The 60,948-nt window shown below is 38.9% G+C and overlaps 1 protein-coding gene and 1 long non-coding RNA gene across 3 annotated transcripts; one reads left to right on the forward strand and one right to left on the reverse strand.

Moving 5' to 3' along the window:
• Nucleotides 1-7,540: 7,540 nt before the first annotated feature.
• Nucleotides 7,541-16,485, reverse strand: LOC124284392 (ER membrane protein complex subunit 6-like). Of its 2 annotated transcripts, none has more exons than XM_046720481.1 (5): nt 16,425-16,485; nt 14,251-14,411; nt 13,655-13,747; nt 11,206-11,225; nt 7,541-7,689 (listed from the first exon to the last, which is right to left on the reverse strand). In XM_046720481.1, the coding sequence occupies exons 1-5, from the start codon at nt 16,465-16,467 to the stop codon at nt 7,659-7,661; spliced, it is 348 nt and encodes a 115-aa protein (XP_046576437.1). In that variant the 5' UTR covers nt 16,468-16,485; the 3' UTR covers nt 7,541-7,658. The 2 variants fall into 2 exon arrangements, with proteins under 2 accessions (XP_046576437.1, XP_046576436.1); XM_046720480.1 differs by having other exon boundaries at nt 14,251-14,414.
• Nucleotides 16,486-16,678: 193 nt separating this feature from the next.
• LOC124284396 lies at nt 16,679-43,013 on the forward strand. Its single transcript, XR_006900539.1, has 3 exons — nt 16,679-16,770; nt 36,020-36,102; nt 42,559-43,013. It is a non-coding gene; the product is annotated as an uncharacterized LOC124284396 (long non-coding RNA).
• Nucleotides 43,014-60,948: the final 17,935 nt, after the last annotated feature.

A 60,948-nucleotide genomic window follows, 5' to 3' on the forward strand; every position in this document is an offset into this window, starting at 1 on the left:
CTGAATATTTAAGCAACAAAAAAAGTATTTATGTTTTCTTCATACAAATAGGTATTCCAATGACCGTTACTTGAAAGTCATGAAATCTTCCACAAAGGTCTCGATGACCTCTTCTTTGACGTACCCGTGAAGGTCCGGGTTAGAATATTGATCTTCAGTAACCCATGCTTGTCGTAATAAGCGACTAACGGGATCGAGTGGTCAGGCTCGCTGACGTGGTTGACACATGTCATCGGTTACCAATTGCGCAGAACGATGCTCTTGCTGTTTATCACTGGATTGTTTGGTCCAGACTCGATTATTTAGACCGCCGCCATATAGCTGGAATAATGCTGAGTGCGGCGTAAAACTCAACTCACTCACTCTTCTTTGACGTTTGCAATACAGAACTGACAACATTCAAGACTGATGTGGCTGACTGGGCATCGTGTGATTTATACCTAATATTCGCTGTCTGTTGTAGCCCAATGTCTGACCTAGCCATTGCTAGCCTCTCTTCATGAATAAGGTTCGAACACATACTGACGAATGCACAGCCCTTAAAAACAACCATCAAATATAGAAATACAGTAAATAATCTATTTTATATTGAAGTTACGTTTACGACTTAACACAAGTGAGAGAGTGAGTCAGGTGGCGCGGCAGAAATATCCCTACAATATCACGTCTGTCTGTTAATGATCGAGTCTGGACTAAACAAACCAGTGGTCAGTAATAAACACAACGTCCACGACATTGGGCTCTTTTCATGGAACCTAATCAACTGATGTATGAAGTCGCCCCTTAAGATAAGCATTGTACCCGGAATGTGTCTAATGTAACATAACCCAATTATATATGTGAACCAGAAGACTCAAATGTACCTTCTAGTGACGTATCGAACTCAGAGGAATCGCATGTGTGGTCCAGAGACATGTCTGTTTTGCTGCTCGAGGAATGAGGGCTGAAGTTTCCCGAACTTGGCGACGAGCAGATGACATTGGTAAGGTTCCATTCTTCTGTTTCCATCTCATCTTTGTTGAAGCTGAATCCGGTATTTGCAAAGTTCACATTTTGACTGGAATTTACATTAAAATCAATTTGAGCCAGGGCGCTCTTTGACGAAAGTCGAACATTTCCACCAGACGCCATCCGGTGTGCCATTGAAGATGTGACGCCCAATAACCTCACACTCTGTTGATCTTTAAAATTCATCCTTGATTTCTGTATGGAGTTCTACAAATCACCGCCCCCATAACACCTTTGCTCAAATCCAATAAACATCAGAGCCCCAACTTCAGGAGAACATGCATCACAGTCCGCACCAGAGTCCGTCTATTGTCCGGGTCTCAGACAAGTTAATGGGATCGACCACCTGTAAACCTTCTGGTGTTTAGGTGCGATTACCGTGTAGCTGTTTTGAACGCTTTTCTAAGCATACGTCACAAGGACCGTTTCCGCTGTTTCGGAAATGTAATACATTAGACCTCCTAGGTTTGAGCGGCTTATAGATTGTTGCAACCCTCTTACCACGTACAATACACGGAATTACTCGCCTGTCAGAACCAACAATAGCAAATTACACGCGCAGATTACTACATTTGTCAATACAAACAAATCCACAAGTTTGATTTAGGGATGATAAGGACCGGTTCACGGTCAAATGACAATGGGAAACCTTTTGCTGCTGAGCTTTAAACCAATGTTTCGTGTATGTGGTAACAATGCTTTGTAAAATGATAATATCTCTTTAGTTTGAAATATGTTTGTTATTAGAAATCACAAATCATATTTTCTAGATCAGTAGATGCCAACACAAAGTACATTTCTCAAGTAGATGAATGAACGAGCTCCGTCTCATTTCTTTGAACCCACGTACGTTTGATACTTCGTCTTTCTGTCGCTGATGGAAGACATTTTTATAAAATAACTCATAAACACGCACACACACAAATATATACATAGCGCACACATTCACATGAACACTGCATTCAAATACAGCGTTGCTCCTTGCAGTGATACACATATACGGCATGCTTTCTTTTTTATGCGAAAAACTGAAAAACACGTGTTGCTTGGGCAGCCGAAACTACACGTGCGATCAGAGTATATTAAACGATACGGACATTTGTGTGATTAGATTAAAGCTGATTAACTATAACACCACTGAAATTCCACGACTGACACCCGAATAACGCACACGGCTCCTGAGTATGATACAGATGGGAGTCATCAATACCTGCATTGCTTTTTTGTTGCTCCTGTTTTCCTTAATCATAACTGATCAATCGCCGGAATCGATTCCTGAAAGTAACGTAATAGAATGCCTTGGAGGAAATGGGTAGTCTACAAACTGCGGCTTGGCGATTCAGGGTACAAGGAATTAGATCCTACAGACCATTACAGAGTTGAGTTATTGCAAGCGCAACATCAGCGTCAGAGGTTGAGATTAGCCAGGACTGCTGCACGTCGGCGGCAGCGACGTGACTGGCAGAGGGCCGTCTTCACAGATAAAGTCAGTTTTGTCAGTTCAAAGCTGATGGAAGACGGCGTGTTTACCACTGAGCGTGTTTACGAAGTGCGGCATGTTGCTTTCTGGAGGTCGTGCAGTGGAGGGGGTGTTATGTTGTGGGCCGGAGAGAACACTACCAGTCATCGCTAAACGGAAATTTGACAGCTCAGCGTTACATGGATGACATTCTTGGTCAAGTTGTTCTACCATTTCTGCAATAGCTGCAGTGTGTGTCGGCAAGGCCACATCGAGACCGAATTGTACACGACTTCCTTGCAGTCAACATCGCCAATGTGTTGTCATGGTCTGCACGCTCTCCAGACATATCCCCCATAGAACAACCCTAGGATGCCATGAATCGTCGTGTTCAACGTTCTACAGCCAACCGACAAGAACTGATCAAGGCCCTCCAAATATAGCCTCCGTATTTGTCACAATATTATTTGAATGGCCGTATAACACTGGGTTTACATCAGCAACTGTTTCTGGTGGAATATCTGTCAGATAGGACGGAGACATAATTTGACAAATTTCACAGAAAAGACAAAGTTAACATGTCTTTCTACACTCAGCTAAGGTTCCAAACGGTTTTCTATATAATGAATGCGCATAGAGGCATATTTAGATGGACACGTTACAGTGCGTGCAGTTGGTAATTGTTCGTCAAGGGTACCATTCTGCTCCTGTGAATATTTCATATTTACTGCTAATAATGTCTGTGACGTTTTTCTTATCGTGTCCTTCGGTAAATCATCTTGACAGGTGGTTTCTATAACGGTATATACATTAAACAACATCTAATTGACCCAGCTTCAAGTGTAACATTTGGAGCTGATCCTGAAACAGTCTTGCAACGAATGACTGAGGATGACACCTTGGTTTGTCACTTCCTGTCCAAACAAAAATCAAACAGTCGAAGCATTTGACATCCCGTCACCAAAGAAGGCTAATACTGCTGCATCGGATAGAAATGTTATGACGTTCTTGCTCTGGGATGCCAAAGGTGTTCTTCATGCCGGACTATCATCCAAACACACAACATGTTGTGCTCCACATTTTGAGGCTATTGCAGGTGAAGTTATGACTGAGATACGTGGGGACACAGAGAAATTGTTGTCTCATGTGTGGCTTTAAACTGAATCCCAAGCATGGAGAAAGTTCTTGCCTGAACCTCACTTGGATAAAATCCACCAATACTCAAAGAAAAGGTGTATCAGTGGGAAAGAGAATTATGCTTACAAATAATTGAAATAAATCAAATCAATGTCTTTGAAACCCTCGTATGACTTGTTTTACATGGGTGTAGCATTCCTTCATTTGTTCCAATCACACATTCGCCTTAATTATAATCCATGGTTTGTCAGCATCCTACCAGGACTCCAGTTTTAACCACACAACACTATAATTTCTTATGGAACACGTTTTTATGGATAACAACTTCTTTATTTCGTGAGTGCGACGTTTCGATACAGATTCTTGTACCATTCTTGTACCATTCTTGTACCATTGTCAAGCATTTTGCTTGACAACGGTACAAGAATCTGTATCGAAACGTCGCACTCACGAAATAAAGAAGTTGTTATCCATAAAAACGTGTTCCATATTGTACGTTTCAACTTCTAAAAATGCCACTCAAACAAAAAATAATTCTCTCACATTGTTTAATCTTAAAGTGATGCAATCTCGTATTGATGGATGTACTGAATATTGTTTTTGACAGCTTTCCAGATGTGTCACACGATCTGAGGGAGAGTCAAGAGCCTGTTTATCATAAGAACAAGCATTGTCACTAAGGTGACATAATCCCCCGCCGCAAATTATCAAATCAAACTTAAAAAGTAATGAATGTTTAAGATGAAGTCAACCTCTTTTGATATCTGGCTCTTTAGTTGTTCAAACACACAAATATTTTCAAGACTGACTTTGACCTTGACATGACTGTCATAGTGTATGAAATATGCAAAAGTGGATAGTAAAGAAATTGCTTATTGAAAAATATTCAAGGGAAGTCTTGAAAGTCTATGAAGAAAATCCCGTGAATTCAGGTTAAAATCTTCAGTGTCGCAGTGACCTTGAAAATTATGTGAAGGTCACCAAAATTGACTGGGCCCTGTGCCTTCCCTAGATAAAGCTTGATGTCAAATATGAAGAAAATCCAGTGAATGGTTCTTGGGGTATCTCGGTGACAAGCATAACATGCAGGTTAATATGCTGAAATCTTCAAAGTGTCGGCACGACCTTGAAAATTATGTGAAGGTCACCAAAATCGACTGGGCCCTGTGCCTTCCCTAGATAAAGCTTAGTGTTGAGTATGAAGAAATTCTAGTGAACAGTTCTTGAGATATCTCGCTGACAAGAGTAAAACGTCGCCTTGTGACCTTGAAATGAAGGTCAAGGTCACCAAACCTGACTGGGACCTTTCTTATACTGTGATGAACCTAGGTACCAAATATGAAAAGAATCTAGTCAACGGATCTTAAGATATTCAAATTCGTATGTATTGGCGGAGGGATAATGAAGCAATTCCAACAAACTGCACAGCCTTAGGCTACTTTGCAGGACATGTCCGACAGAGTTTCTCGTATCCTTTCCATCTTTCAAAGGAACAGTAATCTACCAATAATTGTATGATGTATGCAAGTGGTGCCTGGATAAAAGGAAAAGATTTTGACAGTTCACTTCAGTGTTATATTGGTCACCTCAATAAGCATGGGTAGAAACTAGTGGTGTTCCGATTAATTGAAATAATCAAAGATTGGTCGGAGTGTCCAAACGACCAAGCAATCGATCAAATTTTCTCATAATCGAATATAAACGATTTTTTAACTACTTTTATATTCTTTGAAATACTTGACAATGGAACATATCGTTGAAGTTGTCAGTGCCTGAAACCGTGTTTAATTCATAGAAAACTCACTTCACTAACTGAAAAGCCATGACTGAATATTTCTTGAAGACTCCAGGAAGTTTATGTTCATGATATATAAGTCATCACTTTAAAGTAGCAAGTTGCATCATGTTATACATATCTGCAATAACAACCTGGATAGGAAAATCTGAAAAATGACGCTAACTAATTTTTTTCGATGATTGTTCGTTGGTAATGAAGCAATCATCAATTGTGAGATTTCAACCAATTCCCAACACTAGTAGAAACAACTACTGAAACTGATTGATGGTATACATGACCATAACATTATCCAAGACAAGCTGGCAGCATTTGTGTACATGCTGATTCATATATAAAATTAAACCTTATTTCAATCAATCAAAATAAGGATGAATCTGTGATCTGAACCCAGGGTCATAGGATCCTGGCATATGTAAGGGATGCAATCCACACAAAACATTGCTGCACATTACGGTGAGATCAATGTCCCTACACCAGGACACAAAAACTGAATAATTCTGTACAAAAACTGAACACAAAACGTTTTCTGGTCACACAATTTATCGTGGTTTCTTCACTTGACACTGATGCCAGATTGATATGAAAATCTGGCAACTGTTCATAAATTGGTTATAGCAGTGTATGAAATAAGCCCAAACCCCAGCCAGACATCAGGGCTGGTAACTTCAAAATGTTACCAGCCCAAAATGCATTTAACCAGACCAAATATTGTGATTTTACACAGATGTATTGAATATCTAAAAATTTAACAGATCACCGGGCTAGCTAGCTGTAAATTTAGACGTCTCGGGCGGTCGGACGGGCCTTATTTCATACACTGGTTACAGTTTTGGCATTGAGTATATTGATAATTACATACACTGGTTATGGTTTGGGCATTGGGTATATTGATAATTACAGACACTGGTTATGGTTTTAGCATTGGGTATATTGATAACCACATACACTGGTTATGGTTTGGGCATTGAGTATATTGATAATTACAGACACTGGTTATGGTTTGGGCATTGGGTATATTGATAATCACAGACACTGGTTATGGTTTGGGCATTGGGTATATTGATAATTACATACACTGGTTATAGTTTGGGCATTGAGTATATTGATAATTACAGACACTGGTTATGGTTTGGGCATTGGGTATATTGATAATTACAGACACTGGTTGTGGTTTGGGCATTGGTGTATTGATAATTACATACACTGGTTACAGTTTTGGAATTGAGTATATTGATAATTACAGACACTGGTTATGGTTTGGGCATTGAGTATATTGATAATTACAGACACTGGTTATAGTTTGGGCATATTGATAATCACAGACACTGGTTATAGTTTGGGCATTGGGTATATTGATAATTACAGACACTGGTTATAGTTTGGGCATTGAGTATATTGATAATTACAGACACCGGTTATAGTTTTGACATTGTGTATATTGATAATCACAGACACTGGTTAAAGTTTGGGCATTGGGTATATTGATAATTACATACACTGGTTATGGTTTGGGCATTGGGTATATTGATAATGACAGACACTGGTTATAGTTTGGGCATTGGGTATATTGATAATTACAGACACTGGTTATAGTTTGGGCATTGGGTATATTGATAATCACATACACTGGTTATAGTTTGGGCGTTGGGTATATTGATAATCACATACACTGCTTATGGTTTGGGCATTGGGTTTATTGATAATTACAGACACTGGTTATAGTTTTGGCATTGAGTATTTTGATAATTACAGACACCGGTTATAGTTTTGGCATGGAGTATATTGATAATTACAGACACCGGTTATAGTTTTGGCATTGTGTATATTGATAATTACAGACACTGGTTATAGTTTTGACATTGTGTATATTGATAATTACATACACTGGTTATAGTTTTGGCATTGAGTATATTGATAATCACATACACTGGTTATAGTTTTGACATTGTGTATATTGATAATCACATACACTGGTTATAATTTGGGCATTGGGTATATTGATAATTACAGACACTGGTTATGGAAATATTAATGGCAGTCCAACATAATTTTAATCTTCAGGCTTAAAACTGATCAAAATACAGTATTTCAACATATTTTGTATGAATAACAAAGAATATATGACCAAAGAATCAATATGACATTGACACAATAATTTATTGCACAATAGACACTGGCTATATACAAAATGAGATATATTTATGATTGGTACAAATAATGACGGGTCAGTCTGGCTCAGATCTTCCTTGGTCTCTGCTAGTACACATGAACCATCCCATACAAAAACCTGAAAAACTAGTTAAGGATGCTCACATGGTAAAATCAAACAGAATGTCATAGAATAAGGGCAGGGTGACAAAAAAACGGCAAGCTTGTGGGTCATTTTCATCATAATAATTGAGTTAGTGAGCATGGTTCTACGCCGCTTTTAGCAATATTCCAGCAATATCACAGCGGGGGACACCAGAAATGGGCTTCACACATTGTACCCATATAAGAAATCGAACCCGGGTCTTCGGCGTGACAGGCGAACACTTTAACCACTGGGCTACCCCATCGCCCCGTTCATCATAATGAATCACTGGATATCCTCCTCCTGAAGGGCCACCCTCCAACAGAAAAGCACCTGTTATTTCGGAACATGTTAACCTAAAGGTGTAATGGATCAAGTAAACATGGAGTTTGTGTGGAATCAAAGGCCTCATTCTTGATTATGCAGCTACCCTTTTTCAACTAAAAGGGGTACAATATATCACTAACATTCTATACCCTTTGTCTTCATGGCTTGAATCTTACCAGTTTCTGACAAAGTAGTTTAATGGAATTACTCTAGAGATACTCTCCCCAAATATGTCATTTCTTTGTGAGCCTCCAAAATGCCATTCTCTTCCCACAGAGGTTACTTGTCATATCTTCCTACGAACCTCTGTTCTAATACGGCCCTTTCATGGTGCCAGTGTTCAGGATCCGTGATTGGTTGCAATCAGATTTAGTTGTGCAATCAGCGACGTTGTTTCAAAAGTGATCATTTGCAAGGCCTCGGTAATTTCCGTATGCTTCAGGAAAACTAGAACCTCTTACCCAGCGCGATGCGCAAACGTTTCATCTAGACAGAACTCAGTCATGTAATGGCAGATCAATGGCGTCTCCATCGCCCTCGTTGATAAAGGACAAGCTAACCATTAAATGTCTTGTGTGTCACGGCAGAGAATAGGGATATTTGTGGCCCCATATTTGCTTGCATTAGCCAAGTTGGATCTAAGTCGATGTAACACGTGTTCTGATTGGATAGAAAGAAGGGAGATAATTTGTGTTGCAATTTTTTGCTGCTAGGGGATTTTATGAGAACCGGGAAATATGGCCGTATTAGAACAGAGATTCGTAGGAAGATATGACAAGTAACCTCTTTGGGAAGAGAATGCCAAAATACTTGTCCATATCTTTCATAAACTTTCCAAAACTGTATGTTTTTAATCCTTAAAGGTCACATGCAACCAAACAAAACAAACATAATTAAAACACAATTATCACTTATTCATGACATATAATATACATTGCTGATTATGAAAAAACAAATAAACAAAATCATAAACGTACAATCACAAATCAAAAGTGTACTTTGTACTTGGGTTTACTTCCCTCGAAACAAAGCACCCGGGATACCAAACCCAGTCAGAGGGGGGAAAATGCATTTAAGTGTAACGAAGGCTTTCATTGGCGGGTTCATTTGCCGATACACTCAGGGCTTTTTGTGTGTGTATAGAGATGTTGGATTTTGTAAATACCTGCTCATTTTTTGTGTATAACATTTTGCAATCAACAGACACCATAACATGTCATGTGTACAAGTACCACACCTGCCTGTCTGTGTAATTACATATTGTGACAGAGACAGAACTCGGTGCATGAGTCATACATCAATGCGTTTTGTTTATGGTGTATAGCCTGATAGGTGTTAAGTTCAAATTGCATGTGGTCAGTAATCGAGGTTGTGTATTGTGTATTTTACCATGACATTTAAGTATGTTCGTTTTTGATTGGCTGTTACTAAAAAATTAGAAGTGAAAAATTTTCAATAACCACTTCTGAGAGCCGGTTCACTGCGCGTAGGAATATTTTGCACTCATTAACCCTTACATAGGTAAACGAACATGTCGTCTGAAACTGTTACGTTTGACCTCGGCGATTTCTTTGATGTGTTTGGATCGGATATTGAGGAAAATATTGACCCAGCCTGGTTCCAACATGAAATGACTGAACAATCACCCAAAGTAACTCTAAGTACCGAAGGTATGAGTATGTAAACGTCATAATGTCCAGTTTCTAAGCCTCGTAGTCTAGGCCTGTCAAAACACTACTAGGTGAGGTTTGAGAATATTTCGCTCATATGACAACATGCATGCGTGTGTATGTGTATGTGCGGCTGCTTGTACTAGCCCAGACTGAAGCTGGTTTTATAGTGCTAGCCCACTGAGATACCATGCCGCAGTGAAGCATGAATACCCCACTCAGACACATTATACTGACTCCGAGCCGACCAGTCCTTGTTGTACCCATTAATGCCGAGTGCCAGGCAGGGACCAACAAGTACCATATTTTAACGTCTTTTCGTATGACGCGGTCGGGGATCGAACCCACGACCTTCCCCTCTCCGGGCGGACGCTCTAACCACTACACCACGGAGGCGGTTAAACACTACTAAAGGGTAATGAGTGCATATCTAAAACGTGTTTTATTCATGGTGCATATGTCATGGTAGAATGGAGATAATCCTATTGTGTTTACATTTTGGAAGTGATTATAGTTGGTTGAAAGCTGCTAAATGAACTATAATCACTTCCAAAATGTAAACATATTAGGATTATCTCCTAACTGTAATTAGCAGACAGGCAGGCAGACACATAGGTGTCAATAAGATATTGAGTCTTGTCTGTGACAGAGGCATATCTATATCAAAGTTAGAAATTCTGACAATGCTAAATAATGACGTTGATGTTAAGCATCGAACTCAGAAAGTGACTCGGTAAGAAGAATGTGTGGTGAAATAGTCAAATGAAATTATAGAAACAGTTAAATCGGTAATCTCCTGTCATAACATATAAAAAGCTCGCGACTGTGAAATATCAACAAAAACATTAGAAAAATAGCTCACATCAAAGCCTACTCTGAGACATCCCGCTTCCAGGCTGTGCGAACCTATTCACTGCGCATGCGCCATGAGCGCAGCACAGCACAGCCGTTGAAACCACTTTTCACACCAGCTGGGGTGAATCGTTTGAACTCCAATTTCACGGGGGGATTTCATCGCGTTATTTTTCAACTTTATAAGTTGAATTTGCATTTTTGATCATTTGTTACTGTAAGTCCATAACGAAAGGTATCAGAATCTGCAAAGTTGTGTTTTACGTTGCATGTGACCTTTAAGAACTGTGTCCCAAATGTTTTACACTTTTTGATGTACAAACTGTTCTGAATGGGCTGAAAATAATATGAAACAAAACTGATCTCTAAAGAAATACCATGATCCCCAAGCCACAGTTAGACACAGACACCCACCCAAAACCTGAAAGAGTGTACCTAGTAGTACAGCAACATGTTTCTGATGTTTTTACCTATTGTATAGTACCGTGTGCAGTCACCAACCCATGTACTATTCAGCCATTTTTTCCATCTGATCATTACCGGTATGCTGTCAGCCTTCACAGCATGTGTGACCATCCCACCTTGAAACCTATGGCACCTTTCCAATGGTCTATATATATACAAACCTTTAGAGGGAACATGAACAGTGGAAAAAGGATACGTCCAGAATAAAACATATGTCTGAAAGGAAGTTAAGGAAACATACTGGTATAATATATGTAGAAATGACAACGTTTACAAACTCATTGATTTTGTACAAGACATGCAGGGGGGTCACTTACTTTGTACATAAATCTTAAGGGAGGTCAGTCACATTGTACATGCTTCTCCATAAAAATCATCATCAGCCATAAAATATGAATGGTCCCTTAGGCTCACTGACTTGTCTGAGGCATGTTATCGCATTCCAATTGACAATCACAGGATTGTCTGGTTCAGACATAACTTTTACAGTGCACCATCACATAGCTAACCTAGAAATTAAAATACATTGCAAGGGATCATGGAACAATGCGACCCTGCTGTGAGTTACCTCCCTTCTTAAAGTAACTATCCCATCCAGTTGGTTGGCTGTTGTTTAACGCCGGACTCATCAATATTCCAGCTATATGGCAGTTGTCTCTAACTTTAACCAGACAATCCGGTGATCAACAGCATAAACATCCATCTACACAATTGGGATACGATGACATGTAGTCAACCAAGTCAGCAAGCATGACCACCCGATCCCATTAGTCGCCTCTTACAAGCATGGGTTGCTGAAGACCAATTCTAACCTGGAGCTTCAAGGGTATCCCCTTCCAGTACCCAGATCATCCCGGGTATCCCCTTCCAGTACCCAGATCATCCCGGGTATCACCATCCAGTACCCAGATCATCCCGGGTATCCCCTTCCAGTACCCAGATCATCCCGGGTATCCCCTTCCAGTACCCAGATCATCCCGGGTATCCCCTTCCAGTACCCAGATCATCCCGGGTATCCCCTTCCAGTACCCAGATCATCCCGGGTATCCCCTTCCAGTACCCAGATCATCCCGGGTATCCCCTTCCAGTACCCAGATCATCCCGGGTATCCCCTTCCAGTACCCAGATCATCCCGGGTATCCCCTTCCAGTACCCAGATCATCCCCATCCAGGTCATCACCATCCAGTACCCAGATCATCCCGGTATCACCATCCAGTACCCAGATCATCCCGGTATCCCCTTCCAGTACCCAGATCATCCTTCCAGTACCCAGGTATCCCTTCCAGTACCCAGATCATCCCGGTATCCTTCCAGTCATCCAGATCATCCCGGTATCCCTTCCAGTACCCAGATCATCCCGGTATCCCAGTAGTACCCAGATCATCCCGGGTATCCTTCCAGTACCCAGATCATCCCGGTATCCCTTCCAGTACCCAGATCATCCCGGTATCCCCCTTCCAGTACCCAGATCATCCCGGTATCCCTTCCAGTACCCAGATCATCCCGGTATCCCCTTCCAGTACCCAGATCATCCCGGTATCCCTTCCAGTACCCAGATCATCCAGGATATCCCTTCCAGTACCCAGATCATCCCGGTATATCCTTCCAGTACCCAGATCATCCCGGTATCCCTTCCAGTACCCAGATCATCCCGGTATCCCTTCCAGTACCCAGATCATCCCGGTATCCCTTCCAGTACCCAGATCATCCCGGTATCCCTTCCAGTACCCAGATCATCCCGGGTATCCCCTTCCAGTACCCAGATCATCCCGGTATCCCTTCCAGTACCCAGATCATCCCGGTATCCTTCCAGTACCCAGATCATCCCGGTATCACCATCCAGTACCCAGATCATCCCGGGTATCCCCTTCCAGTACCCAGATCATCCCGGGTATCCCCTTCCAGTACCCAGATCATCCCGGGTATCCCCTTCCAGTACCCAGATCATCCCGGGTATCCCCTTCCAGTACCCAGATCATCCCGGGTATCACCATCCAGTACCCAGATCATCCCGGGTATCCCCTTCCAGTACCCAGATCATCCCGGGTATCCCCTTCCAGTACCCAGATCATCCCGGGTATCCCCTTCCAGTACCATGTTGTTCTTGTCAATTCAGGCGATCCTTACAGTCCAAAATTAGACGTATAATTCTCCATATTTTATATCCTTTCATTGAACCTACCAAACAATCCAATTATTTTCTTAAGCAAGTGAAATGCTATATCAGGTTAGATATAGGAGAGATAAAGAGAATTTATTTCAATGATGAATGGGTCCAGATTATCTGTCATGCAATAGTACACATTGTAATCAATAATACACCATTCCTCATGGTAGAAGAGAAAGCAAACCTATCAATTTGGTTGAGAGTATTTTCTTTATCACAGTCAATAATCAATTCTAAAGAGACAGCTATGTTTTTGTTGATAACCTGTGAACATATAGCAATAGTGGTAAAATGATGCAGCATGTTTCTCATCATAGAAATGAGATAAAAACAACGTACAATCAGGGACCATGATAGTCATTCATAATGTACATCACTTGGACCAAAAACAAAATTCTTAGCCAATAAGCATATCTGTAATGCACCTGTATGACAGTTTCATGTGTGTCATTATACACACTTATGGTTCAAGGATACGAATAAGCCCCCAAAGACTCCATTAAAGAAGGGAATCCTCCTGGTGACAAAATAACTGTTCCATCTCGACCCTGCCTTTATCAACAGCATCATCTGAAAATAGACATGACACAGCTGTGTAACTGAACATGGTAGGTAGTCTCAGTTTCTTTGTTTCAGGTTCATTAATATTCCCGCTGTCAGTTTGAAAATATTCCAATCAGGACCTGACAAACCAGATCAGATGGTTAGGTTGGATGAAATAGTTCATTGAGTGTTACTGTTTTTGTATCCTGACAATATGGGGCAATGCTCCCAATATCGACCACTGGTTTCTGGTTATAAGCTGGTTATTTGATATTGCTGGAGTCATTGCTAATCACATTACAAAACAACATGAACATATGATCATTATGATAAATCCAAAATGCCAACAGTATCAGTCTGTGTACCAATAACTACCATCTAACGAGCAGACAATCTGCAACAATTATCTGTGTCAACCATTATTTAATGCAAGCAGGACTTCTTATTTAGGATCTGGCAAAGTATTTCTGTCCATGTAGAATGAGGAACATCATGCAGCAAATAATGTCCATGGTAACAATTCAACTTACTGACAACAGGAAGGCTGTGATGAAGTAGAAAGCAAAGCCGTATAGAGCTGTCAATCCCAGGATACCAGCCGTGGCCCCAGACAGTGCTGACAGAGAGGTACGGCAGTACTCAATGATGGACGAGTTTCCTCGCACTGCCAGTTCACTGTACGCCACCACATCTGCTGTTCATGAAACACACAAAACGGAGATCACATTGACTCAGCTTCAAGTTCATTTCCTTCATTAGTGTTTTGAATAGAAAGAGTAACATGGCTGAACAGTTTTAAACAGTATTCCAGCTATATCACCTGCATGTCATTGTCAACTTCAGCATGTTCATCATGGCAAATAAAATTCAAGGTGATGGTGGATATTAGGGTGGATGAGATTTCTTTGTTAGTCATTCTGTTGCCAGTATTGCTGATGTAACATGATGTAAAATGTAAAAGAACAAAACACTTTGAGGTTGAAGATGATACATTCGAGAATAGGTAAGTACTTCTTTCCCTATGGAATAATGTGCTTGAGAGTAATATCAACCAGATCTACTCCTATATAGACCTACACAGAAAGTACATGCAACAAATTCACAATATGACCCCTAGTGTACAGTAGGCAACCCTGTGCACTTAAAAGAACCCACGAATCCGTTGGTATATGACCAGATGGTGGCCACATGAATACGTGCATACCCCTAGCTGTGGGTACAGCAACGTGCAGTAAACTTGGACAAAGTACTGTGACTATATGTCCCAGTCCACCCAACTGTGAATGGGTACCTCATAAGGATGGGAAAGTGCAATAACTCAGGGCGCCTAGTGGCTGCAAGAGTTGTATGATCCTCAGAGAGTTGAGATTGATAATAAGATGTGCGGTTGAGACATCCAATGATCGAGAGCCTTGAGCATGCACTAGTGCATAGATATGTGTGTTATTATATATATAAATATCCAACAATAATAACAGTAATAAATATAACCCAAGTCCTGTCTCCTTGGGGTTCAGGTCGTGAGGTCTGACATAAAAAGTGATATACAGGTATACATGGTATATCAATAAGTTTAGCCATACATAGACACATCATTAAAAGGCATGAGTATATGTAACTTGGAGTGTCGCTTCTAATCATTAAATGAAGATATATGTTTTCATAAGGGGAGTAGTGCACTTTACCGGGGGCACTTTTTTTCAGATTAATTAGGTCTGCTGGGGCTCGAACACATTTCGCCGGATTACTGACTTCGTTAATTAGTGACGAAATTAGCGGACGTTCTACCTCGGGACCACAAGCACCATCCAAGTTAACTTAATGAGTGCTCGTTTAACAGGTCATCAGCACAGAAGTGACACGGAAGCGAGTGAAATTAAAACAACCATTGCGTTAGTACTTCCGCTGTGCCACGCCCTAACCCTAAGGATAGTAAAGGGTACCTAACCCTCAGGATCGAAAAGGGTGCCATACCCTAACCATAAACCCTAGGGACAGTAAAGGGTACCTAACCCTTATGATCGGAAAGGGTGCCATACCCTAACCCTAAGGATCAGAATGGGTGCCATAATCTAACGCTCAGGATCATAAAAGGTTCTTAGACTTTAAAGATGTGTCAGCTCCCTAAGGATCAGAAAGGGTAGTACCTAATGCTAAACCCTGAGGATGGTTGACCGGCAGTGAAGGGAGACGGAGCAATTACAGCGGTATAACAAGACAGTGCTGGAGACAGCACAGTAGCACAATAACTGCCCAGCAGCAAGCCGCGAGGGCTGCGCCCGGGAAAGTGCACTCTAGGCAATAAATCAAATGTAGACGTATAAAATGGTTCATAAAACGTTTTGCATAATAATTAGCCGACAGTCGCAGTTCTGGGCTAGATAATCATAAAATGACGGATAAAATGCTAAAGGCCTACAATAAGTGGATTTAATACGTTGTACAATGTAGATCTAGCCCCGTGAATATAGAAATTCTAACCATGCACCTGCACATACAGGCGAACAGTTAGTTGTAGCAGTACATAACTACGACATTGCTGGAATCAACTTTATACTGTAATCCACTGAAATTGGCGTTTCCCGCAAATCACGGATTAACGCATGTATCAAACCTCATGAATTAAAATAAAAGCCTATGTTACAATTCTACTTATGTTTCGGAGGTCAGATATCACACAATCACAGAGAGCATATGAGTTTACCCCGGCGGCTCTTTCGCGTGCGAACTGCTATGGTGGTCGCCATTTTCCTTCTGCGCGGTACTAGGATCACGGAAGTCAAATGATTGATGATTGGATATGTATCCAGTGATAATGTCAAACATCGTAATATATTAAAAAATAGCTCAAATACGATATATGCAAACATTTTATATTTTATACAGTAAATGTAAATACCGACTGCGAAGCTGTTACATTTGACCTACATCCGGTGGGAAAAAGTTTCGAAGGTAAACTTATGTTGAACGATTAATGTTTCGATATTGTCACAGCTTCATTGGAACTTGCGAGTGGTGACACCCAAAGTGTTTTTACATATATACATTTGGTATTCAAATAATGCTTTACTGTGTCATTTACCAATACATTTACTTATTCAGACAGTTTCCTCGTCGTTCTTGTCGAAGTTGACGTCTGCAAGTATATTGCAAAGAGCTGTGAGTGGACAGTACTGACAAGTGTTATGTGAATTGGCTGAAAAATATCGAAAAATCACAATGACAAGAATGGTGTGTCAGAAACCTATATCATAAGGTTGTTGGTGGGAGGTTCGAATCCGTAATACGTTTATTATGTTTCTTATGCTTATGCTTATGTTTTTTTTGTCAAAAAATAGTAAACTCCCAAGACGTTTGATTTTCCTCCCATAGCAAGGTTTGATAAGTTCACCCATTATTGTTGTCAGACATATTCACTAAATGATGACTACAGTTCAATGTAAAATGTGACCTACCTTATTTTATATCAATATTTGTCAGGCACTGGCAGATTATTGGAATTATCGTTAAGTGTGATTAACACATTTTGTTGCAAAACTGTACAACTGAATGAATGATTGTAATTGATTGATTTGATGAGAGGCTGCAATTTTTGTAAACTTTGCACTTTACACGCACCAATTTTGCACTTTGGTAAATGACTGTTTGATCATGCTGATAAATATTAATATATTTTGATATGCTGAGACAATTCCATGTTTATTTTAACTTAAATCAGAATAATCATTGGCAATGTTTGTTGGCCAGACTCAAGTATATAACAACAATTACTTGGACATGTTCATCCAACGTGATCTTCATTATTTATTGTTTACACTTTGTTTTTCAGTTATGGCCAGACCCCTTGTTAATGTGAAGTATTTAACCATTCAACACTAATAAGAACAACCGCAACATTAGATTATGATTTAATTGAGGTGCCTGTTTCTTGTGGGTTTTTTCAAGAAAAATAATATTATTTTGCCATGTCACAAGCTGCTAGCATGGTTAGTCATCATTGTCAATTTGTATTGATCTCTGTATCTGATGAAAGCAAGCATACATACATTGTTACTTGATTACATTGTGTGTCAGACGCCATTTGTAAAAGCATGTGTTTTTAGTTTTTGAAGTTAATATGATCAGTAAAGGGCTATTATCGTAACTGCACTTCTGAAAGTTAAACAGTTAGGTTTCCCCCTGATTCAAATATGACAACAGCAAACCTTGAGCACCATAGTTCATGCCTAATACATTATTATACTGCATAGAATGAAGAATATTATGGTATAAATCATCCCTATAGGGCAGTTGGATAAAGATAATTCATATTATTATGTGACAGAAAACTGATGTAACAAATGCCCTTGGTGAGACACAAAAACATGAAGTATAGTTGCATTGATTGTTCATCTAAAATCATTGTTTCTTGTGATTTTGATGGCGTACATGGTCTTAATGGTTAACAATACTTTAATGCAAGTAAACAAATCCACATGTACAGGGGAGACAACTGTGGCAGGCCTATGATCATAAATGCCTGATGGCTTTGTCTTGTCTTTGTTGTGTATACATAGATGGTATTATATTAATGACAGGAATCTACAGCAAAATTCATAAAACATACATCTTTCTTGCCATTCCCCTCCCTCCATCCCAGGCTTGATCTTTGCTCGCAGAGGGTTATTTTGCTGTGTATCATCAATTTTGTTTTGAACTTCATTACAGGTTGAAGTTCAGAAATACAGTGGTAACCATGTAATGGTTGATCAATCTTAGCCGAAGAGCAAAACCTTTGAAAGAATGTAGATTTTTACAATTTTTGAATGCTTCTTTAGCATGTTTAAGAGAAAGGTTGTTGATATACCATACATTAGAGGCATTATGATTTACCCACATATTCGGTGCACTGAACCAGATCCCTTCATATTTCAGTTGGTAAAGAATTGAATATTCATTCATTTTTAAAAAAGGAGTGTTTTTACTTGAATTGGGTGTTGTTATCAAAATGAAACGTGAAAAATATCATATATCAAGGTAGGATAATAGTTAACGCTCTAGTATGTGTTTAATTTGACAGTAATGTGGTCACAGGTCAACACTGTATGTACATGCTGAATCATCATGCTATTGTATTTGTTGTATTTCTTACCCAATATTCATGATATGTATCATATTCACCTCATATTGAATTTGTTGCAGCCCTAAAATACATGTCATTGACCAAAAATAAATACTAGTATATCTGTATTTGTAGTCATGCTCGACCACAAAATGGGAGTTAACTCTTGCATACTTCTGCTAGTGTTTTTATCACTGCCATGTTTGATGTGTCACTTCAGAATGTTTCCCAAACTAGTTTTTTATCAGAGTTTTTTACACCTGGATTATAATGAACCAAAGTAGGTTACCATCCTGACATGAAAATCTACTTTATGGTTAAGAATTGTTGAGGCAAAGGTTGGTTCAATCATGTTAACAAATGTTTTCAAATAGCACATTCAGAAACCCATTCAATCATGATATTAAAAAATATATTGCTATTTTGTCCCTTTTTGGAACAAGCGTGACTGGGGTTGTATTAGTTCACGATCATAGTAATGCATGGGATTACCCCATCAGTTTTATTTGAACAGACAAAGTTGATTCTTTTGAACCTTTACTGAACAGGTGAAAAAGGATGTTTTGATTTCTTCAACATGCATGTAGTTCATTTGCCTTTCTATTTTGCGTTAGGTAGGTGCTGTGGTGTAGCTTAGTGGTTAAAGCATTCGCTCATCATGGTGATGAACCAGGTTTGATTCCCAGTTCAGATGTCCCCTGCCATAATATTGCTGGAATAATGCTAAATGCACTGAGTGTCACTCCCTTCAAAAACAAACTTTAGGGGGTGTATGAAAATTTAAGATTAAAAATAGAAATTAGAACAACTGATTTTGGATGACAAAAAGGGTAAAAATTTGTTGTTAAAGATGCATGAAAAAATACTTCACAATTTCATTGTTTCTTTCCCGTGTTGTTGTGCTCTGTTCAAGTACAACTATTGCTGCATTGAGAGGCTGAGTGACAAAACCATATACACACTTACTTCTAGGGCTGGCTGTAGATGTAAATCACAGAGATCAACAATTCTTGACTAAATATTGATCAATCATTGCAAAATATTAGAGAAGTAACTGAGGCACACAAAAAATCTCTGAAAGAAATCAATCATATTTCACATCACTGGTAAGTGGTGGCATATTATGCTTGGATTACTAACAAAACAGCGTCATGGACATAATTAAAAATTAGCCCATAGATATAGACGTAGTGTTGTGTAATCTTGTGAGTAAATTTAAAGTCTAGTTTTCATCACAATAGTTGATTTACGATATTATCAAGGACACAATTGTCATATTGATAATAATTAATTAGTATTAATGATATTTCCGCTTATGGATAATTTTAGCCAGCCCTACTTAATCCCTTCTTTGAATATCCACTTGATAAAATAACTTGCATTGTTATTATGAAACAATATTTTCCAGTTTGATTCAGCAGGATTATATTTATCCAAGAGAGCAAATGGGTTGACAAAAAACTTTTGACAAGATATTTTGAGCAAATGGAAATGTGCGACTGACAAGAGATGAGAGACACACAGACAAGTACAAACATCCTTGGCTACTACCTCCACCATTATTTTTTGATGATATATAAATCTTGACAGAGCAGTTCAACATGATGAAGGTATTAAACAAATTATGTATATAAGTCAAAATGTTATTAGGATCCATTAAGCATGTAATGCATATCTGTTTTTAACTGAATTGTCTGTAATAACACTTGCAAGGCTACCTGGGTTTTGCTTGTACAATGATTAATAAGTCTTTCGTTCTTGGTAATCATGGTAATGGCCATCAGCATGGTTAGAGTTAGGTTTTTATTGCTTAATGGAATTCCAGTGTAGTGTTTCCTTAGATCAAGACTTTTGAGTTACAGTGAACATATGCTCATATTTAAAAACACATCTCCCCATGGAAGGTTAGCCTGGGATTACAAGACGCAACTGAGAAGAGCAGAATGTTTACATCTACCTGTGACTCATAGCACTTATCAGTGTGGCTCCGGGAACTTTCAGTCAGACTCTGGCATACCATGGTGTACCTCAAGTAGAAGTCTGGTTATTGAATGATGCACTCAGGGTCAGCCCCAAACCCTGAATGTGTGGATGGGGTGTGTGAAGGGAAATGGGAATAAGGGGAGTTGGGGGTAGGAATGAAGATGGGAGGTAGGGAGTACAGGAAAGTTTTTGTTATCCAGCTTTTGATCTTTGCCCCACTTATCTAAGGTGCCATAATTTGCAGTGCAGAGCAGTGTTACTTAGGCATGCCAGAAACTGAATCCAAGATTTGCTCTGATTAAATTTGTAGGTTTGTCTGCACCATACTCGTGTTTGTGGATTCCAACATCGTAATCGTATAACCTGACAAGCATCACTTTGCACTGTCCCCAACATCAGGCGGACATACAGTGAAATAATGTGCAAAACAGCATTAACCAAATGATACTCCCTCACTCACTCATTTAACATGGACAATCAGAAGGTGATGACAAACGGTTGATTCAAAATTAAGGCATATTTCTGTTGTCTAAGTTAGTCCCAAGTGGATTGCATCTGTCGCGAGAATTCTTTTTCTCTATCTTTGCTTTCTTGTGATCTGATGATCTGAACTGGAAGAGATTTCTAAGAATCTATATGTAAATGAAGATTTACTAATAGTTATTATTGCTATCAAGTTAATTTGTGATATAAATTGATAGTGATGTGCTGAGACCTTGATACTGGCAAGTGAAATATTACTGTTTGCAGTTTCAGTATGGCATATAAGTGACAGCATTGTTTTGAAGCCTGGAATGAATTCTTTGGCTTTAGACATGGTAAAACATCTGGAATCCTAAACACGTACAACACTGTTACTGTCAGAAAGTTCTCTGTGTCCCCATTTTCTTTCTGTTTAATAATTTTGGAAAATCTTGTCGTGAATGCGGATTTAGAGGAGATTTCAGATGCAACATATTGTAAACTTAGGATTACACTTGCTCAGTAAAGTACATCTTCTAGTACATTGTGGACCCATGAAGGTCCGGATTAGAATATTAGCCTTCCGTAACCCATGCTTGTCGTAAGAGGCGACTAACGGGATCGGGTGGTCAGGCTCTTGACTGGGTTGACACATGTCATCGGTTCCCAATTGCGCAGATTGATGCTCAGCTGTTGATCACTGGATTGTCTGGTCCAGACTCCATTATTTACGGGCCGCCGCCATATAGCTGGAATATTGCTGAGTGCGGCATAAAAATCAACTCACTCACTCACTCTAGTACATTGTGGGGTTCAGGCACATCTGGGATTCAAACTCACACTCTCAGAGTAAGGCACCTAATCCCCAGTCACCATTTGAACCCACTCAGCCACGACCATTTCCACAAAATGGAACAACTGGTAGTATAGATCACATTCTTTGGCAAGTGTAAATTAGCACGACTCCCACTGCCAAAGCTTTGAATAAACAATGCCTGTTGAAAAGTGGTCAAATGCAATTTATTTTATTGCCCACAGTAAAGTACAGATTCTTGTGTATTTGTTTCCTCATCCGAGTTGGGGAGTGATTATTAATCATTATTCTCCTACCACATGACATATACATAAATTAATCAGTATACATGGGTATTTCAGTTTATTATCATTGTGCTGTGATCCTGGCATATTGAAATATATATCTAACTGTGTCCAGGCCAGAAATATTATAATATCACAGCATTCTTTATTACTATCATGAAAATGCTGGAAATAACAAATCTGACCCATATCCAAACCCCGAAATGAGCGCGATAGGGTAGCCAAGTGGTTAAAATGTTTGCTGGTCACACTGAAGGCCTGGGTTCAATTTCCCAAAAGGGTACAAAGTGTGTAGCCCATTTCTGGTGTCCCCAAAATATATGCTGGAAATTGGAATATTACTTAAACTTAAGCGACAAACCACTCTCACTCACTTGAAGTCAAATGATATGGTGAATTCCTGAAAGGGGATGTTTTGTTTCCTATGATGCAGGAATTATCAGGAGCATATATGTACCAGAAATACATATATTTAAGCCATTGTGTAGTCCAATGTTTCTCAGGATGTCTTTATTTTTAAGTGGCAGATAGTGTCTTGTTGTAATTTTGAAATACTTGATTCTTTAAAATTGAGTGAATGGTCTCTTTATTCCTGTTTGCATGTTATCCATATTTCAGATCTAAGCATAATTTTTGAATGAAAATGCAAAACACTGGTACAACACATACATACCAGGTATGTTATCATGGTTAATAGTCATGAAAGTATAACCGCTTCCAACTGGCTGTGTGATGACATGGTTCAGTGAGCAACTGTAGGGAAACCTTCACACCATGCTCTTGCCAATGTTGCCCAAACTGCACAGACTGGAAAGTCATCATGTAGTTTGGAAATGATCTTTTGCATGATGTGAATTGCTTTTTCTGAAATAACCTCCATCATACTTCCATGATCACCATCTTCACATACTGCCTTGCCAAAGAGTTGATGTCTGTATTTTTAGTTTTTATGCAACACTTTGGGGAATTGGAAGGGAAGGTCTATGCTATCTCTGTCAGATTTCAAAACTTATTTCTCCATCTAAATCATATATGATTTTAGATAAGTGCACTGATGTAGAGAATATATAATGTTTCCTTGAAAGGTCTTGAATTTAATAGTCCAGACTTGAAAAGGTACTAAAACTAGATACAATGTCTTGAATTTGGCAACTATTATTTACCCTGCCTTTTAGATGTGCATCACAATATTTTATTGTAATTAAAGTAATGGCATGTCGTAGCAGGATATTAGTCTGGGCTTAGATTTTCAAAGCTCTCTTAGCTTTATGTTAATGTTAATGTATGGCACTTACGACAATCTTAGCGCTCAGAGAGCTTCGAAAATCTAGGCCCTGTAGCTTAATTGATGAAAAGTATTGAGACAGTGATGTGTGGAATATTTGGACATATTCAAATGGACCCATACTGAGTATCGAATAACACAGGAATGGCCAAATGAATCTGTTTGGAAGGACAGTTTGGTCTTACATTGAATCTTGAAATATGTGATCATTGCTCCACAATGGTCTTTTAAGGCTGAAAAAGGTTTTAAGTTTGATAGTTCAAGTTTTGTACATGGTGGCTCAAATTTTGTATGAACCAATGTATTTTTAGTTTCCCAAAACTGTTTGTGTTGTATTGCCACGTTTGTGGCACTGGCACATTTAATAGTATGACCTTGGATTTAGAGTTAGTATGTTTTTTTATTATTTCCAAGAATTTTATGAGTAAAGGACTGATGCATTCACACAAAACAACAACATATTCTGTCATGTTTTCATCAAATTGGTGTCTGTTCAAGCTCCTTAGTCCCAGGCCATTCAGTGACCAATGGTTTTTGCAAAATAATTTCACAGTTATTCTGATAGCGACAGAACCACTATCACTAGAGGATTGCTTCATCTTGAACGGATCTTTATGCGATAATTGTTTGCACCGGGAGTACTAAATAACAGATACTTGCCTCATTACCACCCCTTCACTTCATTTCTGTTGAATTTCAGTCTATTGGGTACTTGTTGTTGGCCTGTGTACCTTCAGGGTTGGACTCCTAGAGTTTGGTTTCAATCGTTTAACCTCAGACAAGTCCCAAACCCGACCACATTGTATGTGAATCTGGTCATGAAGGATGCACATATTGATATGTTCACTTCCACTCCTGACTACAAGTTGAATGTTTTTGTTAAGTTTAACCCATTACATATGAATGGGTTCAGTTGGTGACTTTATAACAGATTTAGTGAAATAGAAATAATAATTGAAATTAACTTGTGTTCTTGTCATCTTTGTCCACATAACATAATAACACTCCCCAAGGTAGCCAAGAGCAAATTTTCATAATTGTTGAATCCCATCTATTGACAACTAGTTAAAAATCAACTAAATTATTTTCATCAGTTGCTAGTCCCAAGTCTACTTAAGTTTTGCAGATTCACCTAAATTTGGAACAAGAGCAAATTCTAAACCCAGTGTATAGAGATCTAGTCATACCATGAGTTACTTTTCTCACGTAACATAAACCTTCAAAGGTCATCCTTTTAAGTCACATGTGGTTTTCTACTTTGGATCAACCAAAAGGTAAGGATGAATTGTTATAATCTGCCTTATCGTTCGTGCAGCCAACCCGATAACCTCAGATAGTCATCAGTCTGTCGGTATTACAGATATAACCATCTGTTTGTATCTCTTAGTGTCATTTAGAAAGCTCACAATGTTGAAAATATTGCTGCAGGGATGAGTACTTGTCCACATGTTGGCAGAACATCATCAATATCAGCCCCTGATCCACCTACCAAAGTGAGATATATCATCAGGGCTTGAGTACAAAGGCAAGAATGTTTACCCTCTATGTCTCGTTAATCAAGTGTTTTCAGGATGATGACATTATCTTCCTGCAGGAATGATCTTCAACAACAACAATTGCTTCTTCAGCTTCTGGTGGCTTGTTGAAGCACAATATTGCTTGTTTTGTTAGTTTCATATGGTGTTGAAAATACCATATTTATCATTGTACCAGCTGAGGACATCACCCCAGTCAGCCATTCCTACTCATGCACTGACTCATAAAGGAGGGTGGTAGGGTAGCCACTCACTCACTCTTTCACTCACTCTTTCACTCACTCTTTCACTCACTCACTCTCTTTCTCACTCTTTCACTCACTCACTCTTTCACTCACTCTTTCACTCACTCACTCACTCACTCACTCACTCACTCACTCACTCACTCACTCACTCACTCACTCACTCACTCACATATAATGGCAATGTTGAGTTCTGATTATGACATAGAACCCATTCACCAAAACAAGTCAGACCTGCTGTTATGATTTCTAAGTTTAGACTCCAGTTGGCTGAAATATTCCTTAATGCCATAATATGGGTTCGCATGTCAGCTAAAGTTGCTGACTACAAAGCTTGAATATTGCTGACTGCAGCAAAAAAAACAACCATCACCTCTACTCTCTCCTGACAGACAGTACATGCTGCTGATGTCCCTAAGGAGGTCTATGTAATAACGCAAAGCTGTATTGACAGCACCAGTGTTTAACTGCTCTGCTTATCATCTTCCGATCAGCAAGCAGTATTGGTACCACTCCACATTATCTCTCATCCAGTGCATCCGAAGGAGCTGAGGTAGTTCGTCACACCTGTTCAAAATTCACTGATTTCCATTTCCTAGGATATTTTTAGAAGTGATTCTTGACTGCTTAAGGAGGTGATGATATCTAAGACAGATTTCTATTACCTATTCCTCACAGAAAATATAGTTTGCCACGTACAAAATGTAATTTTCCGTAATTATTTTCTTATCAGCTAATTGGTTATATTAGTAAACCTAAAGTGTGGAAATCATTTAAGGCATCCTAGCTACATTATCTTTATGTTGCTATTTTACTGAGTCTGGCAGCGGAGTATGGAGTTCCACATAAGCTTTGTGTTCCTATTTTGCTGAGTCTGTAATTTTATCCTCATATCTCTATGTTCGTACTTTACTAAGGCTGATAACTAAGTCTGTAGTTTTACTTTTAGTCACCTTAGCTCTGTGTTCGTACTTTTCTGAGGCTGATAACTAAGTCTGTAGTTTTAATGCCATTAGCTCTGTGTTCGTGCTTTACTGAGGCTGATAACTAAATCTGTAGTTTTAATGCCATTAGCTCTGTGTTCGTGCTTTACTAGCTCTGTGTTAGGTGCTTTACTGAGGCTGATAACTAAATCTGTAGTTTTAATGCCATTAGCTCTGTGTTCGTGCTTTACTGAGGCTGATAAATAAATCTGTAGTTTTAACGCCATTAGCTCTGTGTTCGTGCTTTACTAAGGCTGATAACTAAATCTGTAGTTTTAACGCCATTAGCTCTGTGTTCGTGCTTTACTGAGGCTGATAACTAAATCTGTAGTTTTAACGACCTAAGCTCTGTGTTCGTGCTTTACTGAGGCTGATAACTAAATCTGTAGTTTGAACGCCATTAGCTCTGTGTTTGTGCTTTACTGAGGCTGATAACTAAATCTGTAGTTTTAACGCCATTAGCTCTGTGTTCGTGCTTTACTGAGGCTGATAACTAAATCTGTAGTTTTAACGCCATTAGCTCTGTGTTCGTGCTTTACTGAGGCTGATAACTAAATCTGTAGTTTTAACGCCATTAGCTCTGTGTTCGTGCTTTACTGAGGCTGATAGATGAGTGTGTAGATTTAGCTACATAAACTTTGTGTACCTATTTTACTGATGCTGACAGCTGAATTTGTAGTTTTAAACACTAACTCTATGTACCTATTTTACTGATCCTGATAGATGAATGTGTAGATTTAGCAACATGAACTTTGTGAACCTATTTTACTGAGGCAGATAGCTGAGTATATGATACTTCTTGTTCTAGTTTACAGAGTCTGAGAGCTGAGTGTGTAGTTTTATCCATGTCAAGGAATACTCTTTGCTGCTATTATCAAGGGAAGCCAGTTCCTATCACCTGAACTTGTTATGATGGACTCAGACACCCAGTTTATCAAGCCTGAAGTTTTATCAGGGAAAAACAGTGTGAGCAGTGCAGGTTGAACAGATGTAGTATCAAATACATCCCCCATACTGACCCTGAGATCACACCAGGATAAGGCAGGTATTTTTGTAATCTGTGACATACATGTGCACCCAAAACAAACACATCCAGATTACCTGCTTGTATACAGCATGGCGATGTGTTTTGCGTGTAGTGACTTATGTATCAACTTCCAACATCTTCCCTGCTGTTTGGAGGGCTGCTCAGCAGCTATATACACTTGTGAGTATATTTAATGTATGGCTGATGAAGGATGTTTGCAAAATTATTTATTTGTATTTATTTTAGAATTTGGTAATAGCATGATATAATGTTGCTTTGCATGAAAAGTACTATGAGAACTGTTGCAACTTAGGATGGATAAATGTTTTATGGCATATATAGAGATTATTACACGAGCAAGTGTGTGTCATACGACTTATACAAATCAAGTGCTAAATTATGTATTGCCCTCGATCTCGCTCAGGCAATGCATAATTTTGCACCAGTTTTGTATAAGTCATATGACACACTTGCTCGAGTGTAATAATTTCTTTATTATCCATTTTATTTATGTACATTTGCCCAGTAAAACATGATAAGCAAGTGTGACGACCCTCTTCATTGACGTTCAATTGTTTAATGACGTCACAGACAAGGAAATACAGAAACAATGGTTGCTAGGCAATTGTGATATGTGCACATGTGCACATACGATATATATGACACTAGTTATGTTTCACCATATGCGTAATTAATAGGAATATTAAAGTTATGTGTAAATATGAATTTATCATCACAAATTGGCATTGCCATGGTCTAAGGATACGTAATTGTAGCTTTCAGTTATTTCATATGAAGATTCCCCAGAAATGGTTGTATTCCACTGAACAAGACTAGATTATTGATTGTCTTATAGCCAAAAGTAAAGGGGTTCCTGGGGTGATTCTGTTGTATTTGAATCCATCCTAATCTTTACCTTTTGTATTGCACTTTATAACAAGGACATCTCCACTTTCAAACATTGTTTTCTTCAAAAATTGTTGTAAGACCTTCTGTGGGACCTGTAGATTGACATGCTTAATGATTAATGATCAGTCCTGCTGTTACGATCATTCAGGGGATTGTCTGGCCTAATACAAGGGGAACAGGACAATTCATTCGTACCGACAGAGATTTGTACCCAAACCTTTCTTGGAAGACTCGTACCCAAATGTAGGACAACCCGTACCCACTCATACCTAAACATGGATGACTTATATCCCATAAAAGCGAATCCATACCACATAAACTGGAGGACTGACCTGATGAAATTATAGTGAAATTGTAATGTTCAATGACCCAAAATAGCGACATATGAAACAACAGCTTAAATTCCAGAAAGTCCCTTTAGTAATTTCAGTCGCTTCTGAAAAGTAACTGTTGTACCACAACATATGGTATAAAAATATTCTCTCACTGTTTGTTCTTATGTAAATCGTGAATAGTGGTATGCTCTGTATCAGTATTGTGCTACCTTAAAATGAAATATCAGAGCTTTGCTGTTTCATCTATGAAACTTTTTATTAAATATGATTTCAAATCAATTTTAACAAGATAAGTAATAATGTGATTGTTTTTACTTTTGTGAATACACAGTGCCACTTAGAAAGTGGTCAAATGTAGCACATGTTATATTTGGGATTACACTTTCTGTAAGTCGCCTGTAAGTGGGAGCAGCAGTGGCTGAGTTGGTTAGCTGGCTGACTATATGTGCTGGCGATTAGGTGCCTGACTCTGAGGGTGTGGGTTCGGATCCCGGATGAGTTGTGCAGTAACCATTCCATTCTGCCATGTTTCTTCCTACTGTTTAATTTTTCTGTGAGAAAAAAAGACTTTATAGTCCTTCAGCAGTATTCTTGCTTGTTTTTCTTGCTTGATTTTCTCCCCCACATTATTGAAGTCAAGAGTGAGGAATCAATACATAAACCTCACTGTTAGTTAAGGAAGTAATCAATATATTACTGCATACTATTCTATTTTCTTTTGTTCACCTTTTGGGCAGAAGGATGTAAAATGTCAACACCGGAGATTAACCAGTCTCGATTAAACAATGAGAGTGATTCATGTCCTGCTCTACAAGCAGCAAAAAAGGTTTTCTGTACTTTAACATCAGATGATGTCATGTAGAGTGAGGAAAAAACAAATAATCAAAATGTCAACGTAACTGTAAATTTTAGACCAAAAGGCTACTAGACATGACTGTTTCCCTCAAAAAGCTATAAACAAAATCATAAATGTTTAACAAGTGACAGGAGTACCTGAAAAACTAGTAATTTTTTACTTTGGTCAGATATGCCTGGGCCAGTATTGAAGCAGATGCTCCCTTAGGTAGGACATTGAAAGTACAAATGAGACCATTACTCCTGTTTATAAGGCAATATGAGACTCGTTGGTGTATCTCTGCAAAGCTTGTCCTGAAATAGATGTTGTAATTACCCTTTTTTTAGCTTTCTTAAGGTTCGATAATTATCCAGCAGAGAGTCTGTTGGCTTTAATGTGCCCTCTGTAGTCCAAGATGTAGACAGTGTGTTGAACACAATAAAAAATTCATTTTGAGTGGCATTTGCTTTTAGAATAGTAACTTTAGGTAAAAGACATGTCTCATGTTCCCAAAGATGGCCCGATCCTAATCTGCCCTACTGTCAAAGCTGCGTACTTGGTCAAGTACTTCTCTGGGTAGGAGCAGCACATATTGACGTCTCGACGAATGCTAATGAAATGGATGAGAGTAGAAAAGTTAACACTGCTTGAGACAAATTTGATCGTTTGGCATTTTGATAGCAAGTTACGACTCTACGTAAAGTCTGGCGATTATTTTGTTTTGGCTACTTATTGCAATGTGAAAGAGGATTAACAGGATTGTGTCTGGTGCATCAAGATGAGGGGATGATTAGCAATGTATTGATGAGAGGGACGAGAGAATTGGCCCCCGAAATCTTCATTGTATTGTCGAACTTGTCATCTTGCTCAGCAATATCCTAGCATTGATTTTAGCCTTCTTTGGCAGCGTACAATTTATCTAAGTTCGTGTTTCCAGTGAGTTGGATTGTGGAATCACCAAGGCGAAAGTGCTGTATGTAGCAGAAGTGGATATCATGGAAGTGATCGCTTTGCTTACAGCAGTTACCAAGATTGTTGGATCTGTGGGGATTTATATGCAGAGGGAGATTTCCGGCACGAACAAATGAGAATTGCAGAGGTTAATGTTGATAGGTGTTTTCTCAGTCTCCAAACCAGGAGAGTGTTGGATGGGTTTCCGGACACAGATGCTGATTTGTTAGATTAATTCAGAAAGTTAAAAAAACATAATGTGTTTTTGAAGCAATGGACATACATCCTGAATATTTTTGGCCACTTTACATTGAATCTTCTGCTTGCTTGGAGCACAGTTCTGTTGAGGAACACTCAAGATGAGCAAAGTTGGAAAAAACTTGTGCTGGCTGGCATCTGGTTTGTACATTTTTCTTTCACTATCTTTGTGATAAAGATCTGTTCATCTTTCTAGTTGGTTACCATGGTTTTGATTATATTTAGGGGTTGTTGGTTTATATTGATGTAAAGGCTGAATCAGCACTGCCCAATGGGTTAACCATAACATAACTGTATTCAGTGGATTGACTGTAACCTAGGTTAACACTGTGTTCGGTTAAGAAACAGTGACATAAGTTAACACTGAGTAAACAATCGATCCAGGTGGTTAACTGTGTCCAGTGAATTAACAGTGACTATAACCAAGGTTAACACTGTGTTCAGTGGATTGACTTTAACCTAGGTTAACACTGCCCAGTGGATTGACTATAACCTAGGTTAACACTGCCCAGTTGATTGACTATAACCTAGGTTAACACTGTCCAGTGGATTGACTATAACCTAGGTTAACACTGTCTAGTGGATTGACTATAACCTAGGTTAACACTGTCCAGTGAATTGACTATAACCTAGGTTAACACTGTCCAGTGAATTGACTATAACCTAGGTTAACACTGCCCAGTGGATTGACTGTAACCTATGTCAACAATGTGTCCAGTGAGTTAACAGTGGGTTTACACAGTGTCCAGTGGCACATTGAAGAGCGGTTGACAGCAGTACTCGTACTGAGTCCCATGGGGTACTCGTACTGCTGTCAGTCGTTTTTCAATGTGCTTTGCCGGGAGGCCCTTGAGGACCAAAGACTTTGTGACTGCTCTGTACTCAAACATATCCATTTCTGCTGTTTAAATAGGGGGACATGTGTAATTAGATGTCACGTGACCAGAAACTAGTAGCATGTACATGTCAATATTATGTTTATGTGAATGATATAAACAATTCTTCAATATCATACAGTTACTTTTATCATGCACATATCAGAAGTATTTTAGGCTCAAAACCTTTTGATGGTCCCTCATATCTCCCATATATTTGTTTGTTTTTTTGTTTGTTTTGTTTTCCTCAAAAGATCCAAATTTTCAGCAATGTGGTTGTCTGTTAATTATTTGGCCAGGACCAGACCATCTTGTGATTGACATCATGAGCATCAAAACATGCAACTTAGAGTCAAAGATTTGAAATCAACCTTGTCACCAAGCTGGACCACCCAATCCATTTATTCAAGTCTTAAGACAAGCATATAAAGCTTATATTTATAACCTCACCAGAAATGCCCATAGCTTGTGTGCTTTGTGATATTGCTGCAATATTGCAATAAATGGACCATCCATAATCACCTATTGACCTTATGTGACTGCATGTCAATACATGTTTCTATAATAGGGGCGGTGGTGTAGCCTGATGGTAAAGCTCTGCTCATCATGCTGAAGACCCGGGCACGATTCCCCACATGGGTACAATGTGTGAAGCCCATTTCTGGTGCCCCCCCACCGTGATATTGCTGGAATATTGCTAAAAGCAGCGTCAAATCATACTCACTCACTCACTCACTCACTGCTTCTATGATACAAGAATGCCATCCTTGTTAATCTAGTGTATTACCTTCTTCTATTTTGATATATACCCAGGGTCCAGTCTTCACTATAGCTTCATTTCAAACTGAGTCATCTTTAATGTTGCATTGGTATTATTTCAGTAACAGTACAAAGCTTTATTTCTGAAGTGATGCCACTATATCAGTCCTTGTTATCTCCAACAAGCACAGAATATTAGCTCATAATCCCGTAATCAACAACCTGCCAAATGCTTCTCCTCAAACTGAGTTTGGCATAGATCTACATTAAGTGTTTGACACTTTTTTATCAGATCAATAGCTGGTATGTGTTGCAGCTTGCCAGTAGTGAGTGAGTTTAGTTTTATGCTGCTTTTAGCAACATTCCAGATATATCATGGCGGGGGCTTCACACATTGTACCCATGTGGGGAATCAAACCTGGGTCTTTGGCGTGATGAGCGAACTGACTAGACTACCCCACCACCCCTGCTTGCCAATAAAAGATGTTTTCATGAGTAAACAGGGAAGAAAAGTAAAGCTGAAGGGGTCGTCAGCAGGGGTACTACATATGTGTACCCCAGGTACATTTCTGTATGCAGAAACGTACTCTAGACAAAATCAGTATACGGAAACATACCCTTAAGACAAGTCCATTCTCGTTGTGCCATTTTCTTGTTCGGAACAGTCATAATGCTGTATTAGATGCATTTGATTGCCCTATGTAAGAAATGGGCATACATAGTAACAAATATTTCGCAATGCACTATACCACTCGCAATCAGTTGAACAGGAACAAATACATAGGGTTCGGAATATGGATTTGTATCCCATTTAGAGTACTGGGTACGTTTCTGTATTTTTATTTTGTTCAGGGTACATTTCTGTATACAGAAAGGTACATGGGGTATATATCTGTAGTACCTGTACCAAAAACTACCCCTTCGGCAAATATGAATACCTATGCTGCAAGTAGGACTGAGATTGGTACCTTGGGTCAGGAGTCACAGTCCTGGGAAATGCGTTGGTACCCATGGGAAGACCTGGCCCAAGGCTAGTCACATGATATATCGATGAATGACAATATAACAAACAAAGTTTCATGGTTATAACGCTAATGTTTGCATTTTTTGTTGACTGTCTACTCATTTGTTCTGATTTTTATGTGTTTGAGTGAAAGTAACTTCAGTCAACTTTAAGGGATGCATGATAAGACTATTTAATATGTTTCTAAATTTGAAGATCCTGGTTAGAATTGGTCTTCAGTAACCCATGCTTGTCATAAGAGGTGACAAAGGGATTGGGTGGTCGGGCTCACATGTCATCGTATTCCAGTTGCATAGATCGATGCTCATGCTGTTGATCACTGGATTGTCAGATTCAGACTCGATTATTTACAGACCGCCACCATTTAGCTGGAATATTGCTGAGTGCAGTGTTTAACAACAAACCAACCAACCAACCTATCTAAATATTTTTAGTAAGTGGTCTGATGAAACAGTTCCCAAAGAGACATTTTGTACCCAACTGATGAGACCAGGGTTGGGTCATTTTAGAAGGGGTCAGGTACCAGGGTAGTAAATTTGTCCCAGCAATAGCTTCTATAACAAATGTTCAATTCCTTGACTTACACATTTGTTATAGCAAAGATTGTTTCAATGATGAAATGATCTTTGCTCTACTTTTGTTTCAAGTCTGTGTTTAGATATGAGAGTTACAATCATATGATCATATTTATCATTAAGAATGAATGGAAACCCCAAATAACTAAGTGAGTGAGTGAGTTTAAGTTTATGCTGCATTCAGCAATATTCCAGCTATATGGCAGGGGTCTGTAAATAATCAAGTCTGGACCAGACAATCCAGGGATCAACAGCATGAACATTGATCTACGCAATTGGGATAGGAAGACATGTGTCAACCCAGTCAGTGAGCCTGACCACCCGATCCTGTTAGTTGCCTCTTACGACAATTATGGGTTACTGAAGATCAATTCGAACCCTGACCTTCACGGGTCAAATAACTAGTGATGCCAGGACATTTAATATACATAAAATGTTTCACCTATCAAATCAGCTAATACAGTTGTACCTCTTGATGTCTGCATGGAAAGGCAGGGCATAACGTGAAAGAGTTATTGATACCATGAGCAATAAACGTCAAACAAGCACATACACCTTTTGATGTCTCAAGCTCTTCCATGCTGGGAACTGCTCATATGATGTATTTCCTTCAAAGTATTCTGAGTGTGAGTCCCATGGTAGTAAAGTGTAAGTGTGTTTATTACCATATCAGCTTTTATCAATTTGCCTAAGCATAAACAGGAACTTTGAAGCCAACAAATGCTAAAGGTTATGTTAGATGATTACATAATATATTTGTCATCACATATTCATTTGCTTTTGCTAAAAGTATTTTGCAAACATAATTAAAGTATGTGCTGCAGATTATTACCCTTTACCCATTTCTTACCAAAATGGTAAGGGGGAAAAAAAAGCAATAAATCAATATTCTTCAAATGAGTTTAATGTTTGTAAAGAAAATATAGGTTTTCAAACCTGGTTGATGAAATGTCTTAGAACTGGGCAGGCAAAATACCAGTGTTTGTTTCAACATAGCATCAGCTCATTTAAGCATGCCAAGATAAGAAGAAGAGGCTGTGATTGGCTGGCCTGAGTGATTATATGATGAACAAGATGAGCAAGCACCTGCCACACTCAATACACTGATGTTTGTGTGATTGACAAGCCAGGTTGGAGAGATGTTCATCTCTGAGAAACACACAAACAATAACATAAACAGTCTCTAAGTAGAGCATGGTCACATAGAGATTTTTGCAGACCAGCAAGTTGTTTTTAGTTATTTGATTTGAGAAGTTCATTTCTTCAAATGTTCTGCATAAAGATTAATTAAGAAGTAAATGTTGTGGCACAAGATGGATGAGGTAGGAAAGAAGCCTTGAATGTAATATATCTCTGTTTAGAGATTGTACACTGTAAATAATTATTCATGTGATTCTTGTTTTCTTCTATTTGAATTGGCTTCTTGGCTCTCATGAATGGAACGCTGTGAATAGCTGCAAAAGTGCTGATGAAGTGTAAAGCAATATTCACTTACGCACTTTCATGACTGGTCTGATGTCTGAAGTAAACAGTGAAGCATATGTAAATCTTAGTGTTTGTAGTAAATATATAACCAAGAAAGCATACAAGTCCATATGATTGTTTTAGAAAGCTTTTATGTCCATGTGATTTATGTTTGTGTTCATGTTTGTCTCAAGTAAGCTCTATGCTCATTGTGTTTAGAATGGTCTAATCTGAACATTGAGACATGTTGTTATTCACTCGGGCTCAATACGCACATATATGCTAACATTTTTTGAAACTTTCACAAATAATACCAACTGTCAACCAATTACAATGCTAAAAGGCAATTCAATACAGTTTTTATCAACACCATGGAAGTCGTGAAGATCTGTACCCTCCATTTAGCCCACAGCTAGGATTCTCCTGATAGACTGATAGACTGATTAGGGGCAGGAGATACAGGCTGGGTTTGTTTGATATGCCCAGAACCATGCTTGCTTGCCCATTCCCTCCTCCCCCTCCCATGCCAGGGAATTAGAATATGTCCTTCACTCTGGCCAGAAGCATTGGCTACATCCATGTCTTGTGCTTGTTGCAGAAATTGGCAATGACATTGATGGGAAGATTGGCAGAGAAGCAGGTCATCTCCATCTCACTGTGAGCATCAACAACTTCTGGAAGGTAGGTACATACTTCTCCTCTGCTTCTCAACAGCATCCCCAGGGTTTTCTGGGTTACAAGAGGTTGCCAGAATCCATGCTGGTCATAAGAGGCAGCTAAATGTATCGGGTGGTCAGGCTCCGCAACTTGATTGTAAGTCATTGTACCCATCTCATAATATCAGCCACTGTTATCTTGCCAAGACCTGATTATTTTTAGGGGGTTGTCACATAGCTGGAATAGTGCTTAGTGTGGCATTAAACAACAAACATAATAACAAAGCTTCATAGCTGTATGGTAGCCAACGGGAACGGGACCAATGCTAAAGAAAATACTGGTCCTACCAAACATTGCTGTAGACAATGCAAACATTAATGAAAGTTTTCAGACCAATATTGCAAATAACCAATTTCATTACAAAGGTAACATTGAGAGACTGATGTATATTTTGTATTTACTTATGTGACTAGCCATTGAGATCACCTAGTTCTCAAAGTGACTAGTCCTGATTCATGTTTGCTTATATTTGTTTAGTGGTCCGTCATATTTATTGGGACCATTCTTCATTGTCACAGTGTGACGTTTTTAGGTGCAAAATTGTGATATTGTGTTTTGTAGTTTCAATGTCAGATCTACCTTGACCTCGGTTTTAGTATCAATTTTCAGATGAATTTCTTAAAGAGGATGTTTAGGTCTTTAATATGACTTGATGCCAATAGAGTCTTTGCTAAGGTCTTGGGGCTAGTGCCAGAAGTCACAAATAGTCTTTTTGAACTCCTTATTCAATCTTAAATATATTTGACTGAAAATTTCCTCTAGAAATTTTATTTCTAGTTTATAGGATTCTGGTACTGTGTTAAATAAAAATTGCTTGCCATTGTTTTAGAAGTTAAAAATGTTGCAGAAAGTCTCTAGCATACGCTTGTTTATTAATCAGGATTGTTTGGATTCTTTTGTCAATGTCTTGTAACATATGCCAGAAATAATAACATATGAATGAAACACAGCATGAACAAGATGATAATGTTGACTCACACATGGTCAGTTGGCCACCATGTTTGAAACATGTTTAGCTGGTCACTTTACTACAAGGAGAAACTATCGATCCCTCTGTGATGGGAAATAGGAATCATTTCGGGAACTGACCTGAATTGACCTCAACTAACCTATTGTCCACTTCATTCATCAATACAGCCTCAAAATGACTTCCTGTGGCGGGGAATGTCCAGTACTCATTAGTTTAATTACAAGTGAGATGACCAGCCACTTATATTGATCCGTAGGTTTGGAGAGGAGGTCGTTGGGGTGCTGCTTCCTGATGCATTTGCCTTGGTGTTTGTGGAAGTGTGCATCATGTATGACAGCACTGATTTTACTGTCTGGTTTTCTGTCTGGTAGCAGCAGTCATGTGCCATTTAGTCAGAATATTGACATCAGCAGATTGTGTAATTGCATGTACTGTATTTATTTTATATGTATTTTGTATTCATATTGTAGATGTCTTGCAATTATCTATTTTGTTTGGTGGGTGGGGGCTTGTATATATTCAAAATATACCTCTGTTCACCCAGCTGTCAGTGGGCACCCAGTAGGATGAGATGGTAAACTAGCACCTTACAAGCACCTTGGTTTGCATGCTGGGAACGAAAACAAGTTCACACTGATGCATTGACTAGGGTAATGACACTTCAGGGCATTGCACAATAGTATGTACTTCTACATGTATCTAATGGTGGGGTTTCCTAGGGTCTTAAAGTGTTTGCTTGTCACATCAAACATCCAGGTTTGATTCCCCACATGGGTACAATGTGAGAGGCCCATTTCTGGTATCCCCTGCTGTGATTTTTCTGGAATATTGCTCAAAGCAGGATAAAATCAAAGCCTCTCACTTACTTCTATGTACCTGGTATGTAATGCTTACATCTTGTACATATCTAGGGACATGTACTCATATCAGCTGATGTTCACCCTTGACAAGGTTCCTGCTGGAATATGAGGAATCCAAGGAACAGCTGTGAAAAACTGCTCTGTCCCCAGTCCAATTAAAAACATGCAGCATGATCACGGTCACGTAGTGGCATCTACTCATGTTGGAGACACTTCTCCCTGCTATACCTCTGTTAACAATAGGCTCGGGAATATACTGCAGTTGTGTACATACCTATGTTTTCATATTAAGTGTTCTTGACAACAAATCCGATTATTGGTCCTGAGAAATCATTTCTGTCATTCCCCTGTAAATGGAAATGTTTGTTAATCTGTGTTCCTGATAGTGGGTCTGTATCAGGCGGCGCCATAATGGAAGGGGGAAACATTGAAGGGTCATCACTGCTCGTTTATAACAGGGGAAATGTCAAAGGAGGCTTGGCTAATTGGTATTTGTTGAGTTGGTGGGAAGACAAATGCCAGGAGAAGGAAGGCTATACTTTCCATATTAATAATGGTCACGTAGTCTTGTGGTTAAAGCACTGGCTTGTCATGCTTAGCATTCAGGTTCAGTGCTTCACATGGGTACAATGTGTGATGCTCTTTTCTGGTAATATGATGTAATGATATAAAGATTCAAGATATTTTATTGTACAAGACACCTCAAGGGACAAAGTACAAATCTTTACTACAAATATAACATATTTTCTTAAATCAACACTAGACTTTCATAATTTTTCACAGAAGGTCATATGTGATTACAACAGCATTTATGGGAATTATGCAGAGACAATTAATGTGTTGATGGAGGCAGATCTCCTTGAGAAAATATCACCAATAATTTGAGAAAATATTTTTGGCAGTGACCAGACTAGTATAAGGCATCCTTGCCTGAGAACTGACTTTGTTTTTAAATTAAGATCAATTTGATATGATGGTTATATTGCTGAATCGATGTGATCCCTTCTCGTCCTCCATGGTAACAAGTCAGTGTTCACATGACACTCGGGACATTAAGCCTGCATAATCAGTTATTCTGAGTCTAGAACATCACTCATGTTGTCCTGAGGTAATAACCTGCTATTGATTCTGATAAATATGTCTTTTGAATGACCAATGAAACAACCATTGTGAAAAGGATATCAAACCCATCTTGTTTTGTTACTTGCATGGCTGATGCCTTGCATGTCGCAGCTTGCTGCATTATAATGCTGAAATATGGCACTTTCTGGTTCATCTGTGTTCATTAACATGAACTTCAATGATAACTGACAAGTATTATGAAATCGATAATCAATACTATATGCAAATACTTTGATAAGTCCATTTCAGGAGGATTTTTTTATTTCTTAGTTAAAATTTCAGAATATTTTAATAAATTATAATTTTGAACACCTCCTGCCAAGTCTGTTATAGCATAAACAGCTGACTGACGTAAACAGCTGATATAACTAATAACTGTAATAAAACTCTTTTCCAAATAATGTAATGAAATACAGGAAAACTTTCCAAAATATTGTTTCACAAGTTTGTTTTGTCTTTTGTATTTCCAATTTTTCAGTATGATCACTGTTGAAAAAGCATAAAGTACATGTTATTTATATTATGATCTCTGACTCTAACAAAAAATATAAATAAACGAAATAGAAGAGAGGCATTATTCACCTGATGAAGCATGATTCCAGTGTAATGTAACACAGTGTGAGTGTGAGATAATGGAGGTACCCACAGATGTCCATGGTGTTTATTGACACGACCTCTGAAGACTACTATACAGAGAAACCTGACCCCAGCTCCCATGGTGGGCGCAGGCAGGGCACAGGTACATCAGGGGGTACTGTTACCTTTCCTGTGGTCATGCCGCAGTGTTTATTTTGGAAAGTAGTGAAATGTAACCATGACGCACTGGCTGGGGATGTAGGCATGGTACCAGCAGCTGTGTTTATGACTGGTGTTCAATGGTCGTATCAGGAAACTTCTCTGTAGATTGGGTTTGGGTGTCAAATAACTGGTACTAAAAATGGTTTATCAGTAACATGATGTTTGCATCACCTGGATCTAGATTATCTTTGTTGTTTTGACTTTGAGCTTTTACCCTTGGAATGTAGACTTTCTTCTTTAGTGGTGCAGTCAGATGGCCAACTGGTTATATGACATACAAGTAGTCACCATGCAAAATGTGCTGGAGTTTTACATGGCCAAGCATCATATAAGAATATTTTGTGATTGCACAAATTGTGACCTTCCTGGTACTACTCTTGGTTCATTAATTTCATTAATCATGTGACCGCTTCCATGGTGTAGTGGAGCGTCTGCCCGGAGAGCGGAAGGTCGCAGGTTTGATCCCCGACTGCGTCATACCAAAAGACGTTAAAATATGGTACTTGTTGGTCCCTGCCTGGCGCTCGGCATTAATGGGTACAACAAGGACTGGTCGGCTCGGAGTCAGTATAATGTGTCTTAGTGGGGTATTCATGCTTCACTTCGGCATGGTATCTCAGTGGGTTAGCACTATAAAACCAGCTTCAGACTGGGCAAGTACAAGCAGCCGCACATACACATACACACGCATGCACGTCGTCATATGAGCGAAATATTCTCAAGTACGACGTAAAACCCAATTTCACCTCACCTCACCTCACCTCATTAATCATGTTCATAGGTTTGACTAAAACATGTGAGTGGATGTCAAATAATGTTGGTTTATTATCTTAAGCAAACTATTGATTTCAAAATTCTTTGGTGATACATTACATTCAGAAGTAGTTGGCCATTTAAATGTGATAAGTATATGGTAGCCAGACAATGAAGTCAGGCTATAGTCAGCTTGGGTCATTAAAAAGAGACAATAGAATGGCCATGCACCCTGGGATAGAGAATGCTGTGCAGATCAAAAGCATGCAGAGTGACAATGAGTTTAGCTTAAAGTGAGAACAAGCTTACGTAATGGACCAGAGCTTTTGAATCAATGTTAAAGGTATACAATTGTAAAGTATAACCGTAACTGATATTCTACCCAGTAATGGAGTCACATTGCATACTGTAAGTACTGACTATACTTTAGTAAGAAAAGCAAGATTTATGGATGTCAACTTCTTTATTGTGAGTAACATGACATTTTGGAGTGTATGCTTGCTCCTTCATCAGGTAAAACTTCACAATACAAAAGTTATCATCCATAAATCTTGCTTTTCTTATGCATTCCATTTCTAAATGCCCTTCAAAGATTTAATACTTTAGTAACAAAATAGCAACAAGGTCATACAACTTGTACTAACTTCCTGGTCATAATTACAAGTTATTTACATGTTCATTACTTGACCCTGTCATGTTATAAGAACCAGTGAAAGTATGTTTGTGTAAAGTAACTTGACCTGACACTGCTGCTCACAACACAGCAATGATGATGTTGGGAAACTCAGGTTATGTGAGGACATCTTATGATTTTCTTTTGATTTGACATTTTTACCAATTTGGAAAGAAATCTTGACATTTGGGGCAACAGTCAGTTTCCAAACAGTGAAATAATCTGAAACCTGTAATGTAGAGGGCCCAGTTTCACAAGGCCGGTGTACCACTATGTCTGTCAAAAGTGTTTTTCAAGTGTACTATTCAAAACAAGCAGAGGATATTCCACTTTGAGATGATATTAGTTAGAACCAAGTTACATGATTGTATATGGATTTGGAAAATGATTTGTCCATTCATGTGTTATGAGTTCCGTGCAAACACGCCAATTTCATGCAAGCGTTTTGCATGTTCACATGACAATGATCAGGGTAAAATTCGAAATTTTCAGTCTCAGTGTGTTATTGTACATTTCAGTCATAAAAGCTAGACTGAAAGTTCTGATATTGTTTTAAACTCAAACATTTTTTTACATGCAGTGTCTGTCATGTCATGAACAGTTATGTGCTATTGGCATGTTTTAAGTTGGAACAAGAAAGAGCATTGTGGCACAAACTCTTAATATTTCATGGTCGAGTAATTAGATGATAATCATGATATTGACAAACAAATACCCAATAATGTCAATGAGAGATGTTGGCTGAGGGCGATAACTGGCCAATAGGACTGTGGTCAAAGTGCCTCTCAAATTGGAGATGAGCCTCACAGAGCTATAGGTGATACAGAGAGTGGACAGACTATTTGTAATCGGCCACATTAGGAACCGGCATGCCCGACGTCCTTGTGTTATGCCACAATTGACAGACCATCACATTACTGCAAGATATCATTGGTGTCAAGAGTGGCAGCGTTGCACCAGTTATTGTTGAGCAAACAGTATGTTTTCGGATGAACAAGGTTTACTTTGTACTTCATTATCAGGTGCAAAGGACTGTGACATAGACAGAATGAACATTTTCATGCTTTCAGAACAATTGTTTTAGGAATGGCATGGTAATTGAGTGGGATGGCATCACTGTGACTGGCAGAACACTTTTACATGTTATTCACAGATGTGTCAGTGGGCAGTACTATTTCGACAAGATCCTGGAGGCACACGTGGTGCCATTTGCACCCTGACACGGATGTCGGTTTGTGTTTCAGGATGACAATGCAGGTGCAACGTTGTTACTGAGAACCTCCACCAGGAGAACATAACCACTTTACCATGGTCAGCACGACAGTCCAGACTTGTCACCCATACACCATGTCTGGGATATCCTTGGACACCATCAAAACCACCGACCACTCTCATGGAACTAGGTGCTACCCTGCAGAAACAATGGGATACAATGATCCAAGCGGACATTCAGCATTTGAATGAATCCGTGATTGTCTGGAGAATAGAGGCGGATTCATGTCATATTAATGAGTTTGACTTTTTATGGTAAATGATGTGATGAACGGCAGGACACTTTGGCCAATCATCTAACAAAATCTATGGTCATGTGATCTTCAACAATTAATTCAAATCTGTGTCAGATGTCCCTGTTACACTTTTGAAATTTTTATGTCATCAATTATATAAAATATCAATAGTTCTGACACTTTTTTGAATATCCTTTTCTTCGTTTTTTCATTGTGTATAAATAATGAGTCCTTTGTTGGAGTTGCGAAACTTGTAGTGCTACGATGACTTTGTGCAACGGGACTGAGGGCAATCTAATTTTCCAACACAGCCTCTTTTGATGTTATCAGGAGAGCTTCACATAATGTCTTATTTCAAAGATATATCCCCTGGTGGAATGTCCACAAGCACTTTTTCTCATTCTGTTGGTCAACAAACCCTTTAGTCTCATCACTTCCTGGCAGTGTTGCATCATGGAGACTCACATGGAGATCTACAGTCCCTGTCACACCAGTCACAACAAAGGCTACAACAGTAAAATATTGGCAATCAGTTGCTGTGTAGAGCAATTTGGGGGAGGGTACTGCTTACATCACAGAAAATTGGTCATGGATATCTAGTCTCACTTCACCCAAATCATTTATTGCTTAAATTACTATTTTTGACATTTCTGGCCCATGCATGTGAGGGTTTAAATCAATTGATGCTTGACAGTTTGAAACAGATGGAGATAATATTGAAACAAGTATACTACTCATATCGTGAAATGACATTTATTCCTGTGCAGTTATAACTTTTCAGTCTGCAACTTTAGTCACTCATTCGTAGCTCAAACTTAATAAGCTCTCTTATATAAAACGGGGTAGCCTAGTGGTTAAGGCGTTTGCTTGTCATGCTGAAAACCCGGGTTCGATTCCCCACATGGGTACAATGTGTGAAGCCCATTTATGATGTCCCGGCCATGATCTTGCTGGAAGTGGTGTAAAACTAAACTCACTCACTCACAATATCAACCCAAAAATCACTCTGAATTTTACTGCAAATTATGCTAAAAACCACGAGACAAGCCCTCCAAAATTAATTTGGCACAGACTCCATTTTATGTACAATGGGTATATCTAGCCTCTCATACAAGATAGATTCCCCAGCAATAGTTTTGCAAGTTTTCATTTCTTCAAGTCCTGAAAATGAAGAGGTTCTCTGTGGTTTTTTTTCTATAGTTTCATAGACTAATTGATATTTTAGATGATATTTTAACTATGTGTATGTTTGTATATCTATTTCTTACAATGCTAGAACTTTTGATCTTGACATAAACAGAAGTTGTCAGACTATGTTTTAGGAATAGACATTGTATTTACCTTGCTAAATTATCTTATTAATTTGTCCAGGTCATCAGTTCTGACATGCATTGAGCTATATTTGTTTGGTTTATTAAACTGTAAACGCTGTCCTTTTATAAGTAACAACAACAGAAACCTTGTTTACCTCTTTACATTTTCCAGCTGATAAACCTAACCCATTTATGTTAAATGAAGTGATTTTATTGCTAACCTAAATCATTATTTCACCTTGTAACACTAAAATCTAAATAATAATACTGGAAATACATATGTATGAAATGGGTGGAACTTTTTAAAAAAAAAGTTCCCAGAGCTGCATGTACAATCCATTATTCTAAAAAAAAGTTCAAGCAAATCTGCCAGTTTGTGAGTAAGGAGTTTTTCTGTACACCCAAGTGATACGAGATAACAACCTACATGCTATCTTCTGTCATAAATTTCACACCGGTTTTGCATCATCAACCAATATATTCTGGGAACCGCTCTCAACATCACGATGAAAAGGTCTGCTATCTTATGGATAGCACTAGCCAGAAGGGTTGGAACTGCGGGAGCAGAGGTTTTCTGGAGTGTCTGATATATTCTGCTGATTCAGGCAAAATGCCAAATAGTAATCCCCTTATAATTTCTGTGTATCTTGAAATCATTGCATCTTGTTTTATTCAGTATGTCTTCGTCTATTTGCATGTCCATCCTCAACTTGAGGTACTTTGGAAGAGAAGTGAAAGCTATTGAACCAGCGGAAGCATATAACTGTTTACTTTGGCAAATTGTACTAATCATAATATTCAGCTGTTACATGAATGTAACAAACTACCTTCCTAAATATTGTCTGTGTTTGTGATTATAAACTGTACTGACAGCTCTTGGTGTGTTAATGTGGTACTCACATTTGTAGAATCCATTCATTGAAGGTCGTGTTGGCTGCAACTCACATGAGATTTGTGGAAGAGCTTATGGAGGTTGACCTGTGTATCATATATTATATCTTTTTCAGCAGTTTCTTTTCCAACCCCTACTACTGGTTATAAGAGGTAACCATTGCTATATTCTGTTTGTAGTGAGTAGACTGGTTGTAATCTGCCACTATTATGGATTGGATGGTTGTTATGTGGCAGCTGGATATAAGTGGATTGTAGATGATTATCATTTGCAACTAATATGGATTGGATGTTTTTGTGGCAGCAAGATGGATTATCATTTTCTTTGATTGGATGTGTTTTGTGGGAGCCATTGTGGATTGAATAATAATCTGCAACTTAGTAACTGTGGATTGGGTGGAAAGTGTGTCAATTAGTGTGGCTTGAATAATAATATGCAACTAATGTGGATTGGATGAAAATTGTGGCAACTAGTGTGGATTGGGTGGAAAGTGTGGCAACTAGTGTGGATTGGGTGGAAAGTGTGGCAACTAGTGTGGATTGAATAATAATCTGCAACTAATGTGGATTGGATGGGTTTTGTGGCAGCTAGTGTGCATTGGATGCTTGTAATGCTGGTTTTGATTCCCAATTATTACTTTAAATGACCAGACAGATTCATAGCCAATGCATTACTTGTTAACTGATCTGAATGTCTGATGGAAATTGCTTCCAGCCTTGTTCGAAGTTTGAAATCTGTTTTACCAGAGCCAACATTTTTCATCGACCCAATTCCAAGGAAAACCATTCCTGTTGCATATTCAGTGTCATGACCTCCAGTGTTCAGATGGATGACACTGGGCATAGACTCATATTCAATGAACCCAATATATTTCAACCGTTACACAACCTAGAAATGGTGGGTTACGAGGGGAGCAGTGGGAGACTAAAAGTGAAGCCTGATCACCAACATTGAGTAATCAATGGATTTTATTGATGCAGCCATTACCATGTCTGGTCCAGAAATATAATCATATCCTGTCTTGTCCCACTGAGCAGCAGCCATAGACCATTAATGAAAAGTCGATTGGCAAACTGAGATGAACATCGCAGAAAGACTTTGTCATAATAAAATTCTTTTCTTCTCAAAATGGGATTTATGTTGCCAGTTTCAGAATCCTACTACATATTTGGTTCTAATTTGTTTCATTCTTTTAATAGATTTTGGAATTGTTTCACTTCTGGTCATATCTCCCAAATGTCAAATGCCACCAAGTTCCATGTCTGCTTAAGAGATTATTCCAAATGGAAGCCATTAAGCTATAAAAGTTTTATAGATCATTTTAGGGTCTATTACCTTCTGTCGAGCTCTTCCACTAATGGATTTGTGGTGTGAGGTATGAGTACAGTGCTATTAACGGCAGTATACCTGAAAACCAATTATGCCACTGTCACACATTCACAGTGAAGTTTGGTTTGTCTTTCGGGAGGTTTGCTTTCCAGCACCTTCTGTTTGCTGGTTAGGGGCCCTAAAAGGATTATAACTTTTGGAGCATTATTTATCATATTGATCTAATTGGAATAGACCGTATTTGCCCTTATGGAAGCCCCAAGCATGTGCTGAATTTGAAATTTCATAACCTGGTATGTTTCGAGGCCCAGTCTCTCCTTTTAATGATTCTATAAACAATGTAAATCATTCATTTGATGGTTTGATAGACCCAGATTCCACTAATTTAATAAACTAACCATATGTGGAGCCCATTTCTGGCCGTATTATTGCTGGAATATTGCTAAAAGCAGCATAAAACCATACTCACTCACTAATGAACTAACTTAAGTTATAGCAAAGAAGCCCATGGACAAGATAGTAATAGTCAAGGCAAGGCAACTGCAATGATAAACTTGGCACCTTTCTGCTGATATGTCAATTTCAATAATGTGTAAATTGCCTTCTACTAAACTATAACAGATCTGACAATAGATGTCTGACCGCAAATACACATGTGACCTCTAATATACACCTGACCTTAAATACATGTGTGACCTCCAATACACTCCTGACCTGACCTTCCTGTCTACCCTTTGATGCTTGACCTCCATTATGCACATAACCTTCAACAGCCGCCTGATCTCCAGTACATACCTGACTTCCAAACGTTGCCAGGTTTCCATCAGAAATAGGCCCTTTCAATAAGGATGTCAAAACTGAATTAGATTTAGAAACATAAAGGCTGGGTCTAAACAAAACACAGATTGAAATCTGTTGAGATAGTGGTGCCATGTTTATCATTGCAGTTCTTCCTTGCCATGGCCATTACTATCTTAGTGTGTGGGACTTATTAGTATAACTAGGGTTAGTTAATATTTTGGCAAAGATGGTGATACTTATCCAAAATTAAGCTTATTACATTTCTTATAGAAAAAAAGTTGATAGGGTGAAATGGTACACCGTGGTATTAGTAGAACAGTGGTATTTTGCCTTTGGTTCGGTATACCGTAATGCAAACCAAAGATTCAGTATTTTCTTTTCTTGTACCGTCATTTTATTAACCTTTTTAAACATTTTCTAAAATGTCTAGAAATCGAATCATTTTGTTCCATGTTATTAAACAATGTAAGGTTTGGCTCTTGTTGTCAATTTTCTGAATTATGATCATATCACATATACCAAACCTAAACGGACCGAACCGAAGGCCTTGTACCACAATAGTACCATACCATGGTAAGAGCGTACCGTTTCACACATAGTAAATGCATGACCTATGAGACCAGCTTAACCAGCTGCTCATATGGCAAAATAAGATCACTCATGTTGAAGTAAAGAACTCAGTCACAAATGTCTGTTTCACAGGTGTAATTATTGAAATATTACTGACCATTTTCACTTAATTCTGGAGGTCTGGCTCAGCCAGTGTGCTACAGTGAAGACCATTTAAGTTTCATTGGAATTTCCAGTCTGGAATCAAACTCAAAAAGTGCCATGAAAATATTCTTCATGCACTGGAGTAGATGATATTTCGCATATCTCAGATTTTCACTGAAGGACCACCAACAAAACTAAAAATTAAAAGAAGTCCAATTATAATTTCTTGGCAAAGCCCCTGATAAACAGATTTTACAATTTGTATTTTTATGTTCAGTGACGAGATTCTGAACTTCTTTTAATATGCTCTGTAAACCTTTTTTATTACAGCTTTGTTACGATGCTCTTCGTGCACATTTTATCTCTATTGATTTGAGATAAAATGTCCGGAAACTAAAACCAGAGCACAGTGGCTTATGTTCAGTCAGATTTATTGTGGATGAAAAAAGGTGGAATTGCAGTGAGTATTATGATTCATAAATCTCGACAGCAATAAAGGAGATCAGTAAGTACAAAGGGAGAACATTGTGTCTCATCACTTCTCTCTGTTGCTATGGAAACTAATCATGTTGTCATGGTATACCATTGAAAATAAAGGAACAGAATGCTAATAAATAGTTGATTCCAGATCAGCGATGGAAGCAAGTTTTTGAAAAGGAGGGATGTACTTTAATCATGTTTTATGGGTCATTTCAGCCCTGCAGACATGACAAAACGCAAACACATTCTGCAGGATTTTGTTTGTTTGGTTTGTTTATTTCTTGCTTGACACCACACTCAGCAATATTTTGGCTGTAGATAATCGATTCTGACCAGACAAATCAGTGGTTGATATGAGCAATGATTTATGATAGGGTATGAAAACAAACAATCAACAAAATTTAAGTCATCAAGCCTGACAACCCGATCCATCAAGGTACCTCTTTCCATAAGGATAAGCTGCTGGAGACCTAGCCTTGCTCCAAGGCTGTACTGAATGTAGCTTTGCTCCAAGGCTGTACTCAGTGTTAAAGGTCACATGCAACCAAAAAATCAAACATAATTAAAACACAATTATCACTTATTCATGACATATAATATACATTGCTGCTGATGAAAAAACATATAAACAAAGCGTACAATCGCAAATCAAAAGTGCAATATTTTGTACTTGGGTTTTCTTCCCAAGAAACGAAGCACCCAGGATACCGAACCCAGTCAGAGCGGGTGGGTGTGCACTAAAGTGTAACGGCTGGTTCATTTGCAGATGCCCTCACGGCTCATTGTGTGTGTGTATATAAAGATGTTGGGTTTTGTAAATACATGCTCATTTTTTGCATGTATAACATTTTGCAATCAACAGACATCATAACATGTCATGCGTACAAGTATCACACCTGCCTGTCTGTGTAATTACATAATGTGACAGAGACCGAACTCTGGACATAAATCAATGGGGTTTGTTTATGGTATAGAGCCTGATAGGTGTTAAGTTCAAATTGCATGTGGTCAGTGATCGAAGTTGTGTATTGAATATTGTCATGAGCAGACAGGCAGACACATAGGTGTCAATAAAACCGACATTGAGTTTTGTCTGTGACAACGACATAACTATATCACAGTTAGAAATTCTGTCAACGCTTAATAATGACATTGCTTATCAAACTGAGGAAGTGACTTGGTAAAAAGAACGTGTGGTGAAATAGATAAATGAAATTATATAAGCAGTTAAATCGGTAATCTACTGTCATAACATATAAAAAGCTCGTGCCTGAGAAATAACTTATAAAAAGCTATCGCCTGAGAAATATCAACAAAGCATTAGAAAAATAGCTCACATCAAAGCCTCCCGACTCCGAGTACTCACCGGCAGGAAAGGTTTTCCGTCTTGAAATGTCAAACGCCTCACTGGTTGACACATAGCTGAGTAGATCCAGATCCTTACAAGGTTCTTTTATGTAACGAGTAGATTATTTACTAATTATTTGTGTACACAACCAGGATTAGACTACTCCTGCTCACGACCTTATAATCTGGGCATGCATCCTGTTTCAAGCTCCGCGAAGAGAGCAGCTCAGCATAGCTGTTGAAACCACCTTTCCCCCAAGTGCTGGGGGAAAATTAGTGAATCGTTTGAACTCCGATTTTGCGCGGGTTTTTTCATCTCGTTATAAGTTGAATTTGCATTTTTGATTTGTATCGGTAAGTCCATACCGAAAGGTATCAGAATCTGCAAAGTTGTGTTTTACGTTGCATGTGACCTTTAAAATTCATTTCATTTAAACTTTGAAAAAATCTTTAATTCAGCATTATTGAAAAAAAGGCATTTAAGGCATGTATTGTAATTCTATCCTTTAAAGAGGTAAGTCAAAGGACATTCCCAGTTTGTTGTTTATATTTTTTTTTTAGACATTATCATTTTAAACTATTAATTATTACCATAGAGACTTGTAAAAGTCTATACTGAATGCTAAGCCCATGCAAGTATAGTAATTCTATGAGGAGGAAATCTAAATAAGGGGGAGTACGCTAGTCTGTTATTTTTTTTGTTTAGAAAATATCATTTTACTATTAATTATTAACTTACAGACTTGTGCAAGTCTATTGGAGACCCAGTTCTAACCCCCCAAAAGAGTAGTGTCGTATAGTTGAAGAACAATCAATGAGCTATGAGGTATTATCATGATTATGGATCACCTCTCATAATTGAATGTAAATGTCTTTGGAAGGAGATGGACCGACATGCATACATTGAGGAACAGATAATGTAACTCTTCTCTAAATTACCTGTTATCATTATTCAAAAGAAACTTATGAAAGAGACATGTAAGGTCAACTTAATTGTAATAGACCTTCTGTGTTATGACAAAGTATTGTCTATTTCCTAGAATTCATTTGTAATATTGGAAAATAACTCTGCAGTGGTAAGAGGGTCATGCTCAACCAATCAGCTTTGAACATGACTAAACTGGATGTGCAAATATTGGAAAGTACTTTTACTCTGTATGGCAACCATTGTAGGTGATATGATGCTTCATTTCAAATAAATGTTTTCAAAGTTTTTATGGCACCTTGTAATTATTTTGGGATTGTAGCTCTATGTCTCATCCTTGCCCCAGTTGCATGCCTCCATGTTGGGATCAGTGAACTTGGAGCACCTCTGTCTCAGAGTCTGGCATAAAACTGCTCCTGTCTGATAACCCTATCTGTGACTAACAAAGAGTTATCACAGCTTCTCAAAATGGAAATGTGAGCCATAATCTGCCATCATTAGCCACCACACCGACCTGACTTTCTCCCATGCAGGAGGGATGCAAGGGTGGTTACAGAGATAGATTGGACAGTGTTAAATGGGAAGAACAGTTTTTATCATTTTTATAAGACTTAGTGGGGTGATTCAGTGGCAGATCCAGTCTGTTGTGGTTCAGTACTGTTGCTGAATAATGCATATCAAGCATCAGTGTCAGTTCCTATTCCACTATAATCAAAAGTTAAATTTGTAAATCTTATTTACAGTTATGATTTTTCTGATGCAGTAGTATGTGTATGAACAGGTTTAATGAGACCTCCCTCTGTAGACAGTTTCTTTCTGCCCGTAGAGGTGGACTCTCCCACCCTACCAATTCCGATATACACTCCGTTCTTGATAGACCCCCCACATGTAGAGAGTCTCTTTCTACCCTTATTGATGGTCCCTCCCTCCGTACCAATATAGACATTTCTTCCCCTCACCTATTGATAGACCCCCCACATATAGAGAGTCCTTCGCTACCCTTAAAGATAGCTCTTCCACTTGTATATAATCCTATTATGCCTAGTGATGGCTCCCATACTTGTAGATAACCCTCCCTACCCCTACAGATGGCCCTTCCACTTAAAGATAATCCTTCCCTGCCCTTACATGACATCTCTACATGCAGGTATTACCTTCCTACCTTATTGAATGTACCTGCCTACCCCTGTAGATGGCCCCTACAACGTAGATAGTCCTCCCTTCTCCGGTTATGACCCCTCTGTTTCCCTTCCTACTCTATTGATGGCCCCTCATTGCCTTCCTACCCTATTGAATGTACCTGCCTTCCCTTATAGATGGCCCCTGCAACGTAGACAGTAGACAGTCCCTCCCTTCCCCTATTATGACCCCTCTGTTTCCCTTCCTACTCTATTGATGGCCCCTCATTGCCTTCCTACCCTATTGAATGTACCTGCCTTCCCTTATAGATGGCCCTTCAAAGTAGACAGTCCCTCCCTTCCCCTATTATGACCCCTCTGTTTCCCTTCCTACTCTATTGATGGCCCCTCATTGCCTTCCTACCCTATTGAATGTACCTGCCTTCCCTTATAGATGGCCCCTACAACGTAGACAGTAGACAGTCCCTCCCTTCCCCTATTATGACCCCTCTGTTTCCCTTCCTACCCTATTGATGGCCCCTAGGTGGCCCCCTGCCAGATAGATCCTCCCTACCCTACAGATGGCCCCTCATTGCCTTCCTACCCTATTGATGTACCTGCCTACCCCTGTAGATGGCCCCTACAACATAGACAGTAGACAGTCCCTCCTTCCCCTATTATGACCCCTCTGCTTCCCTTCCTACGCTATTGATAGCCCCTAGGTGGCCCCCTGCCAGGTAGATCCTCCCTACCCAACAGATCCCCCCTCCCCCTGTAGATAGTCTCCCACTCTGACCCTTGATCTCCCTACCATGTAAAAACCTGCCCCTATGCTCCATAGCCTGGCTGCATGTGTGGACCTGCTCCCAGTTGTTGACTCAGTGCTATGTTCTGTGCAATGGGGCCACTTACCAGTTTACATGCCAGCTCAACATGCAAGGCATTCCTGCACAGAATTAACTCCATTGATTCAAAGAAACAACTGAAACTTGTGTCACTCCCAGTTTCTTCATTATCTGTTCAGCATGGCAGTTCACTGGTTGATTCAGCCATTCTTAACAAAGTTCAAGTCCACTTGTTTCAGGCATTCCAGAAATGTGTCTGAGTTCTGAGATCTGTATCAGTGAAACTGTTTGAACTGTCAGCACTGTTAGTATTATTGCAGCTGGAAGAGAGATAAAACATAACATTTGACTGATTACACCTGGTGCAGTAAAACTTAGTTATTGCTTGTGTTTATGTATTGGGGCAAGTGTTAAAAGTGAAGCTAGATTTTCAATGCCAATTTAGCTCACACTCTTTACACTATGCTTTGGTGTATCTCATATTGAAGAGTGATATGGCAGACTTATTTTTAGTGGCGATCAGATTGAGGGGTAGTCAGCATGGGTCTGTCTGTACAGTGAGAGTCAACTGTCAGTACATCATCCAACTTGGATAAGAGCAGAGAAATGACTCATGATTTGAATTTTGCACGATGGTGTCACATTTCAAAGGGGGAGAGATTAGATATGTAGCTCCCCACTGAGCAGACAGGCTGTGTCGTTTGGGATCACAACAACTAGTGTCAGGTCTGGTCAGACGATCTGCTGCCTCCTACATGTGCTGAACTTTCCCCAGCTCTAGACTCCACATGGTTCAATCTCAGTTCTTGCCCTCCAGGTGAGCAGACGGCTCTCGCTACCTCTATTTAAATGCTGCATCATTCCCAAGTCTTTGAATGGCTTCACAGTGTAAGACTTGACTTTACTTTGTGAAGTAGTTGTGTAAAGATTGACCCGTGGACCAAAGTTTTGCAGGTACAAGATGCAAGATTCTGTGTAGACAATGGCAGAAGTGTATGGGGATATATATTAGTTGCCAAAACTGTCACAGATTCAGTGACTCAGAAGAGATAATATAGTCTTGACGAGTTGCCATGAAATTGTTGCAGACAGCAACAGGTATAGCCAATCCTCGGGAAGCACATTTCAGCTTGTCTACATAGCAAAGAGGAGACATTTTGCAGGATCACAGTTTGTTTACATAATTATTCAATAGTTAATGCTGCACCAGTCTGATATCATCCAGGACCCAGCAGGTATCTGGGCTTATTTATGCCTGTTCATCCATAGCAACCTGCTGTTTTCTCAAAGAAACTATTCTATGTAATGTGGAGGCTCGGGAAGTGTCAGTGAATTTTTGACAGATCGGGACAGATTGTTGGGATACCTTTCCCACAGCAGCTTCATTCACAGTAGAACAGAAGACCAGCATTAGTGAAACAAGGAAGGCAACTGGTTCTGGAAGCAGTCGATACAGCAGTGAAAATAGCTGGATTAACCCTTATTGGATTGGGTGACTTACCACCAAGTTATACACTGACCCTGCAGAATTTGGCCATGTGGATTAAGCATGTGTAACAAGACTGCTGTGGTTAATGCTAGTATGGGCCTATAAACTTGCTCATAAAGAAATCTGATCTATCATCAACAAGCCTTATCAGGAAATCTCATATATCGGAAGTGAACTGTATCTCTCCTTGATTAATGTATTAAGTTACACTAGAAAAACTGTCGAGACAAAAATACACTTTTATAAATAGACTGACATTATTCTCTAACTATTCAGGTTTTTCACAGCCAGTCTTAATGACATCCTACCAGCAGATCTGTGGCTTATGGGATGAGGTATTACAGGAATTAGTCTGATTACATCACGGTGATTCTCTCATCGCTGTAGCATCTGTGCGAACTTGGTAACTCCCTGCTGGGATGTTATATATTGGGCTGACCATACAGCTCTCTGTCTACCTGCCATTGAAACATTTACATCCAACCTGCCTGCTGATAGATCAGTCTTGCCAGGCAGTCTGGGAAAACATCCCACTGTGTTCTGTAGTGAGTAATTGTTTATACTGAGAGTTAAATGTGGAATCGGGAATAATTGCTTTATAAGCTTTTGAATTTGACTGATGTGGAAGTGCAAAAAGTGATGGCATTGCTGAACTGTGATTCTAAAGTGATCAGCTTCATGAGGAGTATATGGTGCTGAAGACTGGCTTGGAGTTTGAGTTGCACTGAATTCAGGAGTGTTATCACTTAGAAGGATCTTCATGTGGAGTAAATGAGCCCCAAGTGACTGAAGACCAACTTTCTCACTCTTTTATCTTGAACTACAAGGAATACACTGTGTCACTAAGTAATTGGCTTTTGGAGGGAAAGGTTTGTAAAAACATCAGACTGATATAAAGGTAAAATTCAGGAGGGATTATTGTCTCTGCCAGACATATTATATTCCCCAGACAAATCATCTGTCAGGAAAGAAGTTAGAAAATTGACATTAATAATTTTTTTGACTCCTGGAGGGCCTTTCAGTGGTGCTGTATTTAGTGTGTGTAACTGACTCATTCAGCCACCATTGCAGGCATCCTGTATGCAGGCTGTGCTGGAGCATCGCTGTCACACACCAGGCACGACATGGCTGGTCTCTTGGTGGAGGAGGTGCAGGCCATGCCTCTTATTTAATCAACTTGTAAGGGGCACTGAGTTGAGAAAAGTTCACATTTAGGATCCTTCTGTGGTGTTGCTGAAGTTGTGGGGCCGTTTCTGTTAAAGGCAATCTCTGGAGGTGTGAATGATAGGCACTGAGGAATGTCTAGCAACTTGTTGAAAGAAAAAGATTACTCCAAGTTTTCATGAACACTTCAGACATTGAATGGTTAAATTGCTATTTTAATCAGTGCCAAGTTTTTCAAGATATTTATAGTTTCAAGTAAAGTGGTGTCATTCAGATTTCGAGTTTTGTTTATCAAACTTTCACTTTGCCTTGTTAATCAGAAATAACAATTAATAAGGGCCTCCGTCAGTTTGCTGGCTTGCACCTTGCCACCAAACACAAGTGTGATCTGATTGAATGGGCTGCTGCTCATAACAACAGTTTTGTTTAGGATTGTGTAAACAGCAAGGGCCTCCTACTGTGTCTAGTTTAAAACATATTCTGTGTATTTTGGTCACAGGATTATACCATTATCCGACAACTGCTATCAAGTGGCACCTGATTTGTTTAGAGTGCAACACTTCTCATCTAAAACTGTGCAAACAAGTGCTCTCTAGTGTCATACAGATAAGCAGTTGTGTGGAAACCATTTCCCCAGAATCATCTGTCATCAAGTGGGGAGAGTGTGTTTGGGACATAATGGAAGCATGCTGTAACTAGAACCAGCCTCACACCCTCAAGCTTTATCACATCCTTCCGCACCTGGAACACTGCATACACGGGGATTGGTTTTCACAACTTGCACATTTCTACAGGATTACATTTTTTTGTTTCGATCAGTGCAATGTTGAAAGTTATCCTTGATTCTGAGTCAGGAAGTTCTACAGTGAGGCTGTTCTCAGTCAGGTGATTCTACAGTCACAGTTTTCCATAGTCAGATTAACGGACCAAATGATCCATTAAGGATATCCTTACTCTAGGAGATCCACATTCAGATTGACAGTCATAGTGATCCACAGACTGGGAGATCTTTTGTTAAGGAAATCCACTTTCGAGGGGTTCAACACAGGAAGAAGATCATTGAAGAAGCTCCGCAGTTAGTGAGTGAGGGTATTTCTGCCAATAGTCCTACTGACAAGTAGGTGTGGATATTACAGGTTTTGTGAAGCAGATCACGTGAGAATTTCCAAGATGTGGGAGGACCCAGTCGGATCCTATGTGAACATCCCCCTCTACAACAGGATGAACTTCTCAACTGTACCTCGGAAAGCGGTCAGCAAAAAGACATGGTAAGAAAACAAACAAAATGAAACATCAAACCCACGCATCTTGCCACCCTAAAACAAACACATTAGCGAAAACTCTCTGAACAGAACCTGATACCAGGGGGTAGAAGAATGTATGTATGTGATTGATAGGTAACATTGTTTTCCTTAGTGGCAGACATGTTGTTACCATGGTTACTACATGCACATCTTGATGAACTGTGACCTTGAAGAAAACAGTGCGATGAATCAGTAGATACAAATACAGGCAATTGGCCCATCTGATGGTGAAAGGCTGACAGTAAATCTTCGTGGAGAGTTACATATGGCAGCCACCTGAAATTAGCTGCACTGTTGTTTATAGGTGAACCTGCTGGGATTTAGTCAGTTTGGGTTGGTATAGGTCAGACACATGGTTGGAGAACATAGGTAGAAGAATCCTGGGGTTAGCGGGATCCATACAGGTGTTGGGAATCAGCAGGTTTGGGTTCAGGCAAAGCGTGAATGCTACTTACAACCACAACAAATGATTCAGTATATTTTCATCCAAAGTTACAAACCATGTGAGGCTGGAGGCATCTGTTAAGTACATGAATGTTTCATTAATAATGTTCAAGTGTGTACATTAACTGTTTGACAGGACAATTTGTATTGTCTTTCATGAGGTAAAGAAGGAAGGACATTTATGATTTTCATTGTCAGTGGTTACTTAAAGTTTACTTAAAGACAAAAAGTCCAAAATGGATGAAAATAGCATAATCATTGTATTAAGGCCTGACCTGAAGACCTAGACTTGCACAAGTCTCTAAGGTAATAGTTAATAGGTTAAATCAAATTGAAAAAAAAATAACAGACTGGCGTCCTTGTCCGCTTATCTAGACTTGACCTCTATAAAGGACAGAATTACTTTACATTCATGGGTTTAGCATTCAGTACAGCCTTGGAGCAAGGCTACTCAACTCAAAAGGACACCATTAAAAAGCCTCACATTTTTCGAGCCTACATTAGATACTTGAGAATACCTGAGCCAGGTAAGTGTTACTGTTAATTTATATCCAAGCTTGGGGGGCAGTGGGGTAGCCTAGTGGTTAAGGCGTTCGCTCGTCACGCCGAAGACCCGGGTTCGATTCCCCACATGGGTACAATGTGTTAATCCCATTTCTGGTGTCCCCCGCCGTGATATTGCTGGAATATTGCTAAAAGCGTAAAACCAAAGTCATTCACTCACTCACTCCAAGCTTGGGTTCGACAAGTAAAGTTGTCTCCCTTTTGCTGGCTTCCCTGGGGTAAGATCAGACCACTTGAATACCTTTTATTATGTGAGTCCTGGCTGGTGTTAATGTGTTCACTGATCCTATCCCAAAAGCAGTTGTAGTGCAAAGGTGATCAAAACACATAAACCTTACATAGACTTACAACAGTTGTAGCACTAAAATCACTTTGTGAAACAGGGCCCTGGTGACTGTATGGAAGGTTGAACTTTTTTGTTTTCCAAGGTTAAAATATTTGGAATAGGAAATATTGATTGAATCCAGTATCTCCCAAAACTGATAATTTCATGTATCACTCGGCAAATTGCATGTTTTGAGATACTTGATTTATTTTCAATGTCAGACTCTTGCAGTTTGTCTTTCATCTTGACATTTGTATTGCTTCGGATTATTTGCAAAAAAATGTAAGCCAATATACGGACAATATCATGGTAATCAATACAGGATTTCTGTCAATGATATTTCTTTTTTATCAAACAACGATATCAACTACTGAAGTTATTGCTTGAAGGATATGCAAGGATAGTTCCCGAAATATTATTTTCAATGAAAATCATTCAAAATTAATCTTTTTCAACATGTCAGACGTGTTAACATGTACTTTTTCCACAAGTCCTGTTTATCAAGGAGATATGAGTGTGATATTTTATCAATGCCTGCGTTCTGTTTTCCACATCTGGTTTCCCAGGAGAGTCATTCATTGAAAAATCTTTCCTCTGTATTTGTGAGCGATCTGTTTCTCCAATTGCATGTGCTCTATAGGAAGGGCCATTTATAGCCAATCCATGAATGATGACATTTATATGTTTTCAAGCTGATTTCATCTCATTTTCAGTGTTTTGCTTCCATGTTTTACCTTCTGATTACAATGGAACTATCTCTGATTTACACGTTATATTTCAGAATGAAAGCATCATCCCTATTGTGTTAGTAAAGTGCATCATAAGCTGTTATCAGAAGTGGATTGCTGGCATCAGATTGGATGTTTATGTTAGTGGGAGATTGGAGGCTTTAGAGTCTATCTTGAAGCATATCTTAGGTTATTTCAGTGTTATTCCATAATGGTTTGGGCTTCTGTAATCAATGATGATTCGATTATCAGTAATGCAATTTTTTCATTAATAAAGATAAATCTGTGGTAAGTAAGAGCCTAAATGAAAACATCTGGACTCTCCTACAGGTGCTTGCTGATTATGGCCAAGATGATTGCTTTCTGTAAATGGGGGTTGAGAGAGTGAGGTGGCTTAATGCTGATTCAGCAAGTTTGCAGCTGTTCCCTGTGCACACATCTTTTGCAGTTTAGACATATTTAGTAGTTTACTTTTGAGCACTAATATTTATTGCAGTTGTTTCCAAGTGTGAGTGAGTTGGGTTTTATGTCGCTTTTAGCAATATTCCAGCAATATCACGTCGGGGGGCACCAGAAATGGGCTTCACACATTGTACCCATGTCGGGATTCGGACCCGGGTCTTCGGCGTGACAAGCCAACACTTTAACCACTAGACTACCCCACCGTTCCTGTTTCCAAGAAGGTAGTTGATAGCAAATGCCATATGCACTTTTTATGACTTACTATATAATGGTGGAAAACTGTAGAAGTACAATCAAACATGTTCTTCTTACAAGTTTATTACTTTAAGAAGGGAGTCTGAGGTACCACAATTTTCCATGCAGAGTTACATCCCTTGGCTACACAAGGAACCTATGATTTGTGGGTTTGTATCCTGATTCCCCATGTTATGTTTCTAGGTTTGTCAGCACCAGAGCTGTGCTTGAGCATCCCACCAAAGTGGTATGCTGTTCAAAGCTGCTTTGAAGCCAACTCACTTACTTATTAGTTTGATGTAGAAACAAGATAACTCAACCTGTTTCATTATCTGTTTTGGTCTGTGTGAAAGAGGAACTGCTGTTTTAAAATTGCCAGCATGCACTAAAGTCAAGAGGGAAAAACCTATCCAAAGATAAATGTCGCCTAAAAATAAACTGCACTTAATGTTCGTACATACACTGAGTGATTAGCTTGCTCTTCATCTATCTGAGGTTATTTTATTTCTGAATATTTTTTCACCTAATTGAATTGTGGAGTGTGGCTATATCAGGAGTGTTGGAAATAAGAAGAGTGTGTATTCTGACACAGATTTAAATTACCATGGAATTAATAGCAAATTATTTCAGAAACATTCCATGTAAGAAGTTGACTGCCAATGTGCATATTTCTACATCTATCGCACACAATTATTTTTTTTGCTAAACAAATTAAAATGTTATTTATCAATTTGTTTACTGTGAAATGTAGTAAACCAATATTCCAAAATAATATCTACCCGATTTTGATAACACAACTTTGTGACGTTAAATATTAATTCACTCACTCGACAACACTATATATTAAGGATTACACGATTACAGATTATTTGTTCACTGAAAATAGCTCAATTTTTAGAATTAAATTGTTTCCATAAATATTTCTGTCATCTAATGAATATGAGTCAAAGTCAAATAAAATGTGGTCATGTGTGCATGCTATATAACATGGGGCTGGCAATCATTGGACAGTTTTGGCAATGACATTTTTGTATTGAAACAGAAACCAACATACAAGAGAATAGTTTCCACTGAAAGTGACATTTTTTGGTTTCTGTTCAGATAATGTAATCATATTATTGTATGATTGTTTTTTTCCACATTGCTAATTTTATGTATTTTTTACACTAGTATCGGTCTTTAATCTGTCACCAGAATACTGAATATTTTTTTAAGTCTAGGCTTTGAATCAAAGCAAATAAAATAGTGAGTGTCTGCAGATCCCTGGTCAGGTCACCGAGGCCTAGCAGCGAGACTCTCTGACAGGAATTGAATTTGATCACTCAAACCGTCAGGACAATTCGCATTCAGGCTATTGAAGGCGTTTCTCTCAACTAATCACTTCCTTTATAAAAATGCTGGTGCATTTCATGTGTCTTTTGAACATCTCGACTCTGTCTGTAATCTAATAAAGTTTATATGGAAAACTGCATTATTCATTGTTAAAGGACCTGGCTTGAATGTGGACAGAACTATGGTAATTCAATACTTGGTCTGCCAAGGAATAGCCCGCGTACATGGTACTCCGGGGGCTTAAACATTAATGTAATGAAAATCTACTGTATTTGATTGTGTTACAAATTGATGTTTTCATTTAGGGACATGCGTA

Source organism: Haliotis rubra, unplaced genomic scaffold, assembly GCF_003918875.1.
Source record: "Haliotis rubra isolate DU_JTF1 unplaced genomic scaffold, ASM391887v1 Scf336, whole genome shotgun sequence".
NCBI lineage: Eukaryota > Metazoa > Mollusca > Gastropoda > Lepetellida > Haliotidae > Haliotis > Haliotis rubra.

Bases quoted from the DNA above. Each gene is read 5' to 3' on its own strand.
- LOC124284392 (XM_046720480.1), bottom strand. From the start codon at position 16,467: ATGGCGACCACCATAGCAGTTCGCACGCGAAAGAGCCGCCGGG. The intron at 13,748-14,250 runs GTAAGTTGAATT...GTCTATTTTCAG, and splicing joins TCACAGCCTTCCTGTTGTCA to ATGATGCTGTTGATAAAGGC. The intron at 11,226-13,654 runs GTATCCTTGAAC...ACTTCCTTTCAG, and splicing joins GAGTCTTTGGGGGCTTATTC to ACATATGTTTTATTCTGGAC.